The following is a 72,089-nucleotide window of genomic DNA, read 5'->3' on the forward strand; positions in this document are numbered from 1 at the left end:
GGACATACTCAATTGGACTTGCCTCAAATGGTGGAGTTAGAAATGTGTTCGGGGATTCCAATACAATCCCATCAAGGTGGCATGTACCAATGCCATCTCACCAGTCCAAGTGATCAATTTCAGTTCACAATTGATCACACTGATAGGAGTCAAAGGGATCACACAAACAAGACTAGTGTCTGCGAATACTAACTGACAGAATAAAAAAGGGAGAGAACAACCCAACATGGGGAGCAGGATGCACAGCAGACTCAGAATGGCAGATGTCCTAAACAGTACTCTGTACTCAGAATCAGCCCTTAAGGCATTTGGATCTGGCTCAAGAGCCCATGAGAGTATTTTAGGCATGGAAAGCCAAGACACTCTGGGAAAAAACAAACAAACAAACAAAACAAAACAAAACAAAACAAAACAAAAAACCTAAATGAAAGACCTCTGTGAGTGAGATCCCAGTGGAAAGAACGCGGCCATCAGAGAAGGAGGTACCTTTCTCTGAAGGGAGGAGAGAACTTCCACTTTGACTATGATCCTGTCTGAATAAGATCAAAGTTGGAGAACTCAAAAGGCTTCCATAGCCTTGACAACTCATGACCAGAGCCTAGGGAGATTACTGACGTCATAAATAAGAGTGTCAGATTGTTAAGTCAGCAACAGGAATCACTGTGTACTTACGTCTCATGTGGGATCTGTCCTTAATGTGTTGTCCAAAGTGAAGTAATGCTATAACTAGTACTGAAACAGTATTTTACACTTTGTGTTTCTGTGTGGGTGCAAACTGATGTAATCTTTACTTAATATATACTAAATCGATCTTCTGTATATAAAGATAATTGAAAATGAATCTTGATATGAATGGAATGGGAGAAGGAGTGGGAGACGGGAGGGGTGTGAGTGGGAGGGAAGTTATGGGAGGGGGAAGCCATTGTAATCCATAAACTGTACTTTGGAAATTTATATTTACTAAATAAAAGTTAATAAATAAATAAATAAATGTGACTGGAGTTCTGTTTTTAATAAAAATTATTTAAAAATTTTCTTGCACTGTAGATTTTATACATTATCAACTACATACAGTTCCAAATCAAGGAAAGTGTTAAAAATTTATTTTTTGCTGTGTATGTGTTGTTTCAGTGGCTAATTTCAGAAGAGTTTGCACTTACATTTGATGGAGCACACTGCATCTGCTCAACTCCAGCCAGAGTCTAATGGTGCTGCCAAAGGACTACATTAGAATTTTCAGTGAATGTTCTCAAGATTCAAATAGATGTGAGACAGGCTTATTATGATAGAGAATCTTGGGTCAGTAAATTGGGCATGAATGTGTCTGAACCAGTGGATCGCAGAAAATGAACTGTCTATCTATCTATATCTATCTATCTATCTATCTATCTATCTATCTATCTATCTATCACAACTCTTCAGAGCATTTACAGGAGACAACTTAACCTTGAGTGCTCCTAAAGAAAAACTTACTGATAATACTAGGGTATTGATTTTCTGTTTTCCTAAGCAAGCTAAAAACCTCAAGGGCTGCAAGGATGTTGATAGATGTTCAATGCTTGCTCTAATAATATTTAATACATTTTTATTGAATTAGATTAAATTGATATAGTGGTGGGCTGCTGGGTCATAGATTTCATGGAGAATTTGATAAAAACTGTAAATCCTCTAATAGAAAAGTTATACAACCACACATGAAATGAAGTATGTGTTTTCATGATATCCCAGTCAAGTCCAGAAGTGCATTCTTGAACTTTAAGATAGAGACCAAAAAACAAACAAAAATTCTGAAACAGGGAAATATTAGGAATACCTTGCTCAGGTAACCGGGAAGATGACATCAAATTTTTCACGAGGATCAGACATTGGCATTCCATTCTTTCAGGGGAGGGGCCTCCCTGCCTCCCAGGGGTACCTCCTTCCACTGGGTTCTCTAAATATCATTTTGTATTTCTACTGGGCTCTCTAAATATTATTCCCTATTCCACCTTGCCCCTGGCAAACACCGAGTCACTCATTATAGATTCTTAAAATGTCTTTTATAGCAATTCATACAATGAGAACTTCCTTTTCATTAATTTTTGGTGTTGTTTCATTCTGCTTTCGCAACAATGAAAGCACATAGTGACTTAATCTGTTGACAGCTATATTCCTAGCATATAGACCATCAGCTGGTACATGGTTTTACTTAATGATTTTTCAAAACAAATGACACAGAATTGCCTAGAAGTAAAGTCTGTAGACTACAAACTGGGAATCTAAAGGAATTCATGTAATCTCAAGAATGATGTAGACAAACAACTGGCTGAAATATTACTGTAGAAAATGTATTATTGCAGTTTGAGAAACTTCTATGACATGCTGAAACTGAAAGGGACCAGTATTTTCTTCATTCAGCTCAATTCTTTTTCCATTTTCAAGACTTTTGCCATATAATGTTTATTTTCCAGAAATATCTGCTGATACACATTGTTTCCAAGTCTGAATTCTGTTAGGGAATGACATATACAAGCAATATTTAGTCATTGAAAAAAAAAACACATTCAGGCTCTTCTCGGATTTGCTATGGTGCAATCTAGAACTGAACTGCATATATGTATATATGACTGTATGTGTGTAATTTATCAGAAAACTCTCTTAGCCCATAGATATATTTCTGAGAACTCTTTCATATCTACCAAATTGCTTTACATCTCTAACTAGGAATAATATTATAATGTGGCCATAGTTATGAAAGTTATTATGTACTCTTGATAAGGTACAACTTTATGCTCTTATTTTATATTCAAGTCATGTTTAATAATAATCTGTATTTGTAAAACTTAATTTGACATTTGAGGAACTGAGTTTCAAAGGGGATAAGCTTTATGCCAACCAGTTTGACATTTTGTAGACAAGGCAGACTCCAAACAGGATTAAAATCCCTCTAAGCCTGATGGAACAAATCAACCTAAAAGAGATAAACCACATAATGTAATTTCAAGATAGGGGTCAAATATATCTACTTGATAAAGGCAGTTTGGAGAAGATTATTTTTTTATTGGGTAAATCATATAGTGAATAGTGTTCTATTCATTATTAAATGGATTTTAATGATTGAACTCATCAATTCTTAGAAAAATAATGAAAATATCAGTGAAGTTGGTCTTTCTTTCATAAGCATGTTTTCATTTTATTTTTTCCGAGTATAAGTTCAACAATTAAAAAAATATTTTATTAAGCTCCAGACCTTCTCTGAAGGGACTGATCATGACCAATCCCTAACATTTTTATGCTGAGTTTAATTAACTTTTAGAATCAGAAATCATTCCATAGATAGTCTATTGACTTGAGTAATATTTAGTGACTCTGAGCCTTTCTAAAAATTTCCATTTCTAGCTATAAACAATCAGTGAGTAAGACTTTGTGTTATCCTATAGCAATCAAATTTTAATTCACGTCCCCTGCCTGTGGTACTAATACTTAGGAGACCACATTATAGTAGCTATGTCCTTGGTCCACTTATGCAGTGACGGAGAGGGTGAAGTACATTGCTTCTAATTGTCCACACTTTGATCAAATTAAGGAAATTCAATTTGTATGTGTGATAAAGGATATAATCATACCTACTCAATCAAATCAGTAAGATGCTGATTTTGTTTTCATAATTATCTTATTTGGAAAAGGTATTGTGTGTAGATACTTCAATGACTTTTTTTTTTCATGTTTACTTTAACTTGAAGCAACACTTTCAATTTTATACCAGTTGCATTCAAATTAACATTTGAACAGTGCTATTAATACTGAGTGTCAAGAAGACAAGGTTTTTAAAAAATTTAGCTATCTATTCTTTATGAGGAATAATGCTAAAGGATTATTATATGTAAAACTTATACTAGTAGAGGGATAACTATTTTTAATGAATATAATCACAATTTTATATACATTCTAAATTTTACATACATTCTATACAATTTATATACATTCTAAAATAATTTTCTTCCAGAAAAATTTGTACATGTAAGTTTGGTAGTGTTTTAGTAGATATGAAGATGTGTTTGATATTAGAGTAAGTATTGATAAGTAGTTAACATTATTTTTTGAAGCCAATATTTCAGCAGAGCAAATGGTACTATTGATAAAGTTTAAATGACTCTGAGTGTGATCATAGGAATAAAATATTTGGGGTTTATGGGAGATCACAACTAATCGCTCATAATTCAATGAAAGGAATTCAATTGCGTTATTTTCTCTTTTTAGCTCTACACAGTGGTAATGCACTGAAACGCTAGCATTTTCCATACTCATACATGCAAGTTTAGGTGCAATGAATAACCATTCTGATCCTTATTCTACAAATACAAATAACACACACAACACAATCAGACCACGAACATATTATTATTGAATGACATGAAAGTTTGCTAATGATCAGATTAATCAATTGATTCAGAAAATATCAGTTACACAGTATACTTAGGATTACAAGTTTCTGAGATTCAACATATTTACTGCTTGAATTATATGGATGATTTAAAAATACACATTATTTGATAAAATTTATTTTAGTTTTAGAGATTTAAAAACAGCAGTGATTAGAGTAAGTTCTTGTTTATTTCAGGCACAAAACCGATAATAATTCATTAAGAAAATGCTTTTAATTTGTAAATGTTTAATGCAAATCACATTTTTAAACTCATGTTAACCCCACTTCCAGTGACACTAATAAATTCTGCTCTTATTCTAGTAGCACAAATACTATAAATTGGATATGGCGATGAAAGCTTACATAGAAAACGATAAAGTGCTCAAAAGCTGCATACTTCACACATAAGCTGTGATCCACTGGATTTTGAATGTGTGTGATACCATATAACATCACTTTTAAAAGACAAGTAGAGGAGAGATATCTATTAGAAGCCATCTGCTTGATTTTTCATTCATTTCTGAAACTCATATGTGACTTTCTTGCCTCATACAAACTCTTGGAACACAAAGCTTTGACTGATTATTTTTATATGTGTGTACAATGATAAGTGAACCTCCTAAATTTTCCAACTCCCATACTGAAGGAGAACTCGCATAAGCTTTTTAAAAGAGAAGAACATTGCTAAAGGATCCAGAGTGGTCATTCAATCATGCTACCTTTTTGTAGGTAAAAAAGGAAAGAAATCTTGGTTAAATCTTTGTGAACAGTTTCAAGAATGTGTTATTTAATCCTATAATTTTGGCAGTGAGATACATGAAAATGATGTTTTACTTGAAATGAAATACTCTTGAATATTAGCATTTTTATTCAATACCTTAAATTGTGGCATTCAGTATGTGTAAAACCAAAGATCTACAATAATGTAAGTAAGTAATATATTTATTATAGAATATACTTTTAAATGTTAAACTAACCCATAATGGTTTCCATAAAGCTGCCTTAGGGAAGTATTCTTAATACATGGGAAATATATCCAAACTTAATAACATGTTTTATTATATATATTTATTGTATACTTTGAAAGATTATTAAGATAAAAATATTATTTAAGTCCTTTTTGTTGGCTATATTGTTTCTGTACATACAGTGAATCAGTGTATCAAGATGTTGCTTTCTCATTTATTTTCTGAATTGGTTATTTATACATTTGAAACTGCACAGACAACTCCCAAGTATCTTCCATCATTTTCTTTTACACAAATACTGCCAGTAACTTTCCAGTGATCTTAATCAAAATTTAGAGGATTTTACAGATAAAATAATTAAAAGTTTTCATATGTGCTTCATAGACTTTTTTTTTTTTTTTTTTTGGACAGGCAGAGTTAGACAGTGAGAGAGAGAGACAGAGAAAAAAGTCTTCCTTTCATTGGTTCACCCCCCAAATGGCTGCTATGGCTGGCGCGCAACGCCAATCCAAAGCCAGGAGCCAGGTGCTTCTTCCTGGTCTCCTATGCAGGTGCCGGGACCAAGCACATGGGCCATCCTCCACTGCCTTCCTGGGCCACAGCAGAGAGCTGGACTGGAAGAGGAGCAACCAGGATAGAATCCGGCGCCCCTACTGGGACAGAACCCCGGGGCGCTGGCGCCGCAGGTGGAGGATTAGCCTAGTGAGCCACGGGGCAAATTGTGTGTAAATATGTTAACTACCAGTGTACTTCATTGTACAGAATAAAATGTGTTTGATGTATAATAAATAACTAGAGTCAATCCAAATCCAATTTTTATGACTCGGGTATAACTCCTGCAAGCATTTTTATGAGTTCCTTTAAGTGGAGTAAACAGAGTTAACTTAGCAATAGTGAAACAGATTTTTACCTTCATTTTCAGTGGATCTGTAAATGGAATAAAATGAAGACTCAATGTAAGATACCTAATTTGACTTTCTGTTTAGTTTACAATACTTATGGAAAGGGATGAGCCAAGAAGATCCTTTTTGTCTACACTTGAACATTTAAATAACTACTGAGAATAAATTTCAGTGTATTTTATAAAAAATAGTACTTGCTTTCACAGAAGTGAAGAGATACAATTGCACGATGGTGGTTACAATGGTAGAAATACATATTGCCAATAAAATGCTAGCAAGAGATTTAAAAATGACTGTACAGCACCTCATCAGAGAATTCTGTTAACAGCAAATTGATTAATACTATTTTTCCATATAAATGAAATCCTTGATATTTTTTAGAAATAAATGGAGGGGGAAGTGCTTTTTCTTAAAATCCTATTTCCTACCAAAATATTTCTTGGTGTGGAGCTAAAGACAGTAAAAAATGACAGAGTTTTAAAAAAAAGACATTTATGCATTTAAGCCACCATTAGTCTCTGACTCTAATATAAGGCAGATCATCAATCATTTGCAAAACTATGACTTTAGCCACTTAAACTCGTTTTAGTGCTTTTCATGACAAGACATGATAGGCCTTGTAAATTTAGGAGTTAAGATGTGTTTCCAACAGATTAACATAGGCTCAGCTATTTTTTTTTTAACACCAACTTTACAATAAAATGTTCTGCTTTGGAGAAATGATGGAAAGTTACAGTAAAGAACAATAGAAGGGGTCCTATAGAGTTTATCACAAATGACACTGTTTATATCAGTGAAAAGAAGTCACGTTTGTTTATGTGTCATCCTCAGTCTTAATGATATGGAAAAGAGTGACATTGAATAGGACCTGGTGACCATTGTTCCAGGCATAAAGAGCTCTATCTCTTGCATTGTAGTCAAGCATGGATATGTGAAAGTATTGGTTATGGAAGGGAATATCTGTGTACTCATAAGTGGAAGTTTTGGTGGAATAGGAATAGTACACCTTGGCTCCAGTTAAGTGGGAGTTGGTGACATACAGTGTCCCACAGATCATGAAAGATTCCCCTGCACTTCTCTTGGGGTAGCCGGTGTTCCAGCTCTTCATCACCTCCAACGTATCTTGGTTAAGCTGGCTGATGACAATATTGCCTGCATTCTGGTTGGTTGCATATATGGCCCACAGCCCGATTTCATCAGCCATTAGATCGATGTCAGAGAATCCACCCCAGGTGTAGGGGTAAACGTTGTGAAAACCAGCATACTCTAGGCTTCGTTGGGCAAGCACTCTCCCCAGATCAAAGCTGTATTTGATGATGATATTACTCTGATACTTGTTAAAATAGAGTGAACCGTTGTAGACAACATGGTTAGTTCCTGCCCACTTGAAAGGGAGATTGTATGTCCTTGATTCAGCCCCACTGACAAAGTCTGCAATTGATTTGTATTCACGGACAATCTTATTGTTAGTATAACTGTCCATGTACCAGACCTAAGAAGGAAAAAAAAAAAAAAGAAATGGGGTGACTAAATTCTGTACTTTTCAAAGAATTCCCAAATAGACAGTTTCACAATTCTCAGGCTCCTGAAACCACATTATCTTACTTTTGACCTGCTGCCTGTGATAACATGAAAACTCTAAAGTTATAAAAATATTGGTATAGTTTATGTGGAAAAGAAACATGAATTTTATTGACTTGAGGTTACTTTTGTTTTTCCTTAATTTTTAGATTTTTGACCACTGAACAAGCCAAACATTTATCAATACAGATTATGTCACTTTATAGATCACAGAAATATATTTAACCTTCAGAAAATTATGTTTATTGCAAACTTTGCTCTGAAAAAAATGGTTGGTATAGTTTTACATATATAACATATCTTCCCTCGTTGGGTACTACAGAACCTTCAAATAACATTTGTTCATTGAACCAGCTTATAGTTACAAATATCTTTTTTATGAATCTGATAAACATTTATTTTTATATAAGAGATATTTATATAATACATCTTTAAAAATATAGTCTATAATTTGGGCACAAGGAAGATTATCACCATAGCATTAAGAAAAAAAAAACAAAGATAGAAAGGGCACCAGCCTAAAGGAGAACTGAAGGAATGACCACTTATTGAGCATTTGTCATATGTGAGGAACTGACAAATACCTTTTAATGAAACTATTTTACTAGTTTAACAACTAGTTTGGATGGAACTCTTGAAAAAACTTAATTTGGATAATGAGTTGCATAATAGAACATATGTTGAGCTATGGTAAATTTTAGCATATTACTTCACATAATGTAGACAATGTCAACTTATTGTCAAAACCTCCCAAAAGTTTTGTTATTTTTTCTTTAAAGTTGTCCTTAGACTCCATGGATATTTTAGCTTATTTAATGAACTGGCTTGGTTTTGAATTTTTCACATATTTAGTGCTATTGTCATTCACATTAATAGCAGTATAGAAAGAATATACTGAAAAATTGGTATGCTTATAATCCATCATTTTTAAACATAAAATAAGATAAAAATTAAGAAATTAGAATCAGTATACTAGTGAATTACAATAGAGAATGTTGTACTAAAATAGGTTCATCAAATATCTTTAGATATATTAATATTATCAAATGGCAAATACTTGTAAATGATGTAATACTTTTTAAGTTGAAACTAATAGCCCTGAAAAATGAATAGTCCAACAGGGAAAATGTGTAAATAAAGCATAGTTCTAAGAAAAGGCATTTGTGGAAACAACATACTCTGTTATTTTTCTCAGATGCTAAAGGATCTGTCATCCAAGCACCAAATCGGGTTCCAGATGTCTTGACTGTAATTGGGCCTGTGATTTTCATCAATTTTCCACATGCTGAAATTAGAGAAACAGAATCCTGTTGAGTAAACATAGCTAACAATTCCAATAGAGACACTCATACCATCAGCAAAGACATGGATTCTAAAAGCAATTTCATGGGATTAATATCACATACTCAGAATGGAAGATCATACTGGGTGCTGTTCATTTAACCAAAATTTGATTGAGTGGTAGTTTTTTCAAACTCTGCAGTTTAAGCTTGCAATTTCAAAGTGAGAAATGATGTGTGCAATCTCGAAATAAATAAATGAGGAAAGTCATTTTCATATCAATTCAGCAGCTGCTTTTTGAAAAGTAATTTATCAGAAAAATTTAAACAAATTGCCAATGGACCTATTGACCTGGTGAACAGCAATGCCTGTCCTTCCCCTGGGTGACTTACATAAGCCAGAAAGAAAGCTACAAGATGATTTTCAGTTTGTGCGAGTGAATAAACAGCTCCCATGATAGATATCCTTATGGAGTAGAGCAATAAAAAATCCAATCACAGTGTGCCTGGAAGAGGTATATTTTTTGAAGGATAAATTCTTGTATAGGGATGGATAGGACAGCCTTGAACATGCAAGGAACACAACCCCCAAAATTCAAGCCCTGAGACTTATAAGTCATATGCAGTAGAAGAGGTAGGGATGTAATATATGATGAAAAAATAATGACTTACATGAAATGTTTGATATTTTTCCCAGTATGGCTATAAATAAAATCCCAAGAATGGCTTGGGCTTCATAAATTTCAGGAGCAAAATCAAACAAATCCAGGCCTTTTTACACTACTTTAAAAATAGGAAACTTTAAGTCATTTGCTTCCCACATTATCAAGAACTATATGACTAACAGTAAATGCTGACTTTTGTGTCCTTTTCTGTCCAGAAACTTCTTACATTGATATACAATCCACTTCACTATTTTTAATTTTAATTTTTGTGCTTTTGCAGTCTTTTCCAAAAACTATTTTTGCTTACACTTTCCCTTTCTTGCATAATTTTGTAGCTTCAGGTCTTATGTTTAGGTGTTTGACAAGCTCATTTTTTTTTTTTTTGCATATGGTAAGATGTAGGAACCTAATACCATTTTTCCTACATAAAATGCATGTATATATAGCGACAAAAAATTTTAAAAAGTTTTATCAGCACGGTTTATTGGAAAGATTGTACTTTCTCTGTGTTATGTTCTTGGCATATTTGTAAAAATCATTTTGCAGGCACTGTGCATGAGGATTTATTTCTGGATTCTCTGTTTTTTCCATTGCTGTGGGTTCCTGTTTTTATGCCAGTACCATGTTGTTTGGTAACTGCAGCTTTGTAGTATGTTTTAAAGGTAGACAAAGACACATTGTAATAGTTCTAGCAATTTCAACCACCTCAGGATCACTTTGACTCTCCTGGATCTTTTGTGGGTCCATATGAATTTTAGGATTGATTGTCTATTTCTGTAAAGAGCGTCATTAGTACTTGAAAGGGGATTACATTGAACCTGTACATTGTGTTAGGGACTATGGTCATTGTTATACTAATTCTTCCAATCCATGACCATGAATATCTTTCCATTTTATTTAGATCCTCTATAATTTCTTTTCTTTTAGAGATCTTCAACTTCACAGGTTAAATTTATTCCTGTTTTATTTTTTGTAGCTATAGTGAATAAGAGTTTATTGATTTACTATATCAGTAAGTTCATTGTTGATGTAAAAAACTACTATTGTTTTTGTATAATGATTGTGTATTCTGTGATTTCACTAAATTTATCAGTTTTAACAGATTTTCAGTGGACTATTACAGTTTTTTATGTCTTTCAATAGAGTAATGAATAATGTTCTGTATTTAAAACGAGCTATTATCCAGGTATAAAGGAGAATGGAATCTTGTCAATTTGCAGCAAAAAGGAAATAACTGAAAGACATATATAAGTGAAATAAACAAGGCACAGACAAGTACTATAAATTCTCATTCATATTTGAAAGCTAAAATTGGGCTATCTGAACTTAAAATAGTGATTTATAGAGCTAGAAACAAAGATGAGGAAAGGGAGACACAGGAAGTTGAATGACAGATAGAAGGATTATGTTTTAGTAGTCTACAGTACAGTGTGGTAATCACAGATCGCATTAACAGAATAACAGTACCTTCTATATATTGTGAAGAACTAAGAGAGGGAACTCAAAACCTCCAGACATAAAGAAGTGACAAGGAAATGAGAATGATGATTTTCAGATTCGATCAGTACATGTTGTATGCCTATGTTGAAATATCACACTGTTGTGTATAAATATGAATAATTACTATACATTAATACTTTTTATAAAAGTAAAACATTGATTTCTGGTCTAAATAAAGGAGTGTCTGCAGGCTGGCGCTGTGGCGCATTAGGTTAATCCTCCTCCTGCGGCGCTGGCATCCATATGGGCGCCGGTTCTAGTCCTGGCTGCTCCTCTTCCAATCTAGCTCTCTGCTGTGGCCTGGGAAAGCAGTGGAGGATGGCCCAAGTCCTTGGGCCCCTGTACCCACATGGGAGACCAGGAGGAAGCACCTGGCTCCTGGCTTCTGATGGGCACAGCTCCGGCCGTGGTGGCCATCTGGGGAGTGAACCAGCAGAAGGAAGACCTTTCTCTCTGTCTCTTCGTCTCACTGCCTGTAACTCTACCTCTCAAATAAATAAATAAAATCTTAAAAAAGAGTGTCTGTTCCTAAATATTTATACCATTTTTTCTGTTTATTTATTTTAGTCTTGTTTCATGTATCTTCTATTTTCCTTTGTCTATGATCAAAATGTATAACTTGTAGTTAGTTCTTATTGGTTATTCTGTGCTTAGAAAAAATACCCAAAGCAAATCAGAGGCAAAGATGACTGCAGCTTGAAGTTTATTTTGGCTCGTTTTTCTCTATATGTGCTCCTTATGGGAATAATTTACAATTGGCAGAATAATAAGTAGTGCAGGTAGGAAGTCAATGCATGGTAACTACTAATTTAGTAATCCCTAGCATTTCAAGAAACCTGAATTGAATAATTTTTCCCTGTTTAAAGAAATTGAATGTGATGGCATCTTTACACGATATAATGAGTTACATTATAATTTATTCAGACCTGATAAAGAGGCCAATTTTTCAGAAGACTTTATGGCATTATCTGCATTAAATAGCAAGACTTTGGGTTAAACATATTTGAAGTAAGTCAGCTCAACTTTTGGTACATAAATGAACAGCCTATGATTACAGAAGTATCAAATTGAACTAGTAAAACATTAGCATATTTTGAGTGGACCTCATTGAGTATAATACCTGAATATGCAATAAATAAAGTAATATAATCTTTAAAGACAACAAGTAAATATTACTAATTAAACAGGTGATAACAGCATGAAAATACCAAATGTGTGTAGGTTGTAATGAACAGAAAACACCACCCTCTTCCAATACTCAGCACAAAATGAAATAGGTGATTTTTTCTTTAATCCTGAGAAAGTAATACTGGCTTGAGATGAAGGACTAAAACATGATTTTTCCTTTTCCATGATCTCACCGAAATAACAGTAAAGGAGTAAAACACAGAAAAAACAACAAACACATAAACCCAAAATGAAGAGAATGGTCTAAGATCTATCAGTGTGACAGCTTTAACAAATTTCTAGAAGGCAGGGGAGATGGAGAGTGACCATCAAGTTCTGAGGAACGGTAAGGTGCAGCACTGTCTGTGAAGGGGAAGTCAACCGGGGAGGGAAACACACAACCTTGAAAAAGAGAAGTAAGGGACTCAGACCCACAGGGACACAGGTGTTGGGAATGAGACAGGGCCTTGACAACAGGGCTGCTGAAGAATTCGTGCCTACAGAGCAACTGATTCCCTTTTTGTTCATAGCTACAGGACTCCAGGAGACAGGTTTTAAATGGTGTCTACACGGTTGTGCTGACTACACGAAGACTTATGCCAGCTGACACAGGTATTGGATGCACAGAACAAAGCCTCCTGCATAATGACGTGGGTACTCACCCTGCCTGCTTGCCATGAACAGAGCTGCCATGCCTAACTTAAATACAGAAGGTTTTGAAGATGTATTGTTCAAGTCTTTAAAATTAATGGATAATCAAGAATAATAAGATATTTTAAAAAAACTGTGTAACAGGAATAATCATGGTAAATGTACAATGAAATCAGGGCCCCAGTAAAAGATAATACAGAGAGTTTAGAGAGCAGAAGATACCCCAGTATTTTCAGAAAGATTTCTGTACTGTGTACTGCATATTGGAAAAGGAAAACACACCCACAAGAACCACTGGAAACAAGAATATGATTACATTTAAAAATGAATAGATTTGAAGAAAAATGTATCCCTCAAAATAAAACTAAAAATATGGAAGAAAATAGAATCAGTTCCCAAAGTCCAACACCTCAAGAACAGGTCTACAGAATGAAAGGAGTAAAAAAAGGAGTGGAGAAATTTGTCAAAGAAATTTTCTTAATTATTAAATTATTAATTATTAAATTAAAGGAAAATGTTCTTAAATATTATAAGGATATACCTTAACAAACAAAAACAAGATCTGCATCTAAATTATCACTAGGAAATATAAGATTAAGAATAAATTGAAATGAAAACCTTTCAAAGAATATGAGCTTTTCACAAACAAATGTACAGAAACAACATTGCAGTTGGGCTTCTTGTCACCAGTCATGGAAGATTGCTGGAAGACAATAATTAGGTACTTTATATTTAGGGAAAAAATCAACAGAAGATATGAAAAGAATACTTCCTGAAATATTAGTCCTCCAAAAGTGTAGCTATAATGCATTCTTTCCTAGGAAGTTCTTTGAGGATATATAACAGCAAACGAAGTGAGTAAAGTGACAGGAGACAAGAGAACAGGAAAACAAGGACTTCCTGTCCCAGGCTTACACCTGCGCTAACATTGAGCCTTGAGAACCAGTAGTCCAGAATGGACAAGAAAGCTGAGAGGTATCTGAAATCAATGAAGGCAGACTGTACGATGTCCTCTAGAACAACTGGGTGTGGCAAGGCAATAATTGGCGCAGAAGAAGAAGTCATCTGAACTTAACTCTCGTGTATTCTTTGAATTGCAGAGATATTAAAATATTTCACTTAGAGACTAGGAGAGTATGTCTGAGTTGCCAGTTAGCTGCCAATTAATTATGCATGCATTGTCATAATAATATAAACACTCATGTTTAACTTGCAGAATCCACCTACAAACTCATTACAGAATATTTGGGAGACATTTCATCTGTTCTGTGAAAGGCAAAGACAAAACATTTCTAGTCAGGATAACAGAAAAAAGGTAAAGCTCACAATGTTACGGAATTATAAAATGTGATATGAGAATATAAGTCATATAGGGCGTAGCCATCTTCATATTTAAAATATCTGATCATAAGAGATTTTCCTGTAGTTGAATAAAAAATAGTGACTATTTAAACGTGAGGCTTGAAGTTATAAAATTAATTAGGGTGAAACTGCAAACAGTTGTAAAGGCCTGTCATGAGGAGAAATGAAACAAGGAAAGTGGAGTTTACTAAGTAATCTAAATCTTCATCGTACAGAGCAATAAGCAATGTCTAAAAGTGATAAACCAAAAACAATTGGAAAAATAAGCATATTACTAGAAATACGGGATTAACCAGAAGCCCTACAGCTAAATTGTTCAATGTGGTTGCCTCTAGAGAACAGAGCTGAAAAAAGGAAACTGTTGGTTTTCATTTAGAGCCTTTTTCCTTGTAACTACACAATTTTCTAGCCATGTGTGCATAATATTTACATTATTATTTAAAAAGGTTAAAATAGCTGCAAAAACTTAATAGCTATTAAATTGCCACAGTAAAAATCACATTTATTTATTGCCTATTGAAAAATTACTTCCAGGTTTTATATGCCGTGCTTCCTTGCTGAGCTAAGACACAGGTAGAAATGGGGATGTAAACAGGCTTCAAAATTAGAAGCTCTGAATAGTCTATGTTTTAATTGGGTTTGCATTCTGTAAGACTAGATTGAAGACTGATGTTGTATTTTTCAGGATTCTAGCTCTATGCTACAATTGACAAGTCAATATCTTTCTTTTAACCCTTTCAGCCTTACAAAACTAGCATACTTACTCTGCATTAAAACATTTATCAGTTAATTTAATACAGATGTCAACAAAGGCTAATGAGTTATTGCAGTCACTAGTACATGTTTAGGAGCTATATTAAAAGATGTTTTGCACATTATTCAAATAGAATTAATGTTCATTTTAATTCAAAGTAGTTAAGTGATTTTGATCTTGGGAAAAATATGCTTTTGTTGAAGACCCATCAGTTATGATGTGGGGTGGGGGCAAGAGCATTAGTGTAAAACATCTTAAAGCATTTATTGAAAATGAATGATCTTTCAAGATCATTTGAAAAAATACATAGAATCCTAGAAATCAGTTAACTAAATTTGTTCAAGATACAGATCAATATAACATCTCAACTATGACACATAAATGTAATAGGAAGTTCATCCTCAGAAAACTTTATGCCCAGAGTATATAGGCAAATGAGAAGGCAAGCAGTATGGGATTACGGTGGCTTCAAGTTGTTTCTGTATTGAAGATGAATAGAGATTTGATAGTTACAGAATTTTGCTTACCATTTTAGATGGCTAAATTATATTATGAAACATTCAACCTGCCTTATTAGCAAAATGCTCTTTTCTCCACAGGTAGCCTTCATTGGACAGACTAAAATATGATATAGACAAAGCAAAAATATATTAACCTCCACGCTTCAAATATATGCACATTCTGTACACTGATAAATTTACTGGGTTTCTATAAGTAGAAATTCACTTTAATATGAATAGAATTGGGTGGGTTAGTAAAAATCTAAAAAAGAACTGTCTTGAATTGCGCCATGGTGCTCATCTAATCAATGCTGTCAAACAACCCTCAGCATACAGCAGTGGCCTGGGGCGTCCTGGCTTTGGTGGTGACTGACTTGGACCCAGTATTGTCTATGACAGTTAAGGGACACTATTGAGACTCAGGTTACTTAGATCCATAATTAGGATTCCTATGATGGCTTGAAAGCTTCTGAGATCTACAATAAAAACTTTGGTGGAGGCACATTGGGCTCATCTACTAGGTGGATGCCTGAATCCCATATCAGAATTCTTGAGATCCAGTTCTTTCTCTGCTTCAGATCCAGCTTCCTATCAGCATGTTGCCTGGGAGGCAGCAGTTTAGAGCTCAAGTACTTGAATCCCACCACCCATATGGGAAATCCAAACGGAGTTAATGGCTCTTGGTTCTGACCTTGGTCCAGCCCTTTGCAGTTATTTGGAGTGAACCAGCAGATGAAAGCTCTCTGTCTCTTTCAGTTGCTTTGCCTTTCAAAAAATGACACACACACACACACACATAAAGACTTCACTTTCTCCTTATAATCATTTTGATGAAATATGCTAGATAGTAAAAAAAAAAAAACAGTTACTGTCTAAACATTTTAGCATTCATTTATGACAATTTATTTTGTACCAGGCCTATGCTAGGTGCTGGGAATGTAGATGAACAGGGAGACAGGATACATCTTGCGTTGTAACTTTTGTGACGGAATTATTTCAGAAAACATTTTACTGAGAAGAAAAGGTTGTAGCATTGAGTACAGTGAATATTTGTAGATATTAAAAACAAATTATATAAATTCAGCCCTGAGTAGCATAACATAAAGTTGCACTTCTTCCATTAAGACAGCTTTGTTAGATAAGCTGAAATATATCTTAAGTCAAATTTATCTCTACTTTCCTTCTGTAAAACATTCCCATAAACTGTAAAACACAGACACAAGTTTAACTGTCTCACATAATTTGTTTCCTGAGAAATATGAAGGTCGATGTCTAGAAATATAGATCTAGACAAATAGATCAGAAATTAATTTCTTCCCAGTTTTCACTGATTTGGTAGTGCACTCATGTCTTGGTACTAATTATCTGTTTTTAAAATTAATTTTTAAAGATTTATTTATTTATTTGAAAGTCATTATTGCATAGAAGACAAAGGGAAAGAGAGAGAGAGAGAAAGAGTGAGAGAGAGAGATCTTCCATCTGTTGGTTTACTTCAGTGGTCACAATAGCCAGGGCTGAGCTAGGACTTCTATCCAAGCCTCCCATATGGGTTGCAGGGGCCCAAGCACTAGGGCCATCCTGCACTGCCTTTTCCAGGCCATTAGCCGGGAGCCGAATCAGAAGCAGAAAAGCTGCAACATAAACCAGAATTTATATGGGATGCCAGTGTTGCAGGCGGTGGCTTTACAGGCTGCAACATAATGTGAGCCCCAGTGGTAATTATCTTGTGTGTATGAAGGAGAATTATCCTTACATTCTAGTAAGTCAGTATAATTTTATATACTTTAACCTTTCAATGATTGTTTTTAAGGTTTATTTATTTGAAACTCAGAGTTATAGAAAGAGAATACACAGATAGGAATCTTTCATCTGTTAGTTCAGTCCCCACATGACTCAAACGACTGGGTCTGGCCCAGGCCAAAGCTAGGAGCCAGGAACTTCCTCCAGGTCTGCCACCTGAGTGCAGGGGCCCAGGGACTTGGGCCATCTTCTGCTGATTTCCCAGGCACATTAGCAGGGAGCTGAATTAGAAGTGGAGCAGCTGGGGCTTGAACTTCTGGGCATATAAGATGCAGGTGCTATAGTTGTGGCTTAACCAGCTGCACCATAGCACCGGCCCCGTGCCTAGGATTTTAAGTTAATGCAAACAATTTTAAATATATACTTCTGAAACCATGTGGTCTGCCTCCACATTAAGTCTCTAGCCAGGAAAAATCCTATGAATATGTATGAACTTTGCATTTCACATTCTCTGATTTGCCTATGAGTAACCCTCTCTCCATCATGCATCCTTCATGTCTATCATCCATTGGATCACTCCCATCTTTGCAGTGAATCACAGCATGCAATGACAGTCTTTGTCTTTCTAACACCTTCTTGTATTTTACCTCACCAAAGTCATAACTTCTGAGTAAACAAATTTGGGGGGCTGGCGCTGTGGCACAGTGGATTAACACCCTGCCCTGAAGAACTGGGATCCCATATGGACACCGGTTTGAGACCCAGCTGCTCCACTTTCGATCCAGCTCCCCGCTAATGTGCCTGGGAAAGCAGTAGAAGATGGCCCAAGTCTTTGCATCCATGCACCCATGTGGGAGACCTGGAAGAAGCTCCTGGCTCCTGGTTTTGGATTGGGATCAGCGTAGCTCTGGCCATTGCAGCCAACTGGGGAGTGAACCAGTGGATGGAAGACCTATCTCTCTCTCTCTCTCTCTCTGTGTCTCTCTCTGTCTCTACCTCTCCTCTCTCTGTATAACTCTGACTTTCAAATAAATAAATGAATCTTTAAAAAAAACAAATTTTGTAGTATCATTCAAAGAAGTATACTTGAAGTAAATAGTGCACCAAAGTATTAACAATTTAAATATACACGTGCATCTTAAATGATTCACTTTCTTAATCTTAAGTAGCTAGTACATTAAAAATTTTGGACTCCAGAGCAACAACTTGTTTAATGCTCAGAATAATTCTCTGATAATTATGCATGGGAATACCTTTTACTTTTAATTGAGTTGTTGACAAAATGTTCTGTTTAAAGTTCCTCTACCAGGCTGGCACTGTGGCATAGTGGGTAAAGCCACCACCTACAGTGCTGGAATGCCATATGGGCACCAGTTCCAGTCCTGGCTGCTCTACTTCCGATCCAGCTCTCTGCTATGGCCTGAGAAAGCGGTGGAAGATGGCCCAAGTGCTTGGGCCCCTGCACCCACGTGGGAGACCTGGAAGAAGCTCCTGTCTCCTGGCTTCAGATCAGCCCAGCTTTGGTCATTGCAGTCATCTGGGGAGTAAACCAGCAGATGGAAGACCTCTCTCTCTCTCTCTCTCTTCTCTCTCTCTCTTTCTCTGTCTCTCTGCCTCTGCTTCTCTGTAACTCTATCTTTCAAATAAATAAATAAATCTTTAAAAAAAATAAAAAGTTTCTCTTTATGGGGATTTGGTGGAGTGGTCAAGGTGCCACTTGGGATTCTGCATCCACATGTTCAAATGCTACTCCCAACTTGAGAGGCAGCAAGTGTGACTCAAGTTTCTGGGTTTTTGCCACACATATGGGAGGCCTGGATTGAATTCTAGGCTACTGGCTTTGGTCTGGCCCAATCTAGCTGTTGTGGGCATTTGAGGAGAGAACTAGCAGGTGAATAATTTCTCTGGATCTGTCTCTATTTTTCATTCTGTACTCTGCATTTCAAAATAAGTGAAAATAAGTAAATAAAACTATTTAAAAACAGAAGCCAGCATTGTGGCATAGTGGGTAAAGCTGCTGCCTGCAATGCCGGCATCCTATATGGGAGCCAGCTTATGTTCTGGCTGCTCCACTTCTGATCCTATTCCCTGCTAATTGCCTGGGAAAGGCAGTGAAGGGTGGTTCAATTGCTTGGACCCCTGCCACCCATGTGGAAAACCTAGATGAAGCTCATGGCTTCTGACTTCAGTCTGGCTCAGCCCTGGCTGTCACAGCCATCTGGAGAGTGAACCAATGGAAGCAAAATGTCTCCATCTCTTCCTCTATCTCTGTTACTCTGACTTTCAAATATATAAATAAACCTCTAAGAATTTTTAAAAATAAAGTAGCTCTTTCTTAGATGAACTTGGTGGAATGATTATTGGCTAATTGACTCTTTTAATGTGTTTGGTGGGAGTAATTGATTCATCAGTCAACCCTACCTAAGAGAGCAAACCCTTAGATGACTAAAAAAGGCTTTTGGATATGGAGTTTTTCATTCAGTCACCCATTTATTCATTGCTTCAGGTAAAATTTATTGAGTAGCAAGCACTGTGTTAGATACTGAAGTTACAGTGAAAAGCAAGACTTGATACCTCCGTTCTTGGAAATCTTACATTTTCATGGAAAAAGAGAGAGTAGATAAACAAGCAAATGAGCTAAATGTGTAAGGTAGGAATAAATGTAATATAGACATTTAAATAGAGCAATTTGATAAACAGTGACTACGGGACTGCTTGAGACTGGGGACCAATGAGTAGGGAAGACCTCTCAGAGAGCATGATATTTAAGCTGAGATCCAAATGACAAGAAGTCAGCCACGGACTCATAAGTTGGAAGGAAAGATACTTGGCTGTCTAGTTTATCCAGTGGATTGGCATTTCATTAGATTTAGCCTTTTAGTGCTCAGCTTTGTAAGGCATCATCTTAAAGTGGTGGGGAGGGGTCAAAGGTTAAAATGTGTGACTGCCTAGATTTGGATCCTGATTCTATCCATTTCTCTGAGGAATATGAATGGTTTCTAACCCTCTCAGTAACAACATATATCTCAAAGTATTATTGAGAATATTAAATGAGACTTTCATACTAAGGGTTTAGTATAGTGTTTGATATGTATTGGCAAACTGAAGAAATATTAGCTATTACTATGGTTCTTGCAAGAGGCTAAAGTCTGGAAAATACTGGTGAGTTAAGAGAAACCCAAGACCACAGTACATAGAACACTCATGGAAAAGAAGATGTTGTGGGGATGAATAGTATAGTTTATGAAGTCTGTAAATCAGAGTGAATGTTTGAATTTATTCTAGATACTATTGAAAGCCATTGGAGAATACATTTTTTTAAAAAAAGAATACATTTTTTAAAAAGATCACGTGCTGTATGGGAAATTACAAAGGGGTTAGAAAGTAGGCAGGAAGTCCTATTAGGAGGTTATCACATTGGTTCAGGTGAGCAATGATGGAAACTGTGATGGGTCTGAGAAAAGCAGGTAGTTTGGGGTATATTTTCAAGGGTAAAATTGTCAGGACTAAGCCTTGGATTAGATGTGAGGATGGAGAGTAAAAGGGGATATAAAAATATCAACTAAAATTATTATAAGATAGCATAGGCATTTTTGGTTTGTCCAGATATGTAGATTATATTGTCATTTACTCAGATGAGATGGCTGGGAGAGTAACAGGTTGGGAGGAAGAATCAAGAATCCAGCATGGCTATTTCTGGTTGTTCATGGGCACTGTACATGCCAATAGAGATCATATATAAAACTAGCAGGCAGACACTCTTTGAAGAAAGAGTTTTGACAGTTTTCAGTGTAATGACAATAGTGAAAGCCAAACACCACACATTATCTTTGAGTGAGGGCATATACAGAGAAAACAAAGGTATCCAGAACAGATCTACAAATCAAAATATTTATGAAGCCCAGCAAAGGAGCCTGATAAGAAACTGTGAGTGGGATAGAAAAATAGTGTAGAATTCATAAATCCCAAAGAAGAAAGGATGTGGTATTCACCCATAGTAAATACTACAGAGATGTCTAGCAAATAAGATAGAAGAAATAATCATGACATTGGACAAGAAGTCACTGGTGATCACAGAACTCAAATGGAGAGTAGTAAGAGCCAAATTTGGATTGTAATTGATTTGCAACATTTATAAGCAAAGTAGCAGCTATAAAAGATACTTCTAAGGGAGAAGAAATAGGGAAACATAAAGAAACATAAAGAAATTTTTCCCATTATCCTGATGTTACTGCTGTTATATATGAATGGGCTTTTTTATATAAGAATAATATAGTTGAGAGGGAGATTTAAAATGTGCCAGTTTTGTACAGAAAATTAGACATGTAGACAAATGGAACAGAAGAGAAACTTCAGGAATCAATCCCTGTATCTATAACCAACTAGTTGTTGACAATGGAGCTAAAATCTATCCAGGGAGTAAGGGAAGCCTCTTCAATAAATGGTGCAAAAAATTGGATCTCTGTGTGCAGAAAAATGAAATAAGACCCTTACCTTACACCTTATACAAAAATAAACTAAAATGGATCAAGAATCTAAATTTATGACCTGGTATTATAAATTACTAGAGTAGAATATTGGAGAAATTGCAAGACATTGGTAGAGGCAAAAACTTTTTGGAAAAGATTCCACTAACACAGGCAATCAAAGTAAAATCAGACAAATGGGATTATATTATGCTAAGAAACTTTGTTACTGGGAAAGTAACACTTAACAAAGTAACGAGACAACTGACAGAATGGGAGAAAGTATTTGCAATCTGCAACTGATAAAAGATTAATATCTAGAATCTATAAAGAGCTCAATAAATTCAACAACAAAACAATCCCATTAAGAAATGGGCAAAGGACTTGAACAGGCATTTTTCAAAATTATTCAAATGATCAACATACATATGAAAAAAAACATGCTCAGGATCAGTAGCCATCAGTGAAATGCAAATCAAAACCATAATGAGATTTCACTTCACCTCAATTAGAATGGCTCTCATACAGAAATCAACAAACAAGAAATGCTGGTGAGGATGATGCTGTTGGTGGTAATGAAAATAGCACAGATGTTGTGAAAGACAGTATGGAGATACCTCTGAAAGCTGAAAATAGATTTACCATATGAACCAGCAATCCCAGTCCTGGGAATTTACCCAAGGGAAATGAAATCGGTGTATAAAAGAATTATCTGTACCCCCATGTTTATTGAAGCTCAATATACAATATCTAAGATATGAAATAAAGCCAGATGTCCATCAAATGATGACTGGATAAAGAAATTATGGCATGTACTACTCAGCCATAAAAAAAGAATGAAATTCTGTCTTTTGCAACAAAATATATGCAACTGGAAACCATTATACTTAGTGATATAAGTCAGTCCCAAAAAGACAAATATCATATATTTTCCCTGATCTGTGGTAACTATTAGAGTAACAAAAATGTAATGTATAAGAGTGAAATTGACATTTTGAGCTTAAATGTTTGTTTATAGCCCTTGTCTCTACTGTTGAGGAATGATTTTTTTATCTTCTTACTATTTGTCAAATTCTTTATGTAGTGTAGAGTTAATCTTATGAGTATAAAGTAAACTGAAAATAGATCATTGTAAAAAGTAAGGAATTAAGGGGGAAGAAGGAAGAAGAATGGGAGTATGGGCAGGACGGAGGGTAAGGTGGGAAGTATCACTATGATCCTAAATCTGTATATATGAAATATGTGAAATTTGTTTCTCTTAAATAAAATTTTAAAAAACTATACTGAAAGTAATCTAGTAGTAGAGAGGGAGAAACTGATAATGTGAAAGAGAATAATTAAATGAAGTTCAAGAGCAGATGGTTACTTAATCTGTTTAGTAACCATGAATAATCACGACTCTTTCTATCCTTGTGTATTTGTATGTTTTTGTCTGTTCTTACCTCTGGTAATTTCCCAGAATATGTTCTTTGTGCAGTATATTTTATCCAGGTTAAAAAAACTAAGGTGGGAATTAGAAAATCTAGTTTATAATCTAGACTATTGTGTAATGCTGGAAAATGCATTCATTCTTTGGAATGGAGTAATGGAGTGTCTTTATCTATAAAATGAAAATTCTAAAGCATGATATTTTCATTTTTTTATAAAAAAGGATTTATTTATTTGCTCATTTATTTCACAGAGAGAGAGAGCAGCATGGAAGGTGAGAGAGACAGAGAGATATATTCTATAATCTAGTTCACCACATAAATGCTCACAAGAGTCAGAGTAGGGCATGCCTAAGGCCCAAAACTAGGAACTCCATATGGGTCTCCAACATTGGTGGCGGTGACCCAAGTATAGGGCCACAACTGCCTCCCTCCCTGGTGCACTAGCAGGAAGCAAGATGAGAAAAGAAGGTGGAACTTGACATTTTATTTTTTAAAACACATGAACACAGTCATCATCGACATCATGTACCTTTATTCCCAGAAGTAAAAATCAAAAAGACCTCCCATTGTTGATTCTTCCCAGCAGAATCTTCCCCTACAAATGCTTCTTATCTTCCTATGTTAAAATAATGGTGCCAAATTAAGTTATGAAAATTAAATTTGGAAAGATTTATAAAATTTCTTTTCATTATAATTTTTGTAGACTTTAGTGTTACAGAAACACAGGTAAACTCAGATTCTAACAGAGCACACAAAATACAAAAATAAAGTAAAATAAGCAGTCAAAAAATCATTTCTATTTCTCAGATTCTCCAAACTAGCTTTTGTTCAAACACATCATTATCTTTTTCAGTTTACTCCTGCTTCCAATGAGGAAAACTGTAGCCGACAGAAATGATAACTTCCTCAAATGCTTAGAAGACAAATATTCCTGCAAAGGCAGATGGGAAACAAGGAAGTTAGGAGTCTTGCTTCATTGATTTTCTCCTGTTACGATCTGCTGTATGTCGTCTGACACAGGAAAACCTTACTATTTATAACATATTGCCTATGTATATATTATATATTCAGAAAACATACTGAAGAGGTAATTGAGGAAAGTGACCATTTTGTTTTGCCGATGATTATTATACACCAAATTTTTATGATAAGTCACAATCCATATTTATCAATCAGTAGCCCAGGAAAAGATATCATTTGGGATTCATCAGGATGATCAGATGTTTGGATCAACAAAGCGTAGAAACCATCTGTCCTCTCTGTTGTTCATTTCTTTAATATGCAATTGTATTTTATAGTATCTGGGACTAGCGACTTCTAGATGGATTTGAATCCTAAGAACACGTCCATTTATGTAAATGAAATTGAATAGTGAATGTAATTATGTATAGAATGTTGTTTCTTTGTACTTAGACCACTGGAGAATCCAGTGGCCTTAAGAAGTAAGCCTATTTATTAAAGATATATAAAGTAAATTTCCTTCTATCATGCATCTTGTAATACAATTTCTTTATATTATTTAACATTTTATTTGCATATAATTATGCAGGTGAGGTGCAAATGGGGATAAGAACAAAGAATGCCATACTGGCATAAGTATCAAAAAGAATTCCCATAGTTATCTGGTAAATGGGGTGGAGAATAATACAACTCTATCTAAACAATTCCAATTTTGCAAATGCAATTTTATCTTTCCAATCATTTAGAGAATTTCCTGAATTCTTCCTTTTACCTTTTCTGGGAAAAATATCTATGAATTTATCTTTAGGGAGAGACCTATTTAACAACCAAATGAAGAACTGTAATTGAGGAAAATGTTAGAGAAGAGGAAAGAGTAATGATAAATCGATTTATGGTAAAATTTATCAATTGCCCAAAAATGTGGCCTAAATAACTAGGTTCCCGAGTTCTAACATAATGAATCATCAGCTGCATGGACACTGGAGAAGCTGCCATTGCTGTTAATACCTAGAATCTGGGGGACAATAATTATATGATGACTGCTTTGAAGTTCTCCTCAAATTACTTTGAGGGACTATTCTTGTAAATGTCTTCTAATTCATTTCTTTTTTTTTTCATGATTTATTTATTCATGCGAAAGACAATGTGAAATTGAGAGAAAGAGAGAGGGAGAGAAGAATAAGAATAGAAGAAGAAGAAGGAAAAGGAGAAGAAAAAGAGGTGGAGGAGAGGAGGAGGAGAAACAAAAGAGAGAGAAAAGAGAGAGAGAGAGAGAGAGAGAAATGCCCACAAAGGCCAAGAGCTGGACCAGGCAGAAGCCAGGAGGCAGGAGCTCCATCCAGGTCTCCCACATGGATGCAGGGGCCCAAGAACCCAGGCCATCTTCTGCTGCTTTTCCCAGTCCATTAACAGGGAGCTGGATTGGAAGTGAACCAGCACTCATCAGGGATGCTTTTACCTTCTATGCCAGGTAGCAGGTAAGAGGTGAAACCTTTACCTGCTACGCCACAGCAACAGCCACAAATATCTCTTTATTTAAGTAATAAGTAGAACAGAGACTTAGGTGTTTTGTGATAAGATTGTATTGCCAGGAAAGGAAGAAAAGATGGCAACAAAATCAAAGCTGAATAAAGGCCATACTTTTGTTATCTTTTTTAATAGCTATGTTTTCTATTTGATATACACTCATTTATTGAGAGTCATTAAAATCATTTTATTAAAAAATGATTTGCTCCTACACACTCTTCTAACACTTATTCTTGCCTACTATGTTTTGGGTATATTGTCATCAAAGATCAAGTTGAACAGATTGTAAACGGTTTATGACCTCTCAGTGCAGGGGGAATTAGCTAAAATAAAAAGATGTTAAAATTATATGGGAATTTTCTACTTAGCTAAGTGTCATGGGAGATTGTGGTCAGGGGCTTTGGGAGACCATGCAAGGAGAATCCAACCAGATTGAAGAGCCATCAGGGAAGACTCTCCAGAAGGCTTGATGTCTGTTGTGTGAAATGAAAACTTGTTGGAATAGGTACATTTGGGAGGAAAAGCATTACTTTAAAGGCAAAACAAGATCAATGTCCAGGAAGTGAAAAGCATGAACAACTGAGAAACTGAAATGATTAGAACAGCTACAGTTTATGGTGACTGCATGATGAGAACTTGAAGAGGGCTAGAGAATCATGCAGAGTTCATTTCTTCCAGAAAACCATCCAAAGGTGTTCGGTTTCCGTTGTAAGGATAAACCAATAAACACAACCGAACCATGGCCAGATTTCTATTTAAGAAATATTTCACTAAATGCTCAGTATGCTGGAGAGGGGGTGACTTCAACGAAAGCAAGGGTTTAGGAGGCCGTTGCCTGAGAAATGGAAGATGATGTTCTAGAACAGAGTGGTGGAAATGAGGATACAGGAAAGAGGTGGGTTTGAGAAACCAAGAAGATGGGCAAAGAACGAGATATGATGATTGCTGCAGGGGATGAAGTTCAGGGAAGAATCAAGAATGACTCTCTGACTTCTTTCTTTTTACAATTGAGTGGATTCTGGTTCTATTCACTAAATTAGGCTTTTTGAGATATTAGGAAATTTATATATTATTGCATGTACCAAGCATCAATATGTGAGGAAGAAATCTAGGATTCAAAGTTATTACCTCCAATATGTATCTTTAGCAAGTTAATATAAACTTTGTGAGCATTTTTACATTGCCAATGCAAATGCCTGTCCCACAGTTCTTGCATAGATTAGAACTAACACAAGCAAAACAGCAGGCAGTGTGCCTGCCAAGCAGTAGGCCTTTACCAGTGCTGTAGCAATCTATTTATGGGCTCACTGTCTACACTAAACTGTGAGCTTCTTGACAGTAGAGAGAGATGGCCTGCTATTCAGCCTCGTATTTGCAAATGCCATCACAAATTATGTCAATAAATATTTGTTGAAGGGGAAACTAACTACTAGTACCAATATAATTTTATTTCCTTTTGAAAAACTAATACATTGGGGGCCAGCGTTCTGGTGGAGTGTTAAGCTGCCTCCTCTGATGCTGGCATCCCAAAAGGGCACCTACTGGTCCACTTCCATTCCAATTCCCTGCTAAGATGCCCAGGAAAGCAGCAGAAAAGGACCAAGTCCTTGGACCATTGCTTCCCACATGGGAGAATCAGATGGGGTTCCAGGCTCCTGGTTTCAGCATGGCCCAGACTTAGCTGTTTCAGTCATTGGGGAGTGAACCAGCAGCTGTAAAATCTCTCTCTCACTCTCTCTGTAATTCTGCCTTTCAAATAAATAAATAAATATGTTAAAAAGCTTATTTGTGAGGCTGGCGCTGTGGCATAGTGGATTTAGCCACCGCCTGCAGAGCCAGGATTCCGTATGGATGCCAATTCAATTTCCGGCTGCTCCACTTCTGATCCAGCTCCCTGCTAATGTGCCTGGGAAAGCAGTGGAAGATGGCCCAAATGATTGGTCCCCTGAACCCACATGGGAGACTTGTTCATTCCTGGCTCCTGGCTTCCTCCCAGCCCAACCCAAGCCGCTGCAGCCATTTGGGGAGTGAACGAGCAAATGGGAGATCTCTCTCTCTCTCTCTCTCTCTGTGTGTGTGTGTGTGTTTGTGTGTGTTTCTGCCTCCCCCTCTGCAAACTCTTCCTTTCAAGTAAAATAAATATTTTTTTAAAAGAAAAGCTAATTCATTATGAACATAGTCAAGAAGTAACCCAAGTCTTGTCACTTGGTGAACTCTTGTTTCTAACGCTATTGATTTTTTCTGTTAAGCATGAAATCTCTAAGTGGTTTGTGCTAATATAAAGATGTTTCCAACACTTCAATAGATGGCACCAAACCATTGTCCTAAAACAGAACTAACCCGAGCGAGTAAGGGACAGAGTAATGGAATCTGGAAAGCCTGAGTGTAATCTACATTAAGTATCTACTGCTGATCTTGGAGTGAGTGTAAGAGTTTTAACTATACTTTTTATGTCAAATTCTTACATGCATATAACTATATTTTACATGTATAGAAATGTGAGACGTTTTAATTAAACACAGGGGACTTTATTATATTCAGTCTCACATAGAAGAAAATTAAGCACTTCAGAAAGAACATTACTGTACCTCATTCAGACCACTAGGGTGCATTGTTGTTGAAGGATTTTCCTACTAATTTTTCTTCTCTTTAAGCTGTTAATTCTCTAGAAGTAAGCTAATGGTGGCCTATTGGTCGTAATCACTTGTGATGCCCTCAGAGCCTTATTTACTATTTGGGAGTAACTTAGACCTTGCAAACAGCAAGGCTAGTAGTTTTTTTTTTTTCCAGTATTTTAAAATTCATGCTATATATCCTATAATATTTTACTTAAAAGAAAATTCACTGAAAAAACTGAAGAGAAATGCATTCATCATTGTTGCAATTTTATTCTTTCATCCCCATCTATTTCTACTCCCTGCTAATTAATTGTGAGTGTTGAAAGAGGCTTTTGTGAAGAATGAAGATGCTGTTGATGAATGAGTCTTCCTACCCTTTGATAACATACTTGCTGATACTATAATTATCCAGTGTCTGTTCTATATCTGAGCAGCACAGCATGTAGATTTTAGACCTTTGGAATATCAAACCTCTGATAATTTTCTTTTCTCCATGCTTTTTGTTAATAGTCTTAATACAGATTACTGTCTGGTTTTTGCCCCAAGCACATGTGTTCTAATATTTCAGTGTTTGAGTACTTATGAGAATACCAGGCATAGTGTTAAAAGTGTTCTCAGAGATGAACTGAGCCAACTTATTGCTTGCCAGTAAATCTAGTGCATATCTCTAAATTATGTTTTATTTCCTATATAACTCTTTGTGTATACATTTACATATAGGAGTATGAGAGTGCTTCATATAGAAATGAAATTAAAATAAATTTAATTATTATAAAAATTTTGTAATCCATGCATAATTTTTATAAAATGCATTTTTACAGTTTGAAATACCCTTTTTTTTTTTAAATTTTTTTTTTGACAGGCAGAGTGGACAGTAGAGGGAGACAGAGAGAAAGGTCTTCCTTTTTGCCGTTGGTTCACCCTCCAATGGCTGCCGCGGCTGGCACGCTGCGGCCGGCGGGCGCACTGCGCTGTTCCGATGGCAGGAGCCAGGTGCTTATCCTGGTCTCCCACGGGGTGCAGGGCCCAAGCACTTGGGCCATCCTCCACTGCACTCCCTGGCCACAGCAGAGAGCTGGCCTGGAAGAGGGGCAACCGGGACAGGATTGGTGCCCCGACCGGGACTAGAACCCGGTGTGCCTGCGCCGCAAGGCGGAGGATTAGCCTGTTAAGCCACGGCGCTGGCCGAAATACCCCTTCAAATGGAGACATCCTCTGTCAATTGAAGTGTTCCTTTTTTTTTTTTTTAAGTTTATTTATTTGAAAGACAGAAGAACAGAGAGAGACAGAAAAAATAAGATTTGGGTTCACTAACCAAATACTCTCAACAGCTGGAGCTCCATCTATGTTTCCTATGTGGGTGACAGAGACACAAGAGCCTGAGCCTTCATTTGCAGCTTCCCACAATGAACATCAGCAGGAAATTGGACTGGAAGCAGAGTTTGGAATGGAAGCCAGGCACTCCGATATGAGATATGGGTATCCCAAGTGACGTGGAGTATTCCGCTGCACCACAATACCTAATACGCATCCCATTCTCATCCCCATTCCAAGTAGCTCCTTTTTAAATGGAAATACAAAGACTTGTTTATTGGGACAGGCCCTGTGGCATAGTGGGTTAACCAGCTTCTTGGTTCTCTCTATCACAGAGCCTGGGGATTAAGTCCTATCTTTGATTTTGATCCACACTCCAGCTAACGTGCCTGGGAAGCAACAGATGTCAGCTCAAGTACTTGAGTTCTTGCCACCCATGTGGAGACTTGGATGCAATCCTGGCCCCTGGATTTGGCTGGGATAGAGCTGGCTATTGTAGCATCTCTCTCTCTCTCTCTCTCTCATTCTGATTCTGACTCTCACTTTCCACTTCCCCCAGCTTTTGAATACATAAAAATCAAACTTGTTTGTTTTTTCAGGTACATGTGGTTTATACTTCACTATATTAGGTCTCTGTCCTCCTCCTGGAAGTATTTTTCTACATTGCCAATAAGAGTTGTAGTGTCCTTGAGAAATATCTTTTCTGCTCAGAAGATAATATAAGTGGTTAATTGATATAAACATAGTGGAATGCACAGAAGTACCCAGTTCTTGAGTGTAAACTCTTTACAGAGTTAGATTGATTGTTTCTGACACTGGCCTCTCTACTAAATGACTAGGGAGCTGACAGCTACTAGTAATCTAGGGCAGATTTTTATTAAACATCAGAAATACAGTCATCCCTCTGTGAGTTCTGAATCTTCAGATTCAACCAACCTGAGATAAAAAATGTAGCAAAGTCCTATGATGGTTTTTCTTGTCCCTATTCCATAAATATAACAACTATTTCCATACTATTTGTATTGAATCAGGTATTATGAGTAATCTAGAGATGATTTGAAGTACACAGAGTATTCAAAGCATTTTGCCATTATATATAAAGGACTTGAGCATCCTTGGATTTTTGGATCCACAGAGGATCCTGGAATCAGTCTTCTGTGGATTTGGAGAAATGACTGTTACTTTCAATATTATAAGGTGCATCTCATTTAATTGAAATAGCATTTTCTCAATAAATAAAAAAGTCGATTACCCATTTTATTGCTGTTTGGCTTTTGTTTTATTAGTTACTGGATTTTATACTTCTTACTAGTTAAAATAAAAATAAGTATAAATTGAGGCAGTTTATTTGACATTTACATTCTTTCAAAACTTCTGTTCCATGGAGAAAGTAATAATAGCATCTGTGATGCACATATATATTTGAAAAAGTCTTAAGGCCAAAAACATCATGGAAACATTACCCATGGTTCAGTAAAAAGAATCAAAATGATGAATTTGTGTTCACCTAGGTTAACTCTTTATTCAAATATCATTTGCAATGTTGGAGGAGGTTAATTTTGTATAGTAGTATGTAAATTACAGAAAATGAACAACATGGGAATTATGAAAGATCTGAAAGGAGTGCAGAATTACCTAACCACAATAGATTATTTCCACATAAGTGAACTCAGACAGTTTATATCAAATAGATTGTGGCAAACAGGAATTAAAAAATAAGTTTACTTTGGTGAAAAAAAAATTAAACACAGATAGCTTTTTTTCATAGGGACAACTCACTCACAAATAGAAAAAAATGGGAAAATGTAAGCATTTCCATACTAATTATTGAGAAACATGATTGACATCCTTTATGTTTTAAGGGGTTTATAAGCTCAGAGCATCCTGTTGACTATCCTTGGTTTAGTAGATTCCATTTGTACTTAGCAATGTCTGGTCTCTGCATACAATGTCTGTGTGCTCAGTTTCATTGTGAGATATTAGAAACCAAAGAATTAATTGCTTCTCAGTATCTGGAATGGTTCATCTATAACAAATGAACTTCTTCAAAGGCACGGCAAAGTCCTACAAAGATCTGTCCTATGTGTTATAAGTTATATAAAATCTGTAACCAGATATTTCATGAACTAATAAAATATGCATTGGATATTTCTTGGTCATCATCAAAGTAATGTGGATATGGGGACACTATGTAATTCTTGGGCTTGAGAGTTCCTTTTTGTTCCATGGAGACATCATCTGGTCAGCTATGTAAGTAACAGGAGGGTAGTTAAACAGCTGAGGAAAAGTTGAATTGAAAATGTAAGCACACTTTGGCACAAAAATAATAAAACATATGCATAGTTTATTCATAATATACATTTTCTACAAATTTTGAAAGAAATTATATAAAAATAATTTGGTGCCAAAACAACCTCATATTTTTATCCTGTTTTTCTACAATGCTTTGAAGTTCTCTTTTATGCACACTGAGCTACAACTATTTTTTGAATAGATAAATATAACAGCAGAATGAATGTATGTCAGTAAATTTACCTCCTATATATTAAGTTGTATTTTTCACAGTTTGAATTATTAAAGTAGAGCTTATAAAAGGGGTATTTAAGTGCTATGTCAAGTAAATAACTTTTCTTTGTTCAATCTTGATCACAGCTATTCCATTTTCACTTACATATTATGTGGCTAAAAGGAAGCACTTTTTTGCAAGTTCAACTCTTCCTTCCTGTCACTTGAAATATCTAAACGTTAAAAATTATTCCTATATTCTTTGTAGAATTAATATATTCAGCAAATATTTATTGAGTAAACCCCAACACCTCTGCTTTTTTTTGACTAGGTCGTTTTCTGACCATTGGTGAAATGTTAGCGTTTGGGAGTGCCCAGCAGGGACACACAGGATAGTCTGGGAGAGCAAAGAAGGATTCTGGCAAGGCAAGCATTTAAACTGAGACCTGAAGAGTAAGCAGGAATTTGCCACATGTGGCATGGCACGTGAGGTATGTTTTTAGAGAAAGGGTTTGGGGTAGGGGGGAATGTTTCTGGAGCAGGAACAAACTGCATCTCCCAACAGCCCAGTGGTAAGAGAGTAAAGGGCACAATCTCTAGTTATAGAGTGTGAGGAGGAAAGTGACAAAACCAAGATGGGAGAAGTAGGGGAACCCCACAAGAAGAGCCTTATAAGGACTTACTAGGATACAACGTGTGCCTAGGACACTTGAAATGGCGCAAGATAATTTCAGATTTACGCTTATGGAAATTCCTTTGTCAATAAAGTGGACAATCTATTTGAGAGTTTACTGTTAAAAGATTAGGTATAGATGAACATGGATGGACACTATCTGATGAACAATAAGGAGCTGAAGACTCCTGTCCCTGCATTTAGCCTTTGGGTTTACCTTGTTTTGCTATGACTAATTTTATTGGATTCTCTTGGAAATTCTGGAATAGCTACCACTCACACCACTACCCTGATGTAGTGATTCCTCACACTGTTTTGAAGCTGTGATAACTGAATGCAAAGTTTTGCATTTTGGCCATCCTTCTATTACTTGAATCATATTTGTAAGATAATCTTTAAGGTGTTCTTCTAGTCCACATTTTATTTTAAATATTTATATTTATTCACTGATGTTTTTTTTTAAAGATTTTATTTATTTATTTGACAGGCAGAGTTACAGACAGTGAGAGAGAGAGAGAGAGACAGAGAAAAGTCTTCCTTCCGCTGGTTCACTCCCCAAGTTGCCACAATGGCTGGAGCTGCACCAATCCGAAGCCAGGAGCCAGGTGCTTCTTCCCAGTCTCCCACGCGGGTGTAGGGGCCCAAGCACTTAGGCCATCCTCCACTACCCTCCCAGGCCACAGCAGAGAGCTGGACTGGAAGAGGAGCAACCGGGACTAGAACCAGTGCCCATATGGGACGCAGGTGCTGCAGGTGGAGGATTAACCTAGTGCACCATGGTGCCGGCCCCCACTGATGTTTTCTTACTAGGAATTGATTAATCTTTTTTGTTCAAATGCTTTACTTCTCTTCCCAGTTTATTTCCTATACAGAAAGGCTTTTCTTTACCATGAGAGAATATTTTTCTGTGGTTACTGAGTTGCCCTCTCTGTCATGTCACACCATGTCAACAAGTACATTGTGCTGCAATAGATTTAACAACTCCTTGCTCAATTCTTGGCTATTTTTTTTTTATTTTGCATTCAAGTTGGAGATGGTGCCAGTGAATACTACTTCAATTGGATAATTAGCTCATGGATGCAATGGAAAAGTTGGTAAACCCAAACCGGATTGGGCCACACATTTTAGGAGACAAGAATGAGTTCATATCCCATGTCCCACACTTGATCTCTGTCACAGCATTGAATATCTGTTAAACTAGATGCTTCTTTTTTTATTTATTGCATAGTTCAGAATAGTTGATAGCAATTCTGCATAGCATAGGATTTTTTTTTTTTTTTTTTGCACTAATCATTGCTGTTTCACATTAGCTCCCAGGGTAACTTCCTTTTCCCCAGTCAGTAACTTTCTCCACCACCAAAAATGCCTCCTTTTTCTTAGTTAATCAATGATAAACCATCACATATTAAAACCAAAACTGATTTTCGTGAGTGTAGCCAATAGAGTAGGTTGTCTTTGCCAGACCATGTCACCATAATGTCACCAAATGACCATAAGTCACCAACTGATAACACCAGTATTCTGACCAGGAAACTCTTCAGTAACCGTGAGTATTCACACTAAGTCATTAAGGAGCTTAGAACGCAGGCATTGATTTCACTATAATAAGTTACTTTGTGACTATGAAAAATATGAAATTGCAGTTTTCATTGAAACTACTTAAAATCACGACTTAGACAGACGAAATTGTCCTACTCACTGAGCTTTTTCATGCAGTCACGAAGTCTGGTTTCCAGGCTCAGCACTCTTTGATGGAGCTCCTCATAATCATAGGCACCGATTTCCTCCTGAATTCCAGTGAGCACGGCAGATAGATTCCGAATTTCTTCCTTGAACTGGGTGATTAACTTGGCATCTGTTTTGTACTGTTCCAGCACAGGGATCAAAGGCAGGAGCTCATCCATCTTCTCTTTTAACTCCTGGAAAAGCAGACAACTGTTCTTGAGAGTTTTCTAAAACAGACCAACCCGCTACATTCTTTTTATTATGATACTTAAAAGAAACTATTAAAAAAGCTTCAAAATCTCATATTGATTTTTGATTGAGATCTTGTATTTTATGAAAATCTAAGTGGCCATATCATCATTAGTAGTCAATCCACTGATCTCAGTGCTTCTCTAAAACTCTTTGGAATTGGCTGCATGCATTACTATTAAGCAAATTTATCCTTATCTCATTTAGAGAAACTTCCTCCGGTAGCAAATATGGGTTTGCATATCATCTCACATCCTGACAGCATTTTAGGAAAGTGAACATTGCATCATCTACTTAGGAAATAGAAACAAGCCCCATCTTCTAATTATGAATTAAGTTTGAATAGGTCAAATACCCCATTACTGTATAGTTAAGTCTGCCTATCTGCTTGCTAAAAATCCATGTTATTGATGGACACGCAGAAATTTCTGATTCTGGATCAGCTCTCTCCTAACTCTTAGAATTTTTCTATTCTGATAGTTTACCACTTTGCTCATCCATTGTGCTTAGATACCTGGCTGTTTTTAATATCTATCTTAGCACAACTTCATTAGGAAGGTAAGCTTGCAAGTACAATAAATCATGTAAAGCTTCCCAAAGCTCAAAGAAATGTATGTTGTTGTTTACCATTTTGAGTTATTACCTATATGCAGACTCCATTTGTCTTAGCATAGATAATTTAGAGGTCATTATGGAAAGCAGAATTGCTTACCCAGGTAGGCAATTAACTCTTAAAGGGACCATGGTGCATAGTGTATGGAATAGATGAACTAGCTGCACAGAGTTGTATGAAAAAGAAACACTGACTTTCCCAAGTGAACAAGGCATGTGTGTTGCCAAAGTAGTGTCTTTTATTCCTACTTCTCAGGGGCCGAGCCAAACCTTCAAGCCACATTCAGTTTTTCAAGTGCGTTACTTTTACTTCTTTCCTGTAAACTTGGTGTTAGTGGTCAATGAAAATTTTCAGGGGTTTGAGTTAATTGTAAATTTATTGCATATGATACCATTTGTCAAAAGAGCTGTCACTCTTATGACCACTTGAGAATAATCCATAGGTACTGTCAGAAACCATGCTGTATATTAACTTAAGGGGCTCAAAATTGCATTTTAAGATCACATTTAGAAGTTGTTCTTACTAAAAATGCATTACAACAGCAGGATCTCAGGTTGCTGCCCTAACTTATGGACTTGTTTCTTGTGGTGAAATTTCCCCTTGCTTTTTAAATTTGGATATCTTTGAACTTGTCTTCATATGCATGTTGAGTGGAGTGAAAGGAGTCTTAATAATGAGAAAGATTCATAAATATCACATGCAAAAGGAAGACTTGCAGAGCTTTGCTCATTTTCATTGCTCATTTTGAACAAACTTATTAGTATGAGCATGTTGTGGCATCCCTAAAGGGAGACACAATTGTTTCATTAGGATTTTAATGAGAAGAGTTCTGTTGGTACCATTTGCTGCATATTACAATAACAGTTACAGTGAAAGCTTTTACATTCTACTATGGGCATATATAAAAGAGACAATACGATGTCAAAATTTTAGTGGCTCTCTCTGATCAAAATAGCTTTTTATACTTTCTCATTTCAAACTTCATTATTAGATTTTTAACAATGAATTTTGAAACTCTGGAAGCTTGTCAGAGAATAGTGAAATGTCCAACGAACACACAAATCAAATACTTAAAAGGTTAAAGTGGAATAGCCTAATTTTGTGTTTACCAATGCCTTCTCAAATTTTACCTTCTGCCATGTTGCTCTTATAACAAAGGTTGTAGTGACAGTATTTTCTTTAAAGTAATCTTTGCACATAAAAGTGACACCTACCATAAGCTTTCCATCTGAAAGTGTGCAGAAGATATAATGTACTTACTGTTTTTGGTAAGATGAAAATTAAATATCAGAAGAGGAATTTTTAGAGGTATTCTTCAGTGTTAAACTTACTTTTGGTATGTTTTATTTCTTGGTTTCAAATATGGTGCCTCAACACTTCTAGCAAAATATGACTCCTGGTAAGATACCATGACTAAATAACTGTCATTATTTGTGAGAGGTCATCCAGCACGGGTACTGAGAGGCATAAGTCTGTAGCTGGACTTTCAGCTTTCAATATTGATTTTGATTTGTATTAGATTATGATCCTGGGCAAATGAATCTTCACCCACGCTTTCCTTTTCTGTAACATAGAGATGCAAATAGGATTGTTGTGAAAGTTAAATTAGTTAATATCAGGTTATATGGAATTCAAAGGTGTTTTGGTGCAAAAAATTTTTGAAATCTATGTGTAGTTTTCCATACTACTCATTTTCCACTAATTTCTTGAAGAGCCCTTGTTTATTTAAGGTGCTTACAACACTGCCTTAAATATCTGTATTTGTTCAGAAAATTAGTTATTGTGACTATTGTTAGTGCTAACTGGGTTTGGTCACATAACCAGAATATTCTTGGAGTACATGAACTAGAAAGATCCAAATCGTTATGTCACACAGTGTTGCCTGAAACTCGGGATTTGTTATTGGTTGGCTGGTTGCTGCTAGGCAATTAACAGACTAGGCAAATTATTGTTTTGATTTCTCTCAGCTTTATATCTGTTTCATTTCTTTTTCTCCTGTCTTCTCCCAGGGGATCCCAAAGATGCCCAAGCTTTACGGAATAGCTCCAGCCTTTCCAAGCAAGTCCCTCATTTTGTCATTTTGTCTACTCAGGCTCTTTAGCACTAATGAAGGGAATTACAAAGCCGTGGATATTTTCGCCACATTAAAAGGTGCTGTGCAGAGATCCTATGGCATACCACCCCCACCCTGTGGGACTACCTTCCCATGGGTCACTGTTATGTACACAAAGCACTCTTTACTTGACCAAGTGCTTGAATTCAGTTAGACTCCCTCAACATTGTTAGTGAATTTCACTTCTTACTTGACAAAGAAAACACATGCTAAGGAGTGAGCTTTTGTAGTGTAGATTATTTATTTTTAATTGAGACTCAGATGACATTATCAGATCCAGATTTTTTTAAATTCATGACTCTGCATACATAGTTAATAAAAGTCCACATTGTGTGCTTAAAACCAGTAATTCTCAATTTTTGGTGTTTCTAGATAATTACTAATAAACCATTAAAATTAAAAAATTATATAAAATTATGGAAACCTTCCTTCACTTACTTTATTAATGATATTATTGTCTCTTTTAATAATTTATATCCACTACATTTCTACTAGTAGGGAATAAAACAATCAGAAAAGCTTTGGTAATTAAAGTGTTAATTTTCCTTGGGATTTCCCCTTGCCTGACACACTGAAGCATCTACAAATCTATCTGGAATTTCCACCCAGCTCTTGGAGGGTAGGTTTTTTTTTTTTTTTTTTTTAATAGCAATTCTTTTATGCATTCCTACCAGCTAATGGTCAGTTTCAGTGGAGAGATGATTGACATCCCCAGTGAGTCTTTAACCTTGCACATATGGGCCAATGCTCAGTTATTTCCAGCTGAGTGCCATGCTGGCTATCCATTGCACTCAGTGTCTTATTTGGATTGACAAGATTGCAGAAACGAAACTTACTTGAAAATGCTTGGTCATTAGTGTCTTCCGATCATCCTCAATCTGTCGAAACTTGGCCTTTAGCCCTTTCATTTGGGTTTCCATTTTTAAAACATATTGGAAATCTCTCTGAGTTCTCAGGTTTAAGACTTCAATAGATTGAGACATGTTCTGAACCTGTTAAACAAGAACATTGGTTGTACATTATGATCCGCCTATTGGTTACATGCAATAAGTAGCAAAAATGGCATTAACAAAAAGAACTGAAGGTGCCAAATCCATAATTGCCTTCCCATGTGTACATTTTCAGAAGAAAAATTTTCATGATAAATATGCAAAGAATTCAGCAAGAGAAAAGTATACCTATGCTAACATTAAGAAAGATAGGCATTCTAGCATTAGAATAATAAATGTGTATTTAATATACATTAATAAATTGTATATTTAATACATTAGAAAAAATATTAAAAATAGAATTTTCATCCCCAGACTTTGGAAGCTAATAATGCCCAAACATGTCCAAATAAGTTGTTTCCATAATCACTAATTTTGACTTATTAAAAATTACAGATGCTTGGCCATTGTGAATTGTTGTGAAAATATCAAACAGAATTATTTCATTCTAGTACAATTACTTCATTTTGTTTCTAAATTACTCCCAAAGGTGAGACTGAATTGAACAGACAAGTGGTGGTGATGCTGGGACACCTCCTAAATTGTATAATAGCCTGTAGATGGGATGTAGAAAAGGCAAGTATCAAGAACATGGTAGACAGGTAGTAGACATGTGTTAAGTTGTTGGAACCATCCCAGATTCATTGAGCCCCAGGCTAGTGACAAGTAGGAAGTAGATGACCTAGGAAGTGTGCAAATTGCTGGGTAAGAAATGCCACTTGTTGGAATAAGATCGAAGTCAGCAAACTCAAAAGGCTTCCATAGCCTTGAAAACTCATGACTAGAGCCTAGGGAGATTACTGACGCCATAAACAAGAGTGTCAAATTGTTAAGTCAACAACAGGAGTCACTGTGCACTTACTCCTCATGTAGGATCTCTGTCCTTAATGTGCTGTACATTGTGATTTAATGCTATAACTAGTACTCAAACAGTATGTTTCACTTTGTGTTTCTATATGGGTGCAAACTGTTGAAATCTTTACTTAATCTATACTAAACTGATCTTCTGTATATAAAGAGAATTGAAAATGAATGTTGATGTGAATGGAAGGGGAGAGGGAGTGGAAAAGGGGAGGTTTGCGGGTGGGAGGGAAGTTATGGGGGGGAGGCCATTGTAATCCATAAGGTGCACTTTGGAAATTTATATGCATTAAATAAAAGTTAAAAAAAAAGAGCGATGATTTGTTTAGAGACAAGTTTTGGTCATGAGGTGAAGTCACAGTTTAGTGGAGCAGCCAGCTGTCAGGAGCCCATGGCTGAGGCATTTGTGAGATCATCATATTCCTGAAAAGGCAGTGACTGTGCTGACTTGATTTGTTTCAATTTCCACTCTTCTTATCAAACAAGGTCAATTTTCCTTTTTATTTTTCCCTGATGATCTTTATCCATTGCCTTGCCCTATATGAATCTTGTCTTTTGAAGACATATCACAGTCTGGCCTACATTAAAAGTACGTAGTGTATGTTTGCAGTGAGGACAGGAAATGACTCTCTCTCTCTCTCTCTCTCTCTCTCTCTCTGAATTCCCTGGGCCTAGAAGCTGTTTCCTCTGCATTTCTTTTATTTCTAAGACGTTACACAGAACCAGGCACAGTCTAAGTACTCCACAAATATTTATTGACTAAAATTATCTTGCATTTCTAACAGTAATAATGGATGATAAGCGTTTATATGTTTTAAGAAGGACTTCCTCCCTCTTGTCACTGATTAGGCTACAGCATCATAGGGTTATCAGATATTTCTCAGTTTACTATCTATATTCCAAAACCTCCATTTAAAAACTCTTTAATGCTGTACACAATTACTGGGCCAACATTGAAAGCATGGTGACCCAATCAAGAATAATCGCAATGCTTTCAAAATAATTTTCTAAATTCATTTATGGTGAAGCATGAATAAAGAAAAGCCATTAGTACTAAAGAATTTGTTTATCCTTTTGAATATGGCATTTTTCTGGAAGTCAATCATCACTTATTTGGCTCCTAAGAACTTTGTGTACCGAGGCAGATTCTATACAGATAGAAAAAGATGGGCAAAGGACCTCAATAGACATTTTTCGAAAGAGGAAATCCAAATGGCCAACAGACACATGAAAAAATGTTCAAGATCACTAGCAATCTGGGAAATGCAAATCAAAACCACAATGAGGTTTCACCTCACCTCTGTGAGAATGGCTCACATTCAGAAATCTACTAACAATAGATGCTGGAGAGGATGTGGGGAAAAAGGGACACTAACCCACTGTTGGTGGGAATGCAAACTGGTTAAGCCACTATGGAAGTCAGTCTGGAGATTCCTCGAAACCTGAACATAACCCTACAATACAACCCAGCCATCCCACTCCTTGGAATTTACCCAAAGGAAATTAATTTGGCTAATAAAAAAGCCATCTGCACATTAATGTTTATTGCAGCTCAATTCACAATAGCTAAGACCTGGACCCAACCCAAATGCCCATCAACAGTAGACTGGATAAAGAAATTATGGGACATGTACTCCATAGAATACTATACAGCAGTAAGGAACAATGAAACCCAGTCATTTGCAACAAGATGGAGGAATCTGGAAAACATCATGCTGAGTGAATTAAGCCAGTCCCAAAGAGACAAATATCATTTGTTTTCCCTGATCGGTGACAACTAACTGAGCACCAAAGGGGAAACCTGTTGAAGTGAAATGGACACTATAAGAGACAATGACCTGATTAGCTCTTGTCCTGACTCTAGATGTACAGTGTAATACTTTATCCTTTTTAGTATTTGTTGTTGTTGTTGTTGTTCTAGTACTATTGGTTGAACTCAGTAATTAACACACAATTATTCTCAGGTGTTTAAATTTTAACTGAAAAGTGATCCCTGTTAAATCTAAGAGTGGAAAAAGAGAGGGAGGAGATGAACAATTTGGAACATGCTCAATCGGACTGGCCGCAAATGGTGGAGTTAGAAATGTGCAGGGGATTCCAACACAATTCCATCAAGATGGCATGTACCAATGCCATCGCACTAGTCCAAGTGATCAATTTCAGCTCACAATTGATAGCTCTGATAGGTCTAAGAGTCAAAGAGATCACACAAACAAGACAAGTATCTGCTAATACTAACTGATAGAATCAAAAAGGGAGAGAAAGATCCAACATGGGAAGTGGGATACACAGCAGACTCATAGGATGGCAGATGTCCTAAACAACACTCCGGCCTCAGAATCAGCCCTCAAGGCATTCAGATCTGGCTGAAGAGCCCATGAGAGTATTGTAGGCATGGAAAGCCAAGATACCATGGAAAAGAAAAAAAAAGAAGAAGACCTAAATGAAAGATCTCTGTGAGTGAGATCCCAGTGGAAAGAACGGGGCCATCAAAGAAGGAGGTACCTTTCTCTGAAGGGAGGAGAGAACTTCCACTTTGACTATGACCCTATCGGAATAAGATCAAAGTCAGCGAACTCTAAAGGCTTCCATAGCCCTAGCAACTCATGACTAGAGCCTAGGGAGATTGCTGACGCCATGAACAGGAGTGTCAAATTGTTAAGTCAGCAACAGAAGTCACTGTGTACTTACATCCCATGTGGGAACTGTCCTTAATGTGTTGTCTAATGTGCAGTGATGCTATAACTAGTACTGAAACAGTATTTTTACACATCAGGTTTCTGTGTGGGTACAAACTGATGAGATCTTACTAATTATATACTGAATCGATCTTCTGTATATAAAGATAATTGGAAATGAAAAAAAAAACCTGGTGTTAAATTGGAAATGGCATAGAAAATTAATTAATTTTTTAAAAAATATTATGTAGGATCTCTGTCTTTAATGTGCTGTACACTCTTATTTAATGCTATAACTAGTACTCCAACAGTATTTTTTTTACTTTGTGTTGCTATATGGGGGCAAACTGTTGAAATCGTTACCTAATATATACTAAACTGATCTTCTGTATATAAAGAGAATTGAAATGAATCATGATGTGATTGGAAGGGGAGAGGGAGCGGGAAAGGGGAGGGTTGTGGGTGGGAGGGAAGTTTTGGGAGGGGGAAGCCATTGTAACCCATAAGCTGTACTTTGGAAATTTATATTCATTAAATAAAAGTTTAATTAAAAAAAAAAAGAAAAAGATGGGCAACCGACGATATTTTGGATAAAGCTAAAATAGCCTCACTTTCATCGTTACCTGTGACTCCATGTATTCAGTAAATTTTCAGTTTAATTTGTGTTGTGTTGTGGGAAAATGCACTGCAAGAAATTTTGCTGAGACTTGTTCGTGCCTTTCATATTGTAGAGTAACATTCCGGGAAAAAGTCTAGAGCTAGAGCTTCCCAGTTGCAAAGGCTTTGGCTCTGGGTTGATGCTGGATTGTCCTGCTGGCTGTGCCTGTCACCTGCTTAGCCTCAATAGCCTCAATGGTCTTACGATGCAGTTGCCTCATGCAGGTCACGATGACCCTTGTGAGAAGATCTCATTTAATCTGCTGTCTCTGATGTACCTCTATTCACCCTTCCCTGTGTGTCACTATGCTTTGACCCTCTCTACATCGTTCAGCAAATGCATTGTCCTCTTTCAATGTTAATTCTTTTGAATGCAATTATAAAATTCCCAAGGCCTTTCTGAACTTAAACACAGATTAACTGAAATTTCTACTCTTGTCAGTAATTAGTATAGAGGCTAGCTGAGAAAATAAAAGTTCCATGGTGCAGTATGTTTGGATAGCCTTGTGATTAGCAAAAACTAAACAGAGATTTCTTGACTGTGAGGCTTTAGAGCCACATTAGTTATGAGTTATATACTGGCAGCTTTTAGGAGTGAAGTTCCGTGTACAGTGTTTTTAGACTTGTTTTTCTTGGTGAGGATGTTAACATCCTAGTCCACAAATCACACTTTAGGAAACATTGACCTAGAAAAAACAAGACATCTTCAACTACAGAAAAAAGCCACATGACTAATAAAAAATAGGTGAAACATTTTAATTTTGTCAAAGTAGAACTTGAAATATTTTAAAATCAATGTTTTAATATTCAGTAACATAAATACTTGCAAAAAATGTTTGATGCAACATCATTTAAATAAGAGTGAGTTCCACCAGAAACATCCTGGATGAAACATGAGACTGATCTTCTATAGCTTCAATACTCTACTGGAGCTACATGGGAATGTTTTCGAGCTCAAAAAACACCAGTTTCCTTTTAGGTAAATTTAAAAAGAGAACCACCTCTTCTTTAAGTGTTGCATTGAGTGATCAAATTTAAACATAAAAACATAACACTAATCATGGAAACTATAAGTAATATTATTGTTAGTAATAATATTCCCTTGTAGGTGACTAAATCAATTCTCTTGATTAACAATGAAGGGGCTGCTTAAAGGTTAAGCACTGTTTGTCCCTCCACACCATGGGTATGTAAGTCCGTGAGAAACTGCCTCTTGGTTTACTATTCCTCTGTTGGCATGAAGCTTCCACATTGTAAATTTGATAAAGCTGACCACCATGGTTTCTCTTTGGTTAACAAACTTTATTTTTTAATCTAGATATTAATGAATTTAAAGGTATAATTTGAAAAATTTCCTTAAAGAATTTACATTACATATCAGATGGAGTGGTCACATATATTTCCATGATTGCTTTCTATTAATGTCCTGTTCATAGTTTCTTGCCTTATTTATCCTTAACTAATACCTAATTCTATTATAGTTCCAAAATACATTTTACTTTGAACACGTAGAGGGAATTAGTTACTTACTGCCATTAATATTTTCAACTGAATTATTCTCAACTGATTTGTAAAGAAACGCTTGAGTCTGTGTATTGGCATATGTATGCAGAGCTCAACTCAAAAATTGTAGCACATACAGTTATGGTGTTTAAGAAAAGGTTTGCATGATACCTGACATAGAAGAAAGATATTGCTACATAGAAAAGAATATTGGTGCAAAATGTCAGTGCTCTGAGGGGAAAAGTAAGTTAATAGAAGAGCAAAATTGGATTTAAAAACAAGACATATTTTTACTAACATAATTAATCTTATTGGTAACCAAACAAAATGAATCTAAGTACTTGAATTTTTTCATAGAAATAAAGAAAATTAAAACAATACCCCAAAGTAATCATAATTCATGTTTATGATTTCTAAGAGTTAACAAGACACATCAGTGAGAATATTTGGAAAGAAGAAGACATTTGCTCTTCTGTGGGGTTAGCTATGAGGAAGTAGGAAGAATGGATATTGTAAAAGGAGGCAATAAGTGATGACAACTCTTAGGAGAGAAGGAAGAACAGACCAATCTTTGTATGAAAACATGAAAAAAAAGTTTTTTTTAAATCATAGGATACCAACAGACTTCCAAATAATGCACAGAGAGAAAGTTATTTTTATTATATAGCATTAGAAAGTTATCATGGCTTAACCTGAAATTGTGAAATCTAAGAATGTCTACATTAACAAACTAGCGGATGTTTTTTTTTTCCTTCTCTTAATTTTGTGTTAAAAAATTCCTATTCAAAGCCATAAATGTGTGGATGATCATGGAAATGATATTGCACACAGTGAATTGGTGTGCATGATGTTCTCTTCAACACATATTACCTAATTTATCTTATTATCCCTGATGGTGTTTAAAATTCAAGCATTTTGTCATCTTTGCATCATTCTGGCCATGCCAGCTGTCCTTCTATATTCAGAGCCCAGCACAGAGAAAGTCTGAATGGGGATAATTGAAAGAACCATTCATTGGTCTCCCCTCTCCCCACCTAAACATAAAAAATCTTTTATGAGCTAACTTTTGTCTGTAAAAGAGAATAAATCAAAGGCATTCTGCATTTGATTGTCATGGATCCGGTTTAAGTAAATTATGGAAGAATGGTATTGCATAAAATTGAAGATCTTAATGTTCAAAGGAGTGACTTAGCAAATGATGATATATACTTGGAATTATTCATTGTCTGTCAAGCTGGCTTACATATTGCATGCCATTACTTTAACTTTCTTGCAGAGTTGTTAACGGGATCCAAAAAGTCTGAGCTCAAAGAGTCAAGTGGGATCCTGAGGTTTATAGCTGACTTTCTGGCATTGGGATCTTCTTGCTTTTTCTTTTTTCTTACTGAGAGATTGGACATTAAGACACTGATTTGTGACAAAGTCAGTCTTAAGAAACCAAGATTGGGAAGAGTAGAATGTCAGAAATAGAACACATTGAGAGGAGCTTAGGTAAATGCTTTTGAAGAAAAAGTTTTTGAAGAAAAAGGAAAAGGCTTGTTTGAGAAGGGAGGCAAAAATCAGATGGACTCTTCTAAACATTACTTGTTCTTCCACATTTATTTCTTTTTAAAAGAATTATATACTTCAACAAAAATACATGTAGGGGATGCAGGACACCTACCTTTTCCAGCAGTTGACGAAGTTGCCTGCTCTTGGCATCCCTGGAACACAGGTTTTGTTCTGGAGCAACCACTGTGCAAATGCATCGCCCATCAGGATCCTGTGCCGAGCTGTACACTTGCCACCCTTCTTTGGGACTAATCTGAGTCTGAGAAAACCAACAGCAAACACAAAACACAGAAACACATTATAGAATAAAGCAAATGTGGGCTTGTACCATTTAAACTAAGCATCTTCACTATGTATTTTCATTTTTTAAAGATTTATTTATTTATTTGATAGGCAGGGTTACAGAGAGGCAGAGGCGGAGACAGACAGAGAGAGAGATCTTCCATCTGCTGGTTCACTCCCCTGATGGCTGCAATGGCCAGAGCTTGGCCGATCCAAAGCCAAGAGCCAGGAGCTTCTCCTGGGTTGCCCATGCTGGTGCAGGGGCCCAAGGACTTGTGCTATCTTCTACTGCTTTCCCAGGCCACAGCAGAGAGCTGGATCAGAAGTGGAGCTGCCAGGACTCAAACCAGCACCTGTAGGGGATGCCCATATGGCCCCCGTACGGGATGTTGGCATACAGGAGGCAGCCCTACCTGCTAACCCACAGATCTGGCCCCTCATATTTTCAATTTTTTAAAAATAAGGAGAAGAATAATATTAACCAATATAGGCAGCAAAGCTTCAGTTATAAATTCTTTATCCCTGCCCAGAAGGAAATTCTGTCACTCCTTTAGTATCCATATTGTTAATTCTTTGTTCATCTCACATCACTTTTTAAATGTTTTCTGTCATATTTTAACATTTTAATGCAACATTAGAAGCATCTAGTAACCACTAAATGAATGTGATCATTTTTCTACATCACATTTGTTAGCCTGCCCTTCTTAACAGTAAATGGCAGTTGCTAGTATATTTTATATTTTTTCTGACTATTATTCATGACTCACATTTTCAAACAAGGCCCTTTTTCAAGGAGCTTCTGATGCATCAAAATCCCAATTATTAATAAACCAGGAAAGAGATTGTATGATGATATAGGGTAAAAGTAATTAGGTAAGCACTGTTTTGCAAGACATACATACAGAATCTCAGAGGAGTTAAAGAGAGCTTTTTGCAAGAGTCTGCTAAATTGATCTCTAATATCTACTGTACACACATTACTTACTCTTCCACCCTTGAATCCTAGCTGAAACTGGTGGCATTTCAACCCTGCTACAGCCTGCCTGCTATTAATGCTCATAGTTTACCCCCTGTATTGCCCAGCAGGAACCTCCAATCCAGCCAAATTGGTCTTTGTGTATCATGCAAGCACACTGTGTGTTTTTATCTCATTAATAACATAATAGCATAAAATTACTATTAATTTAGTTGGCAAATATTTGAAACAACACTGCATTTGCAGCAAAACTGGTATACATGGGCTCTTCCTTTCTTGCTTGCTTTCTTCATTTTAAATTTTAGCTCCCACATATAAGAGAGAACATATGGTATTTGTCTTTCTGTGTCTGGCTTATTTAATTCAACATTATGTCTTCAAGTTTCAACAATTTTGCTGCAAATGATAGAATTTGATTCTTTTCTTATAGCTGAATAATGTTCCATTTTGTGTGTGTGTGTGTGTGTGTGTAGAGAGAGAGAGAGATACCGTAGCATTTTGTTTATTCATCAGATGATGAACACCTTGGTTGATTCCGTATTTTAGCAACTGTGAACCATGCGAGTATGCCATGTTGATTCATAACTTCGTACGTTGCTCATCTCACTGATTGACTGGAATATCTCTTTTATAAATTGTTGATTTATTCAGCACTTGTGACTTCAACATGTTCTGAAGAAGTGTCTCAAATATTCATTAGGGATTTAATATATATTGTTTAATATTGTTATTTTCCTTACACCTTTGATTTCAACAATTAACATTCAGCTATGAGAAATGTGGCAACCTCCTATTTTCCCTATCAAGAATATCCCATGAAGTACTTATTTTATTTAATTGTTTTTCAAGAAGACTACCAATATTTATCAGAGTAATGCACATTTATTTTCATTATATGTCAATGGACGAAAGCTGTCATGGTTAGACTTTTAAAAAGCTAAAAATATGAAATTTCCATGTTTGTAATACAAAAACTTCTAGCTCATACAATTTTTATTTTCAATAATAGCTCCTTTCAGAGGCCGGTGCTTTGGCATAGTAGGCTTCCCATATGGTGCCGGCATCCCATATGGGTGCTCCTCTTCTGATCCAGATCTCTGATATGGCCTGGGAAAGCAGCGGAAGATGGCCTAAATCCTTGAGCCCCTACACGCATGTCAGGGACCCAGAAGAAGCTCCAGGATCCTGGTTTTGATTGGCACCGCTCCAGCTGGTGTGGCCACTTGGGAAGTGAACCAGTGGGTGGAAGGCCTTTCTCTCTGCCTTTAACTTTACCTCTTAAATAAATAAGTAAAATCTTTCAAACGCTCCTTCCAGTACACAAACAGCAGAGGTTGTGGACAGTGTGGATCACCACTCAGGTGCCCACTCCTCCAGTTGCTGAGGATGCTGGCAGCTTGGTTCTCAGTTGAGTCTTGGAGGATTGTCAAGAATGCGGCCTTCTCAAGAGCAGGCCCTATTTCAGGGACAGTTGGCATGTGTTGACTTTCTAATACAAGATTACAAAACGGCACCCTGAAAAGCAGGAATTGTTATTATACTCATTCCGCATAACAGGAAATTTGTTAACCTTCTTGAGAACATAGTTTGTATGTGGAGGACTAGGAGTTGAAGTAAGATGGTTTGTTCTAGCATAGTTCCATCCAACAGAAATATGACAGCCGCATGTGTAAATTAAAATTATCTGGAACCAGACTTCAAAAAGTAGAAAGAAACAAGTGAAATTAATTTTAATGCTATATTTTACTGAACTCAATTTATCCAACAATATTATCATTCCAACAAGCTTTGTAAGAAATTATTCATGAAAAAATCATATTTTGTTTTTATTTTTTTTCTTTTTCACATTAAGTCTTTGAAATTGAGTGTGCCATTTACTTATGGCACATCTCAATCTGGACTTGCCAGATCTCAAGTGCTCAGTAGCCACCTGTGGCCTCCTATTTAGACAGCATAGCTTTAGAGTCCTAGTTTTAATTCCTATGCAATGGCATAGCCATATCAACATGATGCTAACTATGCATATACTTGTTTTAAAGATTTATCATATGGACATTGAAACAGCCACCTAACAGATGTTACATAGATAAATCATTGCTTTGCATCTGAATTTGTTTATCCTGTAGATTTATGAGCTAAATCAGTGGGTCAGCTTAGAGCTTACTTTTACAACCAGGATTTGAACTTATTCAGCCTTCTTCTGTCTTTCCTTTTGTAATTTCCAAGGGTTATCAGAAAGGGAGGTATTTCTTGTATGATCAGAAGAGGAATGCAAATATAGATTCAAGGAAAGGAGGTATTTAATGAATCACTCTGAGGGTGCTAGGCCACGGAAGGATAAGAGTAGGACTGAGAGAGAGAGACTCAGATGCAGCTAGGAACGAGTGGTAAATGGAGACTGGTACAGAACTACTTGCACAATGTTCATTCAGCACTACTGGGCTGCTATATTTACCTACAAACAGTACACTTGGTTGAGTTTCGAGAGTATAGTTTTTTTTTTTTTTTTTAAGATTTTGTTTATTTATTTGAGAGATAGAGTTACAGACAGAGAGAATGTGACAGAAAGGTCTTCCATCTGCTGGTTCACTTCCAAATTGCCACAACAGCTGGAGCTGGGCTGATGTGAAGCCGGAAGTCAGGAGTTTCTAATGGATCTCCCATGTAGGTGCAGGGACCCAATCACTTGGGCCATCTTCTACTACTTTCCCAGGCCATAGCAGAGCTGAATCTAAAGTGGATCAACCGAGACTCGAATGGGAGCTCACATGGAATGTCGACACTGCAGACTGTGGCCTTACCTACTATACCACAGTGCCGGCACCAACTCAGGAGTATAGTCAAAAGACTGAGCTAGGCTGTTTTCTGTATCCTTCGATCTGCCATGATCTGTGGGGTCTTTCATCCACAGAATTCACAGAACAGACATAATGTCATGATTATCATTTTGCAGGCCCCAGGTCATCAGACAACATAAACCAACACAAAGTTCCTTTTCTTTGTAAGGGTCTTAATGTAATCACCACAGAGAATTGATAAAGATTCCAACAATCACGAACAAATATTGGAGAAGCTGGAAATTATGAACTCAGTAAACTCATAAAGATATTATAGCTGCTATCCTTGATCTATTATGAACAGCAAATAATGCCAGATCTGTCTTTTCAGTTTCTTCCAGACAGTTCATAGATGTTTTCTAAACTGCCTTTTATTTCTGGGGAAAGACTCAGCGATATATTTTTTATTATTGTTATTTACCTATTTATTTTGTACCATTCTCTTCACACTTTTGTATATTATGTCTGAAGATCTAGTTAGGATAGGAGAGGTCCTTAGAATTATATAGTACTGGGGCTGGGGCTGTGGTTCAGCTGATTAAATCCACAGTCTACAGTGCCAGCATCGCAGGTGGGTGTTGGTTCAAGTTGCAGCTGCTCCATTTCTGACCCAGCTCCCTGCTGGTGTGACTGGGAAAGAGTGGAGGATGGCCACTCCTTTGGGTCCCTGCACCAACTTGAGAGACCTGAATGGCTCCTTGGCTTCAGCCTGCCCAGCCCCAGTTGTTGCTGCCATTTGGGGAATGAACCAGTAGACAGAAGATCTCTCTCTTTGCCTCTCCTGTCTTTCTCTGTAACTCTGCCTCTCAAGTAAATAAATAAATCTTTGTTTTTAAAAGGAGTAATATACTATTAGAATTGGATAAGGTCTTTAAGATTATTGGGTTATCTTTTTTGATGGAAGAAAAATTTAGAGATTAGCTAGAGAATGGTGCTAGAAAGAGCTTAACAAAGTAGTTTCAATGCTATAATTACAAGTTTAAGCTAAGTAACAGCATGGGATTAATATATCTGTACATAGGCTGCAAAATTTTTTAGCTAGGCTTCTCTTAACATTGAACACAAATCTCAAATATGTCAGAAAATTAACTTTTGTCACTAGAATGAATTTAGCTTTTAGATAAAGGAGCAGGGGGCACCCAATTATAGTATGAAAATATTTTAACAGCAGAGCAAACACTGGTTATTAAACCTGGCAACATTAATATTGATGTGCACTTGTCAGGTGTTTGGTTAACTAGCGTGGAGCTTATCACGATAGGGCTAGGTGTCAGTCTCTTTCTGGAATGAGGAAAGCAAGAAAGGTGAATAAGCTTGCATGTTAATTTAGCATTCCCCCTGAAGTGTCAGCTTAATAAAGGCAAAGACTCCAGCCCTGTTTGCACTTCCAATTGTCTTCTTGCAAGAATCATTGAAAAGAACCATAGCCTTCTCTACTACACTTAGTTTGAATGATAGAAATGATATAAAGTCAAGAAAAGGCACCTTGAAAGAGGAAAACCAAATACCTAATAGAAAAAAAATAGTGAGTGTCAGATAGTCTAGTGGGTTTGGATCGAGACTTCTGTGTTGGGGTGAGTGAAAAGAGAGGAAATTTCATGAGGATTTCTAATGCTGTCTTACAGCACCTTGATGTCACTGAAAAGAGCATCAGAATAAAACTAGCTAAGAAGACAGAAGAGCATACTTCGCTGATGTTTGGATATCCCAGAGAAAAGACTTGCTCCAATTTTAATGATTTTAACATATAAGAACAATTGTTTGGGTTTCAATAAAACTCATGTAATAGCATTTATAGAACTTTATCCATATCTTGGCATTTCATATATGTTGCCTTTGAATATCTTAATAAACCTGCAGATATTATTCTGCCCATTTTATAGATAAGGAATCACAGACCTAGATACAGGAAAGAATTTTCTTTAGATCAGGCAGAGAATAGTTGATGGAGCTAAAATTTGTACCTGGATAGTCTTATTACAGAGTCTGAAGTTTAACTACCGTGATGCACCAAAAATTCTTTGAAGCTCCCTTCATATATGATGATAGCAACCTTGATAGCACTTTCTGAATGACTGGGAAGTCCAATACTTGAACCTGGAGCATACATAGAGTGTATTACTACCCAGAGAATTACCAATCACAATGATTACTGATGCAGTTCTTTGAACCTATTGTGTTAATTAGAAGAACTAAATGGACTATTTAGCAGTTTCTAATATTATAAAACTCATAAAATATTTTAAAATGATCTAAATAGGAAAATTGAAATGATCCTTTTAACAATTGAATGTCAACTCCAGATTCTTAATTATAGCTTAATTACCAAAGTATGCTTTTTAAATATGAAGTATTGTGTGAGAGTTCTTCCAAAACTCTAGGGGCTTTGTACCAGCAAAGAAGAATCCTGTGACCCACGTGGTAAAAATAAAAAAATCAAATACTTTGCGTTTCAGTAGGTTTTTCTTTTTATAACATTTTTCTCTTGGATTAGTCTCACTTCTTTTGAGAAAACTACGTCTATCCTTAGAAACAGACAATATCTTTACTTAAGAAGAAATCGAAACAAAAAATTTAAGTCATTTTCTCTGTCATTCATCTAGTTTAATTGATGCTATTAAGTGATACTTATACGAGCTTTCTCCAACTTTTTTTTTTTTCACTATTTATTTATTTGAAAGACAGAGTTACAGAGGAGAGCAGGAGAGTTAGAAAGAGAGAGAGCAATATCTTCCATCTGGTTGTTCACTTTGTAAATGACTCAATTACTGGGGCTGGGTCAGGCTGAAGCCAGGAGCTAGGAGCTTCTCCCAGACTCCGACATGGGTATAGGGGCCCAAGCTCTTGGGCTACCTTCTGCTACTTTCCGAGGCACATTAGCAGGGAGCTGGATTAGAAGAGGGGAAGGTGTGTGGCATTAGCAGGTTAAGCAACTGCCTATAAAGTCGAGATCCTGGGTTCTCCACTTCTAATCCAGCTTCCTGCTAAAGTGTATGCAATGCAGCAGAAGATAACTCAAGTCCCAGGCCCCTATATCATGTGGGAATCCTGGATGAATCTCTTGGCTCCTGGCTCCTACACTGCCTGACCCAGTCCTTGCCATTGGGGCCATTTGAGGAGTGAACCAGTGGATGGAAGAGTCCCCACCCCCCACCTCTTTCTCACTCACTCTTTCAAATAAAATAAATAAATCTTTAAAAAAATAATTAAGAAGTGAAACACCTGAGACCTGCACCAGTGCCCATATGGGATGCTGGCATTGTATGTGACTGCCTATTCAACAGAGCCACAATTCTGACCTTGTTTTCTCCAACTTTCAACTTCTTCTCTGTGCTCATCTTGGAGACACATGTAAGAGAGATTATCCATGTCCATCCCCAAACAGCCACAAAGGATACTTTAGAGGAGACAGACTCTTACAACTAATGAGAGGTGTTGCATTCATGTAGGTCAAGGGCATTATTTAAACAGTATGGAATCGAGTAGTCACTGGCCCATCAAAGGAGCAATTAGCAGTTAAAGTTCATCAAGTTGCAACCTCATAGAGCTGTGGAAGGCATTGCAATCACTTTTCAAGGCCACATGGACAGGCAGGCAAGGGAGAGGATGCTGCTCCTTTGAAGAGAATAAAGCAACTGGCTCAGCATGGCTAGAGTTTACATTTTATGTTGAGTTTTGGGATATTTCTTAAAAGTACAGATGAGGCAAAAAGGAATAAGGGATCTAGCTGGTGATAATGGTGTCCAGATGGGGAAAATAGAGCAGAAGGAAATACTTCTATTAAAACCTATTTAACTTACAGGGGAGAACTTGAGTGACGAAAGCCCTTTACATACTTTTTTTTTTTTTTGACAGGCAAAGACAGTGAGAGAGACAAAGGTCTTCCTTTTTCCATTGGTTCACCCCCCCCAAATGGCCACTACAGCCAGCATGCTGCACTGATCTGAAGCCAGGAGCCAGGTGCTTCCTCCTGGTCTCCCATGCGGGTGCAGTAATCCAAGGACTTGGGCCATCTTCCACTGCCCTCCCAGGGCCACAGCAGAGAGCTGGACTGGAAGAGGAGCAACTGGGACAGAATCCGGCACCCCAACCCAGACTAGAACTCGGGGGTGCCGGCGATGCAGGCAGAGGATTATCCAAGTGAGCCACAGCGCCGGCCCCCTTTACACACTTTCTGTCAGAGGACAGGTTTGGTCATAGAGAAGTAAGTGTGGGGTAGCATGCTAATGGCTTCCGTTGTGGATAGAGGACAGATGTGAGGACAGGAGTTGGAGTGATGTTGACAAACCATGCAAAAGGAAGCTATGTTCTGAAGGTGTTAATAAAGATGTCATCATGCAGAAATTTCCCTTCTATGACTTCTAAGACATTTTAGACTGCCTATTCTTCACTCCTTAGTGAAACCAGTGGGCTTTAAAGAAAAGAGGAAACCACAAAAATAAAAAAACCTAAAGAAATCATCAAATTTAGGTTGGTCAAGTCTGCTCATATCCTTTGGAAATCCGGATGGCTGAGAGTCGAGAAGGACAGAAGTCATTAAATCCTTTGTCTTTCTAGTTCCTGAAACTTCTCCCTGGATTTCTGTTTGACCTCTGCCTGATAGGAATTTCACTGCTTAATTGGCAGTCCCTTTCATTGGTGAAAAGTAGAAGAGTGTGGCCTGAACTTTTCTGTTCTTTTTGAAGATTTATTTATATATTTGAAAGGCAGAGTTACAGAGAGGCAGAGAAAGTGAGCGAGCGAGAGAGAGGTTTTCCATCCACTGGTTCACTCTCCAATTGGCCGCAACGGCCAAAGCTGCACAGATCTGAAGCCAGGAGCTTCTTCTACGTCTCCCATACTTGCAGGGCCCAAGGACTTGAACCATCTTCTACTGCTTTCCCAGGCCACAGCAGAGAGCTGGATGAAAAGTGGAGCAGCCAGGACTTGAACTGGTGACCAAACAGGATGTCAGCACTGCAGGTCATGGCTTTACCCGCTAGGCCACAGCACCAGCCACAAACTTCTTTGTTTATAACATTGATCCTTGGGCTTACTTCTACTTCATGAACTTAAATTAGAATAAATCTTTCTCATCCACCCAATGATTCTTGTATAACAAGGCACCTATCACACATTTTCTGTCTTTCAAGATTTACCACTCTCACCCATCTCCATCCATAATTTGAATCAATTGTCTTGTCATAAGATAGACGTTGACTAAGGAATTGGGGAAGCAAAATAGTCCCCTGAAAACCATTTTGGTCAGATTCCTTCGCCCAGGACTAAAAACACACTGGTTAACTAAGAATAAGGAACTAGAGAGGGACCAATGTTGTCATACAGTGGGTTAAGCTGCTGCCTTAGACATCAGCATCCCATATGGGCACAGGTTTGATTCCTGGATGTTCCACTTCCAATCCTGCTCTCTGCTAATGCTGCTGGGAAAGCACCTGAAGATGCTATTTAGGGAGCCCTGCTACCCATGTGGGACTCCCGGATGGATTTCCTGGCTCCTGGCTTTAGTCTGGCCCAGTCCCAGCCATCTGGGGAATGATCCAGGGGGAGGAAGATAAGTCTCTCTCTCTCTAATAAATACATAAATCTTGGAAAAAATAAAGAAATTTATAGTGTACAGACAAGTTCAGGCTATTCTACTATGTTTACAGAACTTCAAATTGACTAACTCATCAAAGTAGTTACTTATGAGAAGTCAGCTGGATGTGTGAAAATGCAGCAAAACAAATCGCCTCTGTCCACAGGGCCCTTCCAGGCCTCTTCTCCGCACAGCAGTAGGGCTGACTGAGAGCAGCTGGTGTCTGCTGCCTGCCCTCTGCGTTTTTAATTGGTCCGTTGCAGGTGCTTCCTGGTGTGGAGGCCACAGCGTGGGGCATCGCTCTGAAGCCCAGCCTCAAGGGGAAGTTACTGTGCATCAGAAAGAAGTGCTGGAGGGAGCAGCAGCCTTCAGAGAGCTGAGGCTTCCCACCGCAGACACGGACTCCTCCCACGGCTGGCTGGCAGGCCCAGCCAGTTTAGAAGGAAGAATCACAGAGAAAGAAAGAAAGGGATGCTTCAAGACTCTAAGAAAAGCAAGAGTGTGACACAACAGCAAGGAGCCGTATTTAACCAAGTACTGAACCTTGAAAATCTCTTTCAACTTTTGAGACAACCAAATGCACGCTGCCTATTTCTGAGCTCCCCGAACCCGCTAATATTTCATTGTCATTTCATGATAGGAATCCTAGTTTTTTTTTCTTGTTTCTGTCTGTCCAAGTAATTTGAAGTTGCCATTACAGAAGGGCTATGTCAAATTTGGGCAAATCTGAATTTTTTACCATCTGCACATTCCTTGAATGTGTTAAAAATAAGTCTTAAAACTTATGTATGTGTTTGTGTGTGTATGCATGTGTGTGTGTGTGTGATATGTACAAATGCAGATTCATCACACTCCTACTGTTCAGAACGAGGGCATAAAGTGAGGAAATTTTGGAAAAGAGCTGTCTCATTAATTTATAGCTGTGCCTGCTGGGCCAGGAACTGTAATGCTTCCACCTAGGGCAGATCTTGGCAGCCCCCAGGTGGAAATACAGCCCAGGTCCCTTGGGGAATTAGCTGTAGGCGGCAGGAAGAGTCCCTCTGTAACGATTTGCTACGACACCGAAAACACCAACAAAGGACATTTATTTCTTTTTAGAAAATGGAAAACCTCCGGGAATGGTTGTGACATAGGTGAATTTAAAGGTTTTCTCTGGGACATGGTTAAGATTGTAGCTTTACTCTGGCTCTGGGAAGCCAGAATGAGTAGCAAAGCTACTTTGAAAGGACGAGAGTGTAGGGGTTCAGGAGGAAAGACGGGAGTCCAGCCACATGAGAAACAATCTGTGCAGGGCAGAGAGAACCTAGTGAGGCCCTGGGGCCAGGGGCAAGGGCAGGATGGGGGGAGTTAGTGGGTGAGATAACTTCCCCAGCCACCACTGTAGTCATCTGACATGGTTCTACCATTGGCTCTGCAGTTAACCAGCTGGGGGAAATCTGATTAGTCATATATTTCAGGTCCATCTCCCTACTTCAAGAAGGAGAAGGCTGGACTAGAGCGGTCATATTTCTAACTCAATTATTGAGGGCTCTAAGGTTTCTATGAAGAAATTTTGACTGGTGCCAGGAGTTGGTTGTTTGCAGAAGGAGTGGATGGGAAAGGCCCAATAAATGCCTATTCTTTGCCTGTTGCATTTCCACTTCAGGTTTCATCCAAAAATATTTATTCTACATGTATTATTTAAGATTTAATTTGACAAAAAGATATGCTGTAGCTATATAGAGTGAAAATAATTAGCCCAGGTAATCTCCAAGATTTTTACCATCTTTTCAGCCTTAACATTTGATGATCTTAATCTAAGAAATGCAGATTTATTCATGAGTCACCATGAGAACCCTAAAGTATGAGCAATCATCTTGTACAACAGGGGAAATGTCACACAAAATTAAAAAAGTAAATAAATAAGAAGCATTTTCAACCTCATTTCTTAAGTCCAGTGAATGCCATTTACTGATTTATTGTCCCTAGCAATAGTGAAAATTTTCCTGAATCTGCTGTTGCTATTATTATTTGCTTTTTATCCAAAATAAAAGCTGATAATGTCAGAACACTCATAGAACTATAGCAACACTTTAAATTTTTCCACTAACAAATTATCAGTAACAAGGTAAAAAATAATTAATTCACTTTAAATTTACAAGACAATTAAAAGTCTTTAAAAAATCACGTATAGTTTTGGAAATTTGATTCTCTTTAGTTATTGGCAACAGAAAATAATAAAACCAATGTCTGTACACAATAAACATTTTATCTGCCCCAAAATAAACAAGGTACCAAGTTTGAAATATAATTCATTCATTACTTCCTTAGTTTTGATCTTTTTTTTTTTTTTTTTTTTTCTGAGAGTTGATTCAAAAACTGTTATTGAAACCAATCAGGTACATGGTCATCGAAAACATTTGGCTTAATAAATATTGAATAATGTATATTTCTGTTTTATTATTGCTTTTTGGTGGTATATCATGATTTCTTTTTAACTACAAATCTCTTACTCCTCTTGCCAGGTCATTCAGGTAAAGAAGAGAATCTCAATACTGGAGGAGCTGGGATAGCATATGTGACATAAGGGAGGTGAAAATGCAAAAGCAGGTCAAACTGTGCCTCACACGTGCTCTGCTGATGCTTTAAGCACTGGGAGAATCTAGAAAATTATGTGATTGATTTGGACTGACTCTACTCAAATATTCATTGATTGAAAGATTAATTAGTAGTAACTGCAAACAACTCTTGTAAATGGGGAGCTACTTTCCAATTCTGACTTTTTCTGATCCACTGAATAATTCATACAGGTAAAAAGCCCCACATGCTAAATGTGCCTGTAGTTTTTATTAGATGGAAGGGAAATTGTTTGCCAGGATACTTTTTTACAAGAATCTGTGAATTTTTATTTGAAAAATCAATGGTTTTCATTTTTCTTTGAAATGTCTTCAGAGTGTTGCTATCTAAACCTTGCTTCAAGCTATCAGAAAACACTTTGTTAGAATGTAGGAAGATGAAAAAGCCATTAATTTTAGGTGAATGAAGACTGTACAGGCGAGACTTGTGATACAAAAAATCTTCATAAATTATTAAACAATCCAGAAAGATGGTTTCATCAAGTAAATTTTCCGTTGTTCCTGTTTCTTAAAGGTCTTTTTGGCTGGCTTTAAATTGTTCAGGTTTTTTATTCATTTATGTTTAAAAGATGTTGGTTTCTCTGACTGCATTCATTACAAACAGTCACAGGCATTACATTCCAAGGCAGAACCTGCTGTAGTAAAACAAGATTAGATAGAGCATACTCTGTAGGGAAAATTGTGGGGATTTTACAGACATTAAAAGAAGTGAAATAATAAGAAACTAAAATCTATTTCTTTAAGAACTCTTCCAAACCTCAAATGAATACAGTTAAGTTACAGTTATTTATTTTTCCAAATTGAATGAGTCTGGTATTTACTTCTATAAATAATATCTCATGCAGTCCTCTTTTTATTTGGTATAACTTTAAAGTGTTCATAAATAAATATCCATGACTAGAGCTACCACATTAACATTATATCTTTGATGACAACCTGTAAATAGAGAAACAAAATCTCAGCTCTTGCAATTTACAAAATAAAATCCACTGGTTTAATGCATTTACTTTCCAAAATGGCCAAACCCACCATAGTGACTTACTAAGGTATCTGGCGTCGACAGCCTCGTGGTGTTCAGTCCTACCAAGGATGGGAGAATTTGGGACATCCAGTTTGAGATCATTGCCATTGTACTAAGCACAGCGCCAAGCTTCAGCAGTGGAGGACTCATTGCTATAGAGCTAATGAGTTTTCATAGTGACTGATTAGGATCCTGGTGCTGGGCTGGCAGCGGGAGGCGTGACTGCAGCATGCCACATCTACAGCATGAAAGAGATCAACTTCCCCAGCTCTAGTCACCGAGGAAAGCTTACAGAGCCTCCTTTCCCACCCACATGGGAAGTGCCTTGCTCTTCCTCTTCCTCCCTCCCCAGACACATTGTGGATCATCAAACAAAATATTCTGGCTAATAGTTATTCTCAGAGCAGGGGTTGGAAGGACGGGGAATGTTCGCCTTTCCAGCTCCAGCACAGTCAGTTACCATCAACGCAGCCCATTTCCTCTGGGCTTTGTGTATGTATAATCAGCTGCGCTTTACCCTTCATAAAAAATATACCTTTGTAAATGGAGGTCTGCCAAAGTGCACATTTCAAACACCAAATTTAATATCTACAGATTTCTCTGGGCAAGGGCAGAGTGCTTTTTAGAAACAGCATGAAAATAAAATCTGCAAATAATTTCTAAGATGATCAGATAGTGAGAGTAGGAGACAAATGTTTTAAACAGTAATCTAAAATTAGCATGGTTGCTTTAAAAATATAGTCAAAGATTAATAGGTACTGCCTGGTGGCAATGTTACTGTAAAACACTCCACACCTGAACAGAGAGAATAAGTAGCCTTGGAAGAAACTTCTCTAATGGAATTTTCTTATATTTCCAGCTTTGCTTTTAAGAATGAGTGCTTTGCTTCTAGGTGCTCAATCACACAGCAAACTCCTTTAACTCTATTTTCACATTCTGAAGAATAATAGACTGATGTTGAAAGTCTCAGTAGTGAGAAAAGGTGCGATGTTTCGAAAAAGGCATGGGATTTGGGCTTGGGGAGACTGAGACTCTAGCCTTGTTCTCCTCTAGTAAGCTGTATAACTGGGCAGTGACTCAATATTCCTTGGCTTCAGTTTTGCTTATCATCTAAGGGGTTGAATTTGATACTCTCCATGGCTGCTTCTAGCTCTGAAATTCAATGATCTGCTATCAGAGCTCTGTTGACAAAATGGGATATATTGAATCTAGAGCTTATGTGTAATTTTATTGTACTCTTTTTACAAATACTGCAAATTACCCACATCCAAATCTCAGGTCCCGAATGGAATAAATCAGAGACCATTGCTTGCATGATGTATGTGTGTTAGAATAAAAATATACAGAGAAGACATGGAAGGAGGTAAGGATGAATGAAAATTAAATGAAAAGAAATAGGTTACAAAAAGAAAAAATATTGTTTTGATTCCTTAGGAGAATTCTGGAGTTGTTTGCATTTGAAATTTTTGTCTAAAGATTTATACTTTTCTTAAACAGTTTTGGCAGGGGAAATAAAGAAATGTATTTAATAAAATTGAAATATATACATATTTATAGTGTGTGTTTGTTTTTGTGTATTCTTCTCTCAAAAACAGCTTAAACTGTTTTTAAACTGGAAGCTAAGAGATTCCTCAAATTTCTTTATGTTTATTATGGAATCCAGCCTACTTTTTTTCCTTCAAAATGCATCCAAACATTTCAGATGGCTCTTATTTTTTAGCCTCAGTGACCTAATAGCCAAATATTATTTTTATATTTCAAAAATCTAGCCATGATAAACCTTAAGAATAGAAGCACACACACATATCTATCTATCTATCTATCTATCTATCTATCTATATTTATGTGTTAGAGTAGTAACACAGACAATTCAGAGAAAGGACTATAGAATTTTAAAGTAGTATTCCAATGAAGTAATGACAAAAACTAAAGTGGATCTAAAAATTTAAATGTTTGAAAAATACACCTGGAACTTTCTATGACTTTAATAAAGGAGGAATGAATATCTTTTCAAGAGCTTCATTTCCAAAACTGAAAATTAATATGCATGCAATTAGTGTATAATTCGAGAAGCAATGTGACATATGGTAATTATACTTATTAATAACTATCAGTCAACTAAATAATAGCATCTATGGAACAATATGAGATTGAATGCAAGGAGAAAACAATGCTCTTGTTTGCAAATTGAAGAAAGAAATAGAAAGAAAGAAAGAGAGAGAAAGAAAGAAAGAAAGAAAGAAAGAAAGAAAGAAAGAAAGAAAGAAAGAAAGAGGAAGGAGGGAGGGAGGGAGGGAGAGAGGGAAGAAGGGAGGAAGGAAGGCAGGAAGGCAGGAAGGCAGGAAGGCAGGAAGGCAGGAAGGCAGGAAGGAAGGAAGGAAGGAAGGAGAAAAGCAATACAAATGGAATGTTTTATATAATTTTCCACAGATGCAAATAACTTCACTAAGGAACTGAAAGAGCACAATGGTGAAAATTTATGATTCACGGATGTTTATGAACAACATACAAGCTAAAATATGTTGTTTTTAGGATGGATTTAAATGACACACATTGAAGTAGAAAAGGTCAAATTTCAACGATTATCAGTTATGGGAAATAAAAATAGCTACAGTTTGCAAAGGGCTAAATCACTTCCAGTATCCTCATAATCTATAAGTCATTTCCATTTTAAAAGTTGAGTTCCAAAATAAAAAAAATAAAAAAAATAAAAGTTGAGTTCCAGTTTATAGAGGGAAGGAGATTATTCTACATAGACTTAGCAACCTGTATGCATGCCAAGGAGACAAGTAATAGCAGAAATTTCAGAAGCTTAGTATGACTAATAATAGAATAAATGGCAAGATCTTAGGCTGGAAATACTGGCTGTCATGGGCCTTTATCTTTTTTGTAATTTAAGGATGTGAAGCAAAATTGTGTGGTCTTTGGCTTTGTGTCCTGAATTAGTTGGTTTTCACTTTATAATGTAGGATAGGCAAGCAGAATGTGGAGAGAGAAAAAGCACATCAGAGTCAGGAAGGTCACTTAGAAGAAAATTCTGGAAGTATAGGCAAGATGATGATAAGGTCCTGGAATTATTGTTAGTAGGATTTAGGAAGATGAATTCCATACAGGTTTGCAGCAGGAGAATTGGCAGTCTTTACCGACTGAATGAATGTGAGGTATGGGCAACAAGAATTTACCTGGGAGAACTTCCAGGTTTGTGGCCTGGATAATGAGTATCATTCATCAGGATACAAAATACTGCTAGGAGCATGACTTTTAAGGAGAAGACAGAGTTCATTGTCTAATCTTAATAGCCTAATGAAAATAACGTGTTCTTTGTACAAGACAAAATGGTTATTTAGGAACTCAGTCTTAAAACTACCAGTCTTAAAACTAAAACATTAATTCAGCTTATTCTCAAGATTTAATTACTTATGCATTCTTTTGAACAAATAAACAAAAACAATCTCTCTCACTAATAAATAGTGAATGTATTACTAAATCTAATAATCTCAGAAGTATGTGACCTGACTACACGTTTATTTTCTTTATAGAATCCCATACTGGCTCAATAAATGTAAAACCTATAACTGTGCATTATTGCTCATGCAATGTGGGAAGATACTGATTAACGTATTTATTCATTAGATTTTTATAGTAGCCTGTATTTTTATTAGAGAATATTTCATGATAAATCTATGTAATAGATAATTAATAAGCAGATAAATATTAAGTGAAAAAGATTTGCAAGTAGTCATATGTAATATTGACATGCTCCAACATGGGAATTTTGCCTTTTCCTTGATTTGAATCACAGAAGTTTAAAATTAATTCTCAATATATATGTCCTAGTTTGGGGGTTATATGAGAAGTATTTGTGGTTTTCTGGGGAATCTAACTACTGCAGATAGGAACTGTTAAATACATGAAAAAAAACAATGTCCCATAAAATATGAAAGAAAACCAGTTAGATAATTGTACTCCAGAAGTTTAAGAAAAATGAGAAGAGGAACTGACATTTTTTGCTAAAAATAAAAATATAAAGAAGAATAGTCTATGTGTACTTTATTTTTTGTAATTTAAAACATATGTTGAATTTGCTGATGGTTTGAGCCAGAGAGAAAAGTGGCTTATTAGATGTAGTTTGAAAGACACAACTATAACGACTGCAGAATTATTGAAGAAGGAGCAAGGGGAAGAGGACGAGAAGAAAGGAGTCCAGGAGATCAGCAATTGGGTACAATACAAAGGTTGAGTGTTTAAAAGAATGGCTAAAGCAAGGACCTCTAAAAAAACAATGAGCACTGGTTAGCAAGTTGGAAAAGTTGGAAGGGGGCATAAAATGTAAGCTCCTGATGAAATCACTCTTGGAATGCTGCATACCTAGGAGGTGGGTTTTGTGTGAGAATGACCAGGTACATAAAAAGCTGGCCTCCAAAAGAGGGGCACTATATAATGATTAAGGGATCCATTCAACAGGAAGATATAATGATTATCAATGTATATGCACCTAATTACAGGGCGCCGGTTTATTTAAAAGACTTGTTAAGGGACTTAAAGGGAGACTTAGACTCCAATACAATAGTACTGGGGAACTTCAATACTCCACTATCAGAAATAGACAGATCAACAAGACAGAAGATCAACAAGGAAACAGCAGATTTAAATGACACTATAGCCCAAATGGATCTAATAGATATCTACAGAACTTTTCAGCCTACACATAAAGAATTTACATTCTTCTCAGCAGTACATGGAACCTACTCTAGGATTGACCAAATACTAGGCCATAAAGCAAGTCTCAGCAAATTCAAAAGAATTAGAATCATACCATGCAGCTTCTCAGACCACAGTGGAATGAAGTTGGAAATTAGCAACTCAGGAATCCCTAGAGCACGTGCAAACACATGGAGAATGAACAACATGCTCCTGAATGAACACTGAATCAAAGAAAAAACAAAAGAGAAACCAAAAATTTTCTGGAAGTAAATGAGGATAACAACACAACATACCAAAACTTATGGGATACAGCAAAAGCAGTGTTAAGAGGAAAGTTTATATCAATAGGTGCCTACATCAAGAAATTTGAAAGGCACCAAATAGATGAGCTTTCAAGTCATCTCAAGGATCTGGAAAATCTGCAGCAAACCAGAACCAAATCTAGTAGGAAAAGAGAAATAATTAAAATCAGAGAAGAAATCAACAGGATTGAATCCAAAAAAACATTACAAAAAATCAGCCAAACGAGGAGCTGGTTTTTTGAAAAAATAAACAAAATTGACACCCCATTGGCCCAACTAACTAAAAAAAGAAGAGAAAAGACCCAAATCAATAAAATCAGAGATGAAAAAGGAAACATAACAACAGACACCACAGAAATAAAAATCATCAGAAATTTCGACAAGGACTTGTATGCCAGCAAACAGGGAAATCTATCAGAAATGGATAGATTCCTGGACACATGCAACCTACCTAAATTGAACCAGGAAGACATAGAAAACCTAAACAGACCCATAACTGAGACAGAAATTGAAACAGTAATAAAGGCCCTCCCAACAAAGAAAAGCCCAGGACCAGATGGATTCACTGCTGAATTCTATCAGACATTTAAAGAAGAACTAACTCCAATTCTTCTCAAACTATTCAGAACAATTGAAAAAGAAGGAATCTTCCCAAATTCTTTCTATGAAGCCAACATCACCTTAATTCCTAAGCTGGGAAAAGATGCAGCATTAAAAGAGAATTACAGACCAATATCCCTGATGAACATAGATGCAAAAATCCTCAATAAAATTCTGGCCAATAGAATGCAACAATACATCAGAAAGATCATCCACCCAGACCAAGTGGGATTTATCCCTGGTATGCAGGGATGGTTCAATGTTCGCAATCAATCAATGTGATACACCACATTAACAGACTGCAGAAGAAAAACCATATGATTCTCTCAATAGATGCAGAGAAAGCATTTGATAAAATACAACACCTTATCATGATGAAAACTCTAAGCAAACTGGGTATGGAAGGAACATTCCCCAATACAATCAAAACAATTTACGAAAAACCCAAGGCCAACATCCTATTGAATGGGGAAAAGTTAGAAGCATTTCCACTGAGCTCTGGTACCAGATAGGGATGCCCACTCACCCCACTGCTATTCAATATAGTTCTGGAAGTTTTAGCCAGAGCTATTAGGCAAGAAAAAGAAATTAAAGGGATACAAATCGGGAAGGAAGAACTCAAACTATCCCTCTTTGCAGATGATATGATTCTTTATTTAGGGGACCCAAAGAACTCTACTAAGAGACTATTGGAAATCATAGAAGAGTTTGGCAAAGTAGCAGGATATAAAATCAATCCACAAAAATCAATAGCCTTTGTATACACAGGCAATGCCACGGCTGAGGAAGAACTTCTAAGATCAATCCCATTCACAATAGCTACAAAAACAATCAAATACCTTGGAATAAACTTAACCAAAGACGTTAAAGATCTCTACGATGAAAATTACAAAACCTTACAGAAAGTAATAGAAGACGATACCAAAAAATGGAAAAATCTTCCATGCTCATGGATTGGAAGAATCAATATCATTAAAATGTCCATTCTCCCAAAAGAAATTTATACATTCAATGTATACTAATCAAAATACCGAAGACATTCTTCTCGGATCTGGAAAAAATTATGCTGAAATTCATATGGAGACACAGGAGACCTAGAATAGCTAAAGCAATCTTGTACATCGAAAACAAAGCCGGAGGCATCACAATACCAGATTTCAGGACATACTACAGGGCAGTTGTTATCAAAACAGCATGGTACTGGCACAGAAACAGATGGATAGACCAATGGAACAGAATAGAAACACCAGAAATCAATCCAAACATCTACAGCGAACTTATATTTGATCAAGGATCCAAAACCAATCCCTGGAGTAAGGACAGTCTATTCAATAAATGGTGCTGGGAAAATTGGATTTCCAGGTGCAAAATCATGAAGCAAGACCCCTACCTTTCACCTTACACAAAAATTCACTCAACATGGATTAAAGCTTAAATCTATGACCCGACACCATCAAATTATTAGAGAGCATTGGAGAAACCCTGCAAGATATAGGTACTGGCAAAGACTTCTTGGAAAATACCGCAGTAGCACAGGCAGTCAAAGCCAAAATTAACATTTGGGATTGCATCAGATTGAGAAGTTTCTGTACTGAAAAAGAAACAGCCAGGAAAGGGAAGAGGCAACCAAGAGAATGGGAAAAAATATTTGCAAACTGTGCAACAGATAAAGGGTTGATAACCAGAATCTATGAAGAAATCAAGAAACTCCACAATAACAAAACAAACAACCCACTTAAGAGATGGGCCATGGACCTCACTAGACATTTTTCCAAAGAGAAAATCCAAATGGCCAACAGACACATGAAAAAATGTTCAAGATCACTAACAATCTGGGAAATGCAAATCAAAACCACACCTCACCCCGGTTAGAATGGCTCACATTCAGAAATCTACCAACAACAGATGCTGGAGAGGATGTGGGGAAAAAGGGACACTAACCCTCTGTTGGTGGGAATGCAAACTGGTAAAGCCACTATGGAAGTCAGTCTGGAGATTTCTCAGAAACCTGAATATAACCCTACCATACAACCCAGCCATCCCACTCCTTGGAATTTACCCAAAGGAAATTAAATTGGCAAACAAAAAAGCTGTCTGCACCTTAATGTTTATTGCAGCTCAATTCACAATAGCTAAGACCTGGAATCAACCTAAATGCCCATCAACAGTAGACTGAATAAAGAAATTATGGGACATGTACTCTATAGAATACAATACAGCAGTCAAAAACAATGAAACCCGGTCATTTGCAACAAGATGGAGGAACCTGGAAAACATTATGCTGAGTGAATTTCCAATGTGAAGTAATGCTATAACTAGTACTGAAACAGTATTTTACACTTTGTTTTTCTGCATGGGTGCAAACTGATGAAATCTTTACTTAGTATATACTGAATCGATCTTCTGTATATAAAGATAATTGAAAATGAATCTTGATGTGAATGGAATGGGAGAGGGAGCGGGAGACAGGAGGGGTGCGAGTGGGAGGGAAGTTATGGGGGGGGAAGCCAATGTGATCCATAAACTGTACTCTGGAAATTTATATTTACTAAATAAAAAAAGGAAAAAAAAGCTGGCTTCCCTCTGTGCACCTTTAATACAGTTTGGAACGTTATTATTTCTCCAGGTTCTTCCAGTTACCAGCAAGGTAGAATTTGGTCTCTCTGTGCCTTCATTTTCTCATCTGTAACATGGGAATAAAATTACCCAAGGGAAATAATTTTTTTTGAAAATTTTTTATTTTGAAATATTTTTGAATTGAAAGATTTTACTGAGAGAATGTATTTGTAGGTGCTAATAGTCTGTCAGATGGTCAATAAAATGCAGCCCTATCTTTGCAAAGAAATGCCATCACAGAGGCAGGTTAAAAAGAGTAAGTCACCTGAAGGAAGAGTTAGTGGGAAGTTTTTGCAATTTGCAAGAGCTGGCAGAATCAATCTGGGATATGTGCTGTCTGACAGCCCGGGCACTGCCATGAAGAGAATAATGTGACTTTGCTGCATTGCGCTAAGTCATTCTGGAACGTAGGGCTGATAGAGCCCCAAAGTGACTCACTTGGCCGACTCCAAGTAAAGGAAAGGGACTGATGTTTTTGCTTCCCCCCTCACTGAAAAATTAAAGCAACTACAAAAGAAGTCCTATAAGGTCCCACTATCATATCAACGTACTTCCTCAGCAGTCCCCACACACAAGGGCATTTCAAAAAGTTCACAGGAAACAGAGTTTAAAGGGAAGGGGTAGTCATTTTGCCCAGTGGTGAAAATGCCCACTTCCTATACTGCAGTGTCTGGGCTCATTCCTTCCTCCACTCCTGACCCTGATTTCTGTTGATGTGGATCCTGGTGATGGCTAAAGTAATTAGTTCCCTGCACCCATACGGGAGAACTGAATTTAGTTCCTCTCTCCTGATGTTGGCCCCTTAACCACTGTAGATAATTGGGGGGTGGAGGGGGTGAACCAATAGATAGGATCTCTATCTCTGTTTTAAATAAATAAATAAATGTTAAATTTGGTGCAAAAGAGTTTGGAATCCATGCATAGAAGAGGTCTCTAAAACATCCACAGATTGGGACACACTTGGTGGTGTAACAATTTAAACCATTGCCTGTGATGCCTGCATCTCATATGGGTGCTAGATTGTGTCCCAACTGCTCTGCTTCCAATCCAGCTTCCTGCTAATGGCCTGGGAAAACCAGCAGAGGATGACCTAAATGTTTGGGCCCCTGCCACTCTTGTGGTAGACTCAGATAAAGCTCCTGGCTCCAGCCTGGTCCAGGGCTAACTGTTACTGCCATCTGGAAAATAAACCAGATGATGGAAGATCTCTTCATCTCTCTCAATGTCTATCTGTCTCTGAACTCTTTCAAAACAAATAAATAAATCACTTAGAAAAATAAAAGCATCCAAGAAAATGTGTACCATGAAAAACTATACGTTTTTAAATTTCATTTTCCATGAACTTTTTTTTAAAGATGTATTATTTGTTTGAAGAGTTACAGAGAGGCAGAGAGAGAAAGAGAGCTCTTCCATCCGCTTGTTCACTCCCCAAATGGCCACAATGTCTGGAGATGGGCTGATCTGAAGCCAGGAGCCAGGAGTTTCTTCCAGGTCTCCCATGCTGGTACAAGCACCCAAGGACTTGGGCCATCTTCCACTGCTTTCTGAGGCCACAGAAGAGACCTGGATCAAAAGTGGAGCAGCTGAGACTTGAACCAGTGCCCATATGACACCCATGACAGGCGTTGGCTTTATCTGCTACGCCACAGCACTGGCCTCTTCCATGAACTTTTGAAATGTACTCATACTCTCTTTTTGCAACAGATTTTCTCTGCCTAGGCAAAGTTGATCTCTATCGTGTGCCCTAAGTAGATCAGTATGTTTCAGACAATCATGCATATGAATTATCTAGAAGCTTGTTCAGACCCAGATTCTAAGGTCCCACCAGGAGAATCTGCCTGAGCTACAGAGAAACACAAAATGATTTGCATTTCTAACAAGCTCCCAGATGACTCTGATTCTTGGCCCACCCCTTGAGTAGACTGCCCTAGATCATATTTCCCTCACCTACTTAAAGACAACTCTCTTGATTCTTTCTTCCATCAATAATTTTTCCAAACGCTTTTATGGGTCATTCCCAAAAGCACACAACACCACCTTTATCTTCTACTTTAAATACAAACAAAACTTTCTTCATTTTACTTTCTCTCTAGACAATCCCCTTTCTCACCTTCCCTTTACAGTATACCTTCTTGAAAGAGTTATCTATATGCATTGTCTTTTGTTTCTCGATTCCTAATCAGGTCTTTGTCCACACTTTTCCACCCCACTGATGATGACTTTACCAAGGCTGCTAGTGGCCTTCACATCTCTAAATCTAGTGGTCAATTCTCAGTCCTCAATTTTCTTAACCTGTGGGCAGCAACCATCTAAATGTTACTTTATCCTTTTTAAAATAATTTCTTCCCTTGGATCCTGGAATACTACATTCACCTAGTTTTCCTCCAACTTTGTGACCTCTCTTTCTCAGTCTCCTTTGCTGATTCTTCCTCATCTATATGCTAATGACTCCCAAATTCATTTCTTCCTCACAGAACTCTCCTATCAATTCAGACCTGCATATCCAATTATCTACTTGACATCTCCACTTTGATGTTTAATAGACATCTTAAATTGAACATGTGAAAAATAGTGCCTGAGATAGCTTCCCTACCCCCAGCAAAGAAAATAAAACAAAATATGGGTCGGCTGTTGGCACAGAAGCTTCAGTCATCACTTGAGACACTTCAGTCACTATTTGCGGAGGAAACCAGCAGATGAAAGATTTTCTCTTTCTCTCCCTCTCTATATTTTTACCTCTATCTGCCTTTCACATCAAATAAAAAAAATAAAAATAAATAAATAATGTTAAACAAACAAACAAAAAGTAGACACATGCAGTTTTTCCTGTAATCTTTCCTATTTCAGCTTATTGGCAACTCGATGTTAAATTGCTCAGGCCAAAAAGTTAGGTTCCAATTTCCAAAATTTTCCCCTTCCAAATCTCTTGTCAGTTCCATCAGCAAATTTTCTAATCTGTAATTTCAAAATATACATAGTTTGGTACCACCCCTACTGTAACCATGCTGGTTTAAGCTACCATCATCTCTTAATCTGGTTTCTGAAAAAAGCCACTGGTTATTAACTTGGTTTCAACTCAATTCATTCAACTAGAATGATCCTGATAAAATATAAAGCATACTATATTATTCCTTTGTTTAAAACTCTAATAGATTCACATGTCACTCATAGCAAAAGTCAGAATATTTAGTTTCAACTGGATAGTTCTACATAACCTGACTTCCTTTGTTTTTTTAAAAGATATATTTATTTGAAAGATTGTGTAAGTGTGTGTGTGTGTGTGTGTGTGAGAGAGAGAGAGACAGAGAGAGAAAGAGAGAAATATCTTCAATCCACTGGTTTATTCCCCAAATGCCAGGGCTGTAAAAGGCTTGAAGCTAGGCACCATGAACCCTATCTGAGTCCCTTAGATGTGTGGCAGAGGCCCAAATACTTGGGCCATTGTCCTCTGCCTTCCCAGTCACAGTAGCAGGGAACTGGAGTGGAAGTAGAGCAACCTGGATTCACCAGGCACTCTGTTAAGGAATGCAGGCATCCCAAGCAGCAGCTTAACTCACTGTGCCACATTGTCCCCTCAACTGGCCTCTTATCTCTCTGACCTTGTTTCTCACACCTCTTTCTTTGGTCACCCCATTGGAGCTACTTTATCCTCCTGGCTGCTCCTCAAGATGATCTTTCACCTCAGCCTTCATACTCGCTCCTTTCTAGTGGAATTCCCATCTCCAAAACATCTCCTTTTAGCCTTTTTTGGTTTCACTCAAAAATCACCTTCTGATAAGGTCTTGGCTGACAGAATCATGTAAAGTCATGACAATTCTTATCTCATTGCTCCATATTGTGTTTTACTACTCTATATTTTTTTCAGCTTAAAACTGGTTGATTCATCATGCTCATTTATCTGTTTTTAAAGTTCCATGAGGGCAGGAATGTAGCTTGTTTTTTTTCACTGATGTATTTATTCCCAACACTAGGGAAATGCCTATCAGATTTGACATTATTTAGTCCTGGCTTTCTCCTTGGTTAAAAAGGAGACTATTTTTAGTTCAGATTTATAATAGAGTATACTTTTACAAAATGAGTCACTGTAATATATTCAAATATTGCATTTTGTATGTGTATTTTTGAGTGTGCAAGATGGATGCATATAGGTAGTGGTATAATGTATTGAAACATTATGCTTAGCATTCCAAATATTTTTTCCTTCCAGTTTTCAGATTTAGAATGCAAGTACTTATGGTCTAGGCCAAGAAGTATTGGCTCTCACTTATCTTAATAAGCCTCAAGGGTCACTGGAATCTTAAATAAATATGGAGGCAATCTTCCCTTCCTTTGAATAACCCAGTTCGTCTCTACTAGCATAAAAGAGGTGGAAGAGACTATCAGTTATTGGAAGAATGAAGAATGAGTATAAACATAGTTTTATTTGTATACATACCAAAATATATATTGTATACTTTTTATGTATGACAATTAAAAAAAAAAACAAGAAAAGAGTGAATTAAAAAATGAATGGAGAAGGTATAGATCTGAGTGTCTATCTACCCAACTTGCCTTCAGTTTGGCCCTGAGCAATCAGTTAGGAATCACTTGTAGCTCCTTGAATTCAGTGCTTTGCCATTCTCGCCTTAAGGTTTCACCGTTGTCTTAAAAGTGC

The 72,089-nt window shown here is 36.9% G+C and overlaps 1 protein-coding gene across 2 annotated transcripts; it reads right to left on the reverse strand.

Annotated features, from left to right (window-relative positions):
* Window positions 1–7,089: 7,089 nt before the first annotated feature.
* Window positions 7,090–59,363, reverse strand: OLFM3 (olfactomedin 3). Of its 2 annotated transcripts, none has more exons than XM_062193450.1 (6): window positions 59,235–59,363; window positions 46,020–46,166; window positions 38,505–38,660; window positions 34,668–34,887; window positions 9,035–9,141; window positions 7,090–7,767 (listed from the first exon to the last, which is right to left on the reverse strand). In XM_062193450.1, the coding sequence occupies exons 1-6, from the start codon at window positions 59,361–59,363 to the stop codon at window positions 7,090–7,092; spliced, it is 1,437 nt and encodes a 478-aa protein (XP_062049434.1). The 2 variants fall into 2 exon arrangements, with proteins under 2 accessions (XP_062049434.1, XP_062049435.1); XM_062193451.1 differs by lacking the exon at window positions 59,235–59,363 and adding an exon at window positions 53,799–53,815 and having other exon boundaries at window positions 46,020–46,155.
* Between the last annotated feature and the right edge of the window lie 12,726 nt (window positions 59,364–72,089).

The sequence above is a fragment of the Lepus europaeus genome, chromosome 5, assembly GCF_033115175.1.
Source record: "Lepus europaeus isolate LE1 chromosome 5, mLepTim1.pri, whole genome shotgun sequence".
NCBI lineage: Eukaryota > Metazoa > Chordata > Mammalia > Lagomorpha > Leporidae > Lepus > Lepus europaeus.

Excerpts from the sequence above, each read along its gene's own strand:
- OLFM3 (XM_062193450.1), bottom strand. The coding sequence starts at position 59,363 with ATGAGTCCTCCACTGCTGAAGCTTGGCGCTGTGCTTAGTACAATGGCA. Across the intron at positions 38,661-46,019 it reads TTCGTCAACTGCTGGAAAAG|GTTCAGAACATGTCTCAATC; the intron begins GTAGGTGTCCTG and ends CTTGTTTAACAG. Across the intron at positions 9,142-34,667 it reads TGACTGCATGAAAAAGCTCA|CATGTGGAAAATTGATGAAA; the intron begins GTGAGTAGGACA and ends CTCTAATTTCAG.